This window comes from Rattus rattus, chromosome 5 (genome assembly GCF_011064425.1).
Source record: "Rattus rattus isolate New Zealand chromosome 5, Rrattus_CSIRO_v1, whole genome shotgun sequence".
NCBI lineage: Eukaryota > Metazoa > Chordata > Mammalia > Rodentia > Muridae > Rattus > Rattus rattus.
In genome coordinates, this window is record NC_046158.1 from 88,743,636 (window position 1) to 88,815,724 (window position 72,089).

Sequence of the window (72,089 nt, forward strand, 5' to 3'; positions counted from 1 at the left end):
AGATACATGTAATCATTGTACAGTTCACAAGGCTATCATATTAAATGTTTCTTAGTGTCAGCTTTTCTTGTGTGTTGACTGCAACTAAGTAGTAGTTTTTTTTTTAAAGTGCCTTCTTGTATGCCAAATGTCTCAGATAATTTTCCTCTACTACACTGTGTTTTAGCATACCATGAAACTAGCTGCTGTGAGCATCCAGGATAAGGTCCCTGTACCTTGGCTCCAACTTGTCCCAATCCAGCTTCTTCCAAAACAACACTAGACCAAATTGTAGAGGGTCCACAATCAGCAGAGGATTTTTGTGGCTTGAAAATATACCCCAAATTGCCAATAATGAATATTCCATAAGCAAGAAAGCTTTTTTAGTGCCAAATGCTATTAGGGAAGCACAGACGTTGTCAAAAAAAATACTTATTTTGCTAAATACTTTTGAGCTGAGCAAATGACTTTGAGATTCTTCAGGGAGAATCCAAGTTTAAGTTCCCTTTACATCCAAAGTGGGACTTTGCTGTGAGATCCCACTTCAGGTGAAAAGGTCTCTACGAGCAACCTCGTCTTCCAGAGGACATGAGAGATTTGTTCATATTTTCCAAGAGCTCATTCTCTAGGTTCAATCAATTTTCCTTGTATTACTGGAATAATTCTATTTATAAAAAAATTGGAAGTATTCCTGCCAATGATTAGGGAATAACTTGGTCAGTGTTTGGAAGACAATTGACTTTCTCATGTAGCCAAGGAACACTGCATGTTTTGGGTCTTGCTTAAACTGCAGAACTACATTAATATAACTTGATTCCATACAGATATTTTTGGAGTCTCCCTAAAGGCATTTGAGAGAATCTAGTTAAGATACGTGGTTTTAAAACACAGGCTGGAGAACCTAAGACGCATCTCCAAATGTCTGCAGTATGGTCAGACTCTTCTGTGTCCATTGCTCTGGGCATTCTGTCACATCAATATGTAGTTGTTTTCCATTCCTCAGAAGTTCATTATTTAGAGCACACTGTGTGCCAATCACTGTGATCAATTCTACAAACACACAACTATATGAGTTTCTATATCAAGGGTCTAAACAGTGCAAAGGAAGAGAACATGAAGAGCAGTATCAGACGCACATTTTAAACATTGTGATATTTTAGGGTTGGAGAGAAGGTCTGAACAGTTTAAAGCTTTTTATTGATCTTGCAGAGGACTTGACTCAGTTCCCAGAATGCACAGGGATCAGCTCACCACCACCTGTAACTATGAAGATCCAAATCCCTCTTCTGAACTTTCAGGAAGTCTTGTGCACACACACTACTCTTCCACACACGTAATTAAAACAAAAAACAAATCTCTAAACAGTTGCTATATTTAGATCAATGTTTTCCAAATATTCCCTGTGCAACAAGTGAAACAAAAGCTCAAATGTGACCTACAAAATGAGGTAGAATGTTTATAAGCTGGATAAGGTTTGGCATTGGGAGTAATTTTGGAACACTGAAAACTGAATGGGAATGAGCAGCTAATCTGTAATGCAGGCCGTAGACCTGGTGCACATTTTTCATAAGAAGACACACAAACAGTAAACAAATACATTTAAAACAGTGTTCACTATCACTAATTGACAGGAAAATTAAAATATTCCCACAATTAGCTGTCACATCTAACTAATGAGAGTGGATTGTGTAAAAAGAAAGAAAAATAAAAAGAAAGAGAAAACAAGAAAGAAAGAAAGAAAGAAAGAGGGAGAGAGAAAGAAAGAAAGAAAGAAAGAAAGAAAGAAAGAAAGAAAGAAAACAAAAGGGAAAATGTTTTGCTAACAAGTGTTGTGAGACTCTGGAGAAAAAGGAGCACACTTGTGTCATAATTACAAATTAGAACATTAATTGTGGAAAATAACACACAGACGCTGGACCATGTGAACATACATTTACATTTACACTAAAATTCAGCTACTGGGTATAGATAAAACGAAATAAAATCAATATGTTGAAGATAACAGCTGCAATTTCTATGCTTGTTAAAGAAGTATCCACAATAATGGCCAAGAAATGGAAACAACCTAATTGTCCATCAACGGTGAGTTTTATAAAAGTATGCACATTCGTGACAGAGTATAAATCAGCCATGCCGAATTAATGCAATTCTGTCATTTGTGGAAGTATGGATGAAGCTAAGATGATATATAAATGAAATAAGCCACTATATCTCTGTGTTTTCATGTGGGTTTTAAGATTTCTTTTTCTATTTCTTTGAAAAGTGATGCTGGTAATTTTTTCCAGGATTGTGTTGAATCTTTAGGATGCTTTTGGTACAATAACCATTTTTACAATATTGATTCTTTTGATGAATGACTTGGGAGACCCCTTTATCTTGTAATATCTACTTCAATATCCCTCTTTACTGCTATATAGTTTCTATTCTAAAAGTCTTTTACTTTGATTAAATTAATTCTGACCTGGGTTTTCTGTTTGTTTCTATGTTATTTGTTGTTTTGCTAATGCACATGGGATTATTTTCCTAATTTATATTTTGTGTTGGTCATTGATGTATAAGAATGGTACTGACTTTTGCATGTGAAATTGTGTCCTTTCGCTCTTTTGAAACAGGGTTTCTTCTTGTATCTCTAGCTCTCTGTAAACTCACTCTGTAGACCAGACTGACATGAACTCAGAGATCCATCTGCCTCAGCTTTCCTGGGATAAAAAGTGTGTGCTAACACCTTTGGGCAATGAGACCTCTATCCTTCCACTCTAAGTGTTTATTCACGCTGAGATTTATTTCTGGTGGCGTCTTTAGCGTATTTTATAGCGTATAGAATAATGCTATTTGCAAATTACTGTTGAGTTCTCAGCTCTAAATGACACAGCCATGCCATCCTCTTTAAACCCAAGGGAATATCACCAAAAAAAGGCGATAACAAGACGTCCCACAGAAGGCAAGAAGTCCCACACAACACTGTCTTCTGATTATTTCATTGCCAATGTAATCTAGAACACACTGTATCTATGGCTTCCCATAAAAAATTATGAGTCAGTCATGAATGTTAGAAGGAGACTAGTTACAAAGAAGGTGGTCTGTGGGAGTGGGAGAAGGGTTAGAGAGGGGAGTAGGACAATTGTGTTTAGAATACATTGCACACATATGAGAGATTTTAAAAGATTAAGAAGAAACAATAATTGCTAAGTTCAGTGTACTGTGAAAGCACAAAATGTACACTCAATACTTTGGAGGGGAGATAAGAGAGATGAAAAAATAGAACATGAAGAATTTGGGAATATGATTCTTAAAGCTTGAGGAGAAAGACATGCATTTTTAGCAGAAAGATGAGCATATATCCAGAATATAATGCATTTAATGACAGAAAGACACATATGGTTTGGAACAGGGTTGACAGGAGAGGAAGCAAATGTGATCAGAGTAGTCAGATAACGAGAGTTTATCCTCATTGATCACATATCTGACTTGAATTCGAGTCATAGATTATAGCCAAGTTCTAAAATGTTTAATAAGTCTGTGGGAGATATGATACTATGGTGATGTAGTATTACTGAGGTAAGTGCAGAGATCACATTAGGATCAAAATGATGAGAGGTAGGGGAACATATTGCATGTCACTGGAGTAACAGAAAAACAAAGAGAGCGTGAACGAAGAGTAGCAGTGTGTATGAACAGGAGAGAAACAAAGGGAGGCGGGATATTTGACAGGGTTCATAGTTTGATATGAAGAATGAAGGAGAAAGAGCTTGCATATTCACAACATTTATTTCACAGACTCTTGATAGATTAGAATCTTTTATCAAAATATGAAACAAATTTGTAGTAGAAGTTCTGACGAGTTAAGTTTGAGATGTAATGTGTATCCTGAGTCCAGTAGATCTATGATTTCCAAAGCCAAGAACAGTCCTTAGGACAGGGACAACTTCATCTACAACTTAGATATTAACTGGTGCTGCAAAGTGTACTCTAGTCACTACAGAGGAGTTTGACCTAGTTCCTAGAGTAGAGTTTGACCTAGTTGGCAAATATGATTCCAGCCTCTGGTTATTGTGAAATTTTCTTGAGGCTTCTCCTTCGTCATCATACTTCCCTTATTTCCTTTCTGTCCCTTTAACAATTAGGTCATAACTAGAGCTTTAAACTTCAGTTTGAGCAGCATCTCTTTGATATATATTTCACTTTCATAATTTTGGTCAAATTTGAAAAGTCATATTTCCTATCTGTAAAACATCAATGATTTCTTACAATGCAGATATTCTAAAAGGCACTAATGAATATGAACAAGTTTTGATACAAAATATAAATATAAAACGTACTGTATTTTGATAATATCGATAAAAAAACAACTGTTGCTACTTTAATACACAGAAAATTGCTAAAGAAAAAATATGATGGGGATGGAACAAACAAAATTGTTTATATCTTCCTTGGTGAGGAGTCAACTGTCCTTTCAGTAAGCAGTTACCTTAAGAACAAGTCCCTCAATAATGGAGAAAAAAACTGAAGGAAAGGTGATACAGTGACCAACCCAACCTGGGACCCATCTCATTCATGACAGGGCACCAAGGCATGACACTATTACTATTACTGATGCCTATGATGTGCTTACACATAGGAGCCTAGCATGCCTGTCCTCTGAGAGGCCCAAAAAGCAGCTGACTGAGACAAATGCAGATACATATACACAGCCGTTGGACTGAAGTCTGGGAGCCCTGTGGAGGAAGTAGGGGAAGGATTGAAGGAGCTGAAGGAGTTGCCGACCCCATAGGAAGACCAGTAGTCTCAACTAACATGGACCTCTGGGAGCTCCCAGAGACTGAGTCACTATCCAGGGGGCATACACAGGCTGGTCTGGAGGACCTTGGAATATATATAGCAGAGGACTGCCTGGTCTGGCCTTGTGGGAAAGGTTTCACCTAATCCTAAAAAGACTTCAGGCCTCAGGGAAGGGGCATGGCCTTCTTAGAGGCAAAGAGGAAGGGAATGGCATGAGGAACTGTGAGAAGGTGGACTAGGAGAAAGGGTAATGTCTGGAATATAAATAAATAAAATAATTAATAAAATAAAAAAGAAACAAGTCCCTGAAAACATACATACATACAATTTTATAAGACTGACCATGTTATATTTAGGAATATATTTGCGTGTATATATCATTCATATATATATGCCTGCAAAAATTAGTGAAATATAGGTAATCAATTTGACAGAGAGTGAGGAGAGATATAAGGAAGTATTTAGTGGGAGGAAAGGAAAAGGAGAAATGTAATTATATAAGCTCATAAAAAGATAAAAGGAAAAACTCTCAAAGCATGAAGAAATAAAACAGAAGGCAGTTAACACCTCTGCTTAAGTCTAGTTAGTCATGATCTTCAATATGAAACATCAAATCCTTACTGTGGTTTGCAGTGCTTGGTCTGCTCTGTCTTGTGACTTGAACACTAGTCATTCTCCATTTTTCATTGTCACGGATTCTTCTGCATTCATCCTCACCCTCCTTAATTTCCTTAGAATACCATGCCTCCATATCTTTGATGTTTCTTGTGTTTAGAATTCACATTCTTTGGCTTCATTTTCTACACGATCTTCTAAGATTTGACCTTTAAATTTGCAGCAGAATCCTTTACTGTATTACCTGTGTCATCACCTCCTCAGGATGACACCCTCTGAAAGTTTCAGATGCTCATACCATCTGCTGTTACCACATAGTGTACATGTCTCATAAATTGTAACTGCACATTATTTGTGATCTATGTAATTTCCCAGAGGGAAACGGCTATATATTTCCGGAGCCATGTATCTTGTGTGCATAATAAACAGGCTCAAGAATGCATTCACATAGTGGATTCTCAATACACATATCTTCAATTAATTGTGTATTCAGCTAGAGTGCAGGTGAATATTGTGAATGTTATTTATTGCAACCAATACTTTTACATATGCTATGCAGCTGTATAATTACTAAGCCATAACCCGAGTTTTTTTCTGACAGTTTGAAATAAAAATATGAAAGAATAAATACTGGTTTATTTCACTTTTGACATCTAATTCTATCTATCAGTATCCACATGTTAATTTTTTTACTCTCTATATACAGAAGGAAATAAATTTACAAATTAAAATTGAATGTTTGGCAAAATATGTAACAGAGATGATCTACTGTGACTATAAAAATAAATACTTGCAGTCTGAGTTTGAATGACTCCAGATGTTTCATTGAGGCATGTTTCTGTGAAAGTTTCTTCGGCATTACCACTGTCACAAGTAATTTGCTGTATGTACAACTTTAGGCTGCATTATACCTGAAACATACAAAAGAAAATGGCATGGGTTTGCAATGGCAAGGATGTAAGTCAAATAAAACATGGTTTGAGGAAACACATGAGTTTTGATCCAAATCTGAACATAGTGGTAAAAGCCACGACATCTTCTCTTTGAGCATGCAAAAAAAAATGCCACGGTTTTGTGATCATTTTTATTATTTTATGGAATTTAAATATATGAATGTTTCTGTTCCATAACCATTTTACTTCAAATAACCTAACATCTGTTTGTAGTCTCTTCTCTGACTCGTTAAGGGCTCATAAATTGAAATGGAATAAACCGAGGCAGTCTGCTGCTATGCTGTACAATTATTCAGGTCTTTTGTGTGGTGAGCAGAGACGATTCCTTTAATCAGAGCACCGTCTAAGAGTAAACCCTAGGGATTTGGTTGTCTTATTGATTGTCATTGCCTCTTCCAGATCCCCTCTCCTCACTGCTGGCGGATGGAAAGCTGCTAGAAAGTTATTTGTCTCATTAGTTGCCTTGGGATTTTATTGAAATGTTGATTATGATTCAGTAGGCTTTTGGTGGGGGGGAGCTAGGCATCATATCCTACATTTCTTTTTTCTTTTCTTTTTAAATATTTTATTGGTTATTTTGCATATTTACATTTCAAATGTTATCCTCAATTCCAGTTTCCCCTCTAAAAACACCCCATTCCACCCCCTCTCCCTCTGCCTCTATGAGGGTGTTCCCCCACCTAGCCACCCACTCCTGCCCCACTGCCCTATCATTCCCCTACGCTGGGGCATCAAGTTTTCATAGGACCAAGGGCTTCTCCTCCTATTGATGACAAACAATGCCATCCTCTGCTACATATGCAGCTGGAACCATGGTCCCTTCATGTGTACTCTGGTTGGTGGTTTTGTCCCTGGGAGCTCTGGGGGTCTGGTTGGTTGATATTTTTGTTCTTCTTATGTGGTTGCAAACCCCTTCAGCTCCTTCATTCCTTCCCCTTACTTGTCCATTGGGATCCTAGTGCTCAGTCCGATGGTTGGCTGCAAGCATCCACATCTGTATCAGTAAGGCTCTGGCAGAGCCTCTCAGGAGCCTCCATATCAGGCTCCTGTCCGCAAACACTTCTTGGCATCAGCAAGCCTATGGGTTTGGTGGCTGCATATGGGATGGATCCCCAGGTGGGGCAGTCTCTGGGTGGCCTTTCCTTAGTCTCTGCTCCACTTTTTGTCCCTGTATTCCCTTTAGACGGAAGCAATTCTGAGTTAAAAATTTGTGAAGGGTGGGTGACACCATCACTGAACAGGGGCCCATGCCTCTGGATATTGTCTGTACAGGTCCTCTGTCCCTTTTGTTGGGTCGGGGAGCATCTTGTTTTTATGGCATCTGGGACTTTGTGGTGGCTACCCCCAGTTCCCCATCCCCTATTGCTAACACCTCTGATCAATTTCCTGACCCTCTATACATCTTGACCATCTTCCTCCACATCTAATCCTGCCCCCTTTTCCTTTCTGCCTCATCTCTTTCCAAGTCCCTCCCCTTCTCAACCTGCCAAGATGATTTTGTTCCTCTTTCTAAGTAGGACTGAAGCACCCACAATTTGGTCTTCCTTTTTCTCGACCTTCATATAGTCTGAAGTTGTATCATGGGTATTCCGAGCTTTTTTCCCTAATATCCACTTATCAGTGAGTACATATGATGTGTGTTCTTTTGTGACTGTATTATCTCACTCAGGATATTTTCTAGTTTTGTCCATTTGCATGCAAATTTCATAAAGTGATTGTTTTTAATGACTGAGTAGTACTCCAATGTGTGAATGTACATTTTCTGTATCCACTCTTCTGTTGAGGAACATCTGTGTTGTTTTCAGCTTCTGGCTATTATAAATAAAGCTGCTATGAACATAGTGGAGCATGTGTCCTTCATATATGTTAGAGCGTCTTTTGGGTATATACCCAGGAGTGTTATAGCTGGGTCCTAAGGTAGTACTATAACCATTTTTCTGAGCAACTGTCAGACTAATTTCCAGAGTGGTTGTATGAACTTACAATCCCATCAGCAATGGAGGGGTGTTCCTCTTTCTTCACATCCTTGCCAGCATCTGCTGTCACCCGAGATTTTTATCTTAGCCATTCTGATAGGTGTGAAGTCATTTTGATTTGAATTTCCCTGATGACTAAGGATATTGAACATTTCCTTAAGTGCTTCTCAGCCACGAAAGATTCCTCAATTGAGAATTCTCTATTTCACTCTACCCCATTTTTTTAATAGGGTTGTTTGGTTCTCTGGAGTCTACTTTCTTGAGTTCTTTGTATATTTTGGATGTTAGACTTCTATTGGATGAACGGTTAGTAAAGATCTTTTCCCAATCTGTGGATTACTGTTTTGTCCTATTGACAGTGTACTTTGCCTTATAGAAGTGTTTCAATATTATGAGGTCCCAATATTTGATTGTTGATCTTAAAACATAAGCCATTGGTGTTCTGTTCAAGAAGTTTTCCCTTGTGCCCAAGTATTCAAGGCTTTTCCTCACTTTCTCTTCTATTAGATTCATCGTATCTGGTTTTATGTGAAGGTCCTTAATCCACTTGGACTTGAGCTTTGCACAAAGGGATAAGAATGGATCAATTTGCATTCTTCTATATGCAGACTGCCAGTTGAACCAGCATCATTTGTTGAAAGTACTGTTTTTTTCCCACTGTATTGTTTTAGCTCCTTGGTCAAAGATCAAGTGAGCATAGGTGTGTGAGTTCATTTCTAGGTCTTCAATTCTGTACCATTGATCTACTTGTCTGTCTCTGTACCAATACCATGCAGTTTTTATCGCCACTGCTCTATAGTATAGCTTAAGATCAGAGATAGTGAGTCCTCCAGAAGTTCTTTTATTGTTGAGAATATTTTTTGCTACCCTGGGTTTCTTGTTATTGCAAATGAAGAATTGCTTTTATTAACTCTATGAAGAATTGTGTTGGAAGTCTTTTATTTCTTTCTTTATTTCTTCCCTAATCAAATTATCATTGAGTAGATAGTTGTTCAGCGTTCACATGTCTGTGGGCTTTCTGGTTTTTTTTTTTTCTATTCAAAAAATCAGCCTTAATCCATGGTGGTCTGATAGAATACATGGGATTAATTCAATGTTCTTTTATCTGTTGAGGTTTGTTCTGAATACATGGGATTAATTCAATGTTCTTTTATCTGTTGAGGTTTGTTCTGAATACATGGGATTAATTCAATGTTCTTTTATCTATTGAGGTTTGTTTTGTGATTGAGTATGTAGTTTATTTTTGAGAAGGTACCATGGGGTGCTGAGAAGAAGGTATTTTATTTTGCTTTTGGGTGAAATATTCTGTAGATATTCGTTAAATCTATTTGTTTCATACCTTCTTTTTGTTTCACTGTGTCTCTGTTTAGTTTCTGTTACCATGATCTGTCCATTGATGAGAGTGGGGTGTTGAAATCTCCTACTATTATTGTGTAATGTGTTCTTTGAACTTTAGTAAGGTTTCTTTTACAAATGTGGGTACCCTTGCATTTGGGGCATAGATTTTCAGAAATGAGAGTTTATCTTGGTGGATTTTTCCTTTGATGAGTATGTAATGTCCTGCCCCATATTTTTGACAACTTTTTGGTTGAAAGTCTATTGTTTTGGATATTAGAATGACTGACTAGTCCAGCTTTTTCTTGGGGTCTTTTGCTTGGAAAAAAATTCCCAGCCTTTTACTTTGAGGTAATGCCTGTCTTTGTCACTAAGGTGAGTTTCCTGTATGCAGCAAAATGCTGGATTCTGGTCACATATCCACTCTATTGGTCTATGTCTTTTTATTGGGTAATTGAGTCCATTGATGTTGAGAGATAATAAGGACCAATAATTGTTTGTTCCTGTTATTTTTGTTGTTAGAGGTGGAATTATGTTTGCATGTTTCTCTTCTTTTGGGTTTGTTGTGAAAAGATTAATTTCTTGTTTTTTCTCGGGTGGAGTTTCCCTCCTTGAGTTGGAATTTTCCTTCTATTATTATCTGTGGGGTTAGGTTTGTGGAAAAATATTGTTCAAACTTGGTTTTGTCTTGGAATACCTTGGTTTCTCCATCTATGGTAATCATGTGTTTGCTGGGTACAGTAGCCTACCAAGGCTGTCATTTTTGTTCTCTTAAGGTCTGTATAACATCTGCCCAGGATCTTCTGGGTTTCAGAGTTTGTTGAGAAGTCTGGTGTAATTCTGATAGGTCTCCCTTCATATGTTACTTGATCTTTTTCACTTACTACTTTCAATATTCTTTCTATGTTCTGTGCATTTGGTGTTTTAATTATTATGTGACAAGAGGAATTTCTTTTCTGGTTCCATCCGTTTGGTGTTCTGTAGGCTTCTTGTATGTTTATGGGCATTTTTTGGTGGCTATTGGTTTGCTGTATATTGCTTTGGCATTTCTTTCTTTAGGTTAGGGAAGTTTACTTCTTTAATTTTGTTCAAGTTGTTTGCTGGCCTTTTGAGTTGGGAATCTTCACTCTCTTCTATACATATTATTCCCAGGTTCTGTCTTTTCATTGTGTCCTGGTTTCTTGAATATTTTGAGACAGGAGTTTTTTTTTATTGATCAGATTTTTTATTTCTTTACATATCACACATTATACCCTTTCCTGGTTTCCCCTCTGGAAAGCTCTATTCCATCCTCCTCCCTCTGCTTCTATGTGTATGCTCCCCCACCCACCTACCCATGCATGCCTCCCCACCCTGACATATACTGGGGCATCGATTCTTTATTGGACCAAGGCCCTCTCCTCCTATTGATAGGAGTTTTTGCTTTTTGTATTTCCCTTGACTGTTGTGATGATGTCTTCTACAGTATAGCTACTGCTAAGATTCTCTCTTCTATTTCTTGTATTCTGTATCTTTGACTCCTGTTCTTTTCCCTAGGTGTTCTATCTCTAGGGCTGTCACCTTTTGTGTTTTCTTTAATGTTTCTATTTCCATTTTTAGATCCAGGCCAGTTTTGTTAAATTCCTCCACCTGTTTGATTATGTTCTTATGTATTTCTTTAAGGGATTTATGTGTTTCCTTTTTAAGGGTTTCTGCTTGCTGTGTTCTCCTGTATTTCTTTAAGGGAGTTATTTATTTCCTTCTTAAAGTCCTCTGTCATCTTCATAAAATGAGAATTTAGATTTGAATCTTATTTTATAGGTGTGTTGGGATATCCAGGATTTGCTGTGGTGAGAGAACTGGGTTCTGTTGTTGCCAAGTCAAATTGGTTTTTGTTGCTTATTTTCTCACACTTGCCTCTTACCATCTGGTTATCTCTGGTGTTATCTGACCTCCCTGTTTCTGACTGGAGCCTGTTCTTCCTGTGATCCTGTGAGCCTGTGATCCTGTGATCATAGATGTGTCAGAATACCTGGGGAGTCAAGCTGCAACTAGGGTATGGGGCGTGTGGGTTTCAGATACAAAACTGAGGCTCTGTTCTTAGCACAGGTGGAAACTGGAAGGCTCATGGATCTCTGGTTGTGCAGGGAATCTGCATCAGGTGGTCGCAGGGATCCCAGTACACCAATACCTTACATTTCTAATGAACTCCAGAGAATTCTTGAGGGCTTCTAGTCTGGGGATGTCATTTTGAGGCATAATGATGAAAAGAGCATTAAGAACTTAGGGCTACAGAATATGGGGATAGTGTGTTTTCACTAGAGTATTAGCTGTTGAATAGACTAATCATCCTAATGTTTTGCATCGGAGAGGTGAGGTCATGCTCTCTCGCATCTCTGAAGGTGTTTTCTTTTCCCTTTCAAATCTGAATGTACTTATTGCTATCTCTGATTCTATAAATATTTGAAAGCTTTAGGTTATCTTTTCTACTTATTCTGCTATTTCTAATGTTTAATCATTAAATAACATTTCAAACCTATTCCTTTGCCTACCACATTTGTCTTTGTATCTTTCTAATCATTATTGAACATCATTAACATTTATTAATAATTTATAGTATGTTTGGATTTAAAGTCATTATCTAATTTAAACATTTAACTACACCAGACTGGAGACCTGAATTTTTATCATTAGAACCCATTGAAAGCTGGACATAGTCATACATCCAGCTGCAATTTCTGTACTATGGGAAGCAGAAGATCCATGGGACTTGCTGGTTGCTAGGCAGCTCCAAGTTTAGTGAGAGACTGAATCTAGGAGACTGAGTTGATATACTCGAATTTTTTTTTGAAAATGTATGTTAAAGAACATATATTTTACATAATAAGTCATTTGTTGTTCTTTATGATTATGAAACAAGTCACAAAGTTATAGAAAGAGGACTTCTTTAAATCAAGGAGACTTCTAATGTAGTGTCAATTACTAACATTGGATTTTTTCAACTTGATCTAATGCTATCACTATGGTTATGAATTCATTGAAAGTGTAAGGAAAAATATGAACTCTGATAAGTTCCATAGCTCTTTCTAGTTCCAATATTTTTGGAAAATATAAGCAATAGTTTCATCTTGTATAACAGACTCTTGAATCAGGGACACATATCCCGATCATGGTGTCAGGAATTGAAGGAGAGGCAGAGAGTTGTAGGTTATGGAATGACTGGCTTTTCTTGGAACACGTTTCTGTATGATGGCAGAGCAAGAGATTTTGTGACTAGTGAGGGTGAATCATCATGGTCTTCATGCTTTTTTGTTATCTCTCCTCATTAACCTATTCATGTTATGCCATCTATCAATGAGTGATTATAAGCAACCAGAGAACCACGGACCAATATTTGATGTGAAGCTAGAGATACAAGGAAGGCTCTGTGATGTTCTGGTTTTTAAGTTCAAATGTGTCAAGGTGGAGTTGTAGCTCAGATGAACAACAATAAAAACAAGAACAACAACAATAACTCATGTTTTTTGTCTGACAGAGCATAATAATATATTGTCCAATCTCATAATATCATAGAATGGACAAAGAAGACAGGATAGTTATACCACCAACTCCATGAGAGATAACAAAGAAAGCAGTTTCAGTATGAAGTAATTTTTGGAAGATTTTAGTTACTACTGAATGATAACTTGTACAATAGTTTGTACTTTTGAGCTCTGTACTCACCTTGACAATCACAATTACATGACAAATATCTATGGCATAAGCAAAAGTTGTGAATAAGGGAAAAGAAGAAGGAGGGTGAGGATGATGATGATGAAGAGGATGAGGGAAGAAGGAGAAGAAGAAGAAAAGAAAGAAGAAGGAAGGAAGAGGAGGAGAAGGAGGAGGAGGAGGAGGAGGAGGAGGAGGAGGAGGAGGAGGAGGGAGGAGGAGGAGGAGGAGAATAATGACGGCCTGTTTGTTTGTTTTAATACTTGCCATTGGGTGGCACACCTTTCTCATGAATACAAATAACTCCAGGTCAGGTTCTTTTTTTCCTTTTCATTTTTTAAAAAAAGTTTTTATTAGATATATTTCTTTACATACATTTCAAAAAACCTTCCCGGTGGTTTGCTGTCCATAAGCCCCCCATTCCTCCCCCCCTCCCCCAACACGGGTATTTCCCCCCATACATTCCCCTTTACTGAACTCCCCCTGTATTCTCCTGCACTGGGGGTCCAACCTTGGCAGGACCAAGGGCTTCCCCTTCCATTGGTGCCCCAACAATACCATCCTCTGCTACATATGCAGTTGGAGCCATGGGTCAGTCCATGTATAGTCTTTGGGTAATGGTTTAGTCCCTGGGAGCTATGGTTGGTTTACATTACTGTTCTTACGGGGTTGCAAGCCTCTTTAGCTCTTTCAATCCTTTCTCTAATTCCTCCAATGGGGATCCTGTTCTCAGTTCAGTGGTTTGCTGCTAGCATTTGCCTCTGTATTTGACATGCTGTGTCTTTCAGGAGACATTTATATCTGGTTTCTGTCAGTATGCACTTAGCTTCATCAATCTTATCTAGTTTTGGTGGCTATATATATATGGGCCACATGTGGGGCAGGCTCTCAATGGTGGTTCCTTCAGTCCCTGCTCCAAACTTTGCTTCCATATCCCCTCCTATGAATATTTTTGTTCCCCCTTTTAAGAAGGAGTAAAGCATCATCATTTTGGTTGTCCTCCTTTTTGAGCTTCATTTGGTCTGTGGATTGTATCTTGGTCTAATTCAAGTTTTTGGGTTAATATCCATTTATCAGTGAGTGCATACCATGTGTGTTTTTCTGTGATTGGTTATCTAACTCAGGATGATATTTTCTAGTTCAATCCATTTGCCTATGAATTCCATGAAGTCATTGTTTTTGATAGCTGAGTAGTACTCCATTGTGTAAATGTACCTAATTTTCTGCATCCATTCCTCTGTTGAAGGGCATCTGGGTTCTTTCCAGCTTCTGACTATTATAAATGAGGCTCTTATGGTGACTTTTCTGTTTGTGGGGCACAAGTTCTCATTGAATAGATCTGATTAACCTTGAATTCTTTTATTTAGCCTATGCCTGCCTTGAACTTGCTATTATCTTTCTACCTCTGCTTTCTGAGTACTGGGATTACGGATTTATTTCATGCTTGGGTTACTTCATTTTCTGACACTGAATTTTACTTTTTCTGGAATTTACCTTGGCGTGAGCCATGAGGTAAAAATAAATTTATTAGTTTGTCTCCAAACATACAAAAACATTCACCACTGCCATGTGTTGAAAGCTCTGTCCTATAAAAATGTTTAACTGCTTTTCTGACTAATTTCTACCATTCTTGCATACCTTTTGATAAATATTCTTGGAAATGTCCAGAAGTCTAGAGATAATTGAATAAGCACAGTGATTTCCAAGACTGGACCACTTATTTTTTCAAAGAATGAACCAAAGGAACCTCTCACAAAAAATTCATTTTAAAAGAATTTTAATCTTCTTCAGTCGTCTGAACCATTACACAACTCCTTAGTTAATTCTGAATTTTCCACTGTTCCCTTGGAGGGAGGAAAGCACAAGTTGTTTTATAGTCAAATCCAAATTCAAAATTTAAAATATTTTGAATTAATCAATTCTAAAATAATACAAAATGGCATTATTTTCAAAAGAATAATTAAATTTTAACATCAAACTTTATTTTTTTATTTTTTTATTTTATTAACTTGATATTTCTTATTTACATTTCGAGTGTTATTCCCTTTTTCCCCGGTTTCGGGCCAACATCCCCTAACCCCTTCCCTCCCCTTCTTTATGGTTGTTCCCTCCCATCCTCCCACCATTGCTGCCCTCCCCCAACAATCACGTTCACTGGGGTTCAGTCTTAGCATGACCCAGGGCTTCCCCTTACACTGGTGATCTTACTAGGATATTCATTGCTACCTATGAGGTTGGAGCCCAGGGTCAGTCCATGTATAGTCTTTAGGTAGTGGCTTAGTCCCTGGAAGCTCTGGTTGCTTGGCATTGTTGTTCATAAGAGGTCCTCGAGCCCCTTCAAGCTCTTTCCAGTTTTTTTCTCTGATTCCTTCAACGGGGTCCCATTCTCAGTTCAGTGGTTTGCTGGCTGGCATTCGCCTTGTATTTGCTGTATTCTGGCTGTGTCTCCTCAGGAGCATCTACACTTGCACTGTTCTTGCTTCATCCATCTTGTCTAATTGGGTGGCTGTATATGTATGGGTTACATGTGGGGCAGACCTGAACGGGTGTTCCTTCCTGTGTCTGTTTTAATTTGCCTCTATTCCCTGCAAATAAGGGTATTCTTGTCTCTTTTAAAGAAGGAGTGAAGTATTCACATTTTGATCATCCGTCTTGAGTTTCATGTGTTCTGTGCATCTAGGGTAATTCGAGCATTTGGGCTAATATCCACTTATCAATGAGTGCATACCATGTGTGTTTTTCTGTGATTGGGTTAGCTCACTCAGGATGATATTTTCCAGTTCCAACCATTTGCCTATGAATTTCATAAAGGCATTGTTTTTGATAGCTGAGTAATATTCCATTGTGTAGAACATCAAACTTTATAACTGAGAATATCGACTGAGAAAAATGTGAGCACAATACACATACATTCACATACACTCACACACTAATAACTCAAATATATAAAAAAAAGTTAAGGTAAGGTTCAATGTGTGCTTTGAGCTTTAGTAACATTTCATTTAAAAATGTAAATGCCCTTGCATTTGGGGCAGAGATGTTCAGAATTGAGAGTTCATCTTGGTAGATTTTTCCTTTGAAGAGTATGAAGTGTCCTTCCTCATTGTTTTTGATCCCTTTTGGTTGAAAGTTGATTTTATTCAATATTAGAATGGCTAATCCAGTTTCTTAGGTCCATTGGAAATTTTTTCCCAGCCTTTTACTTTGTGGTAATGTCTGTCTTTACCCCTGATATATGTTTCCTGTATGCAGCAAAATTCTGTATCCTGAAGTGGATGTACATATCCACTGTTAGTCTATGTCTTTTTATTGGAGAAATGAGCCCATTGATGTTAAGAGATATTCAGGAATAGTGATTGTGCTTCCTGTAATTTTTGTTGTTAGAGGTAGAATTATGTTTGTATGGCTCTCTTCTTTTGGGGTTTGTTGTAAGAAGATTACTTTCTGGCTTTTTAGTTTCCCTCCTTGTGTTGGAGTTTTCCATTTGTTATATTTTGTAGGACTGGATTTGTAGAAAGATATTGTGTAAATTTTGTTTTGTCATGGAAAATCTTGGTTTCTTCATCTATGTTAATTGAGAGTTTGGTTGGATATAGTAGCCTGGCCTGGCATTTGTGTTCTCTTAGGATCTATATGACATCTTCCCAGGATCTTCTGGCTTTCCTAGTCTCTGGCGAGAAGTCTGGTGTGATTCTGATAGATCTGCCTTTACATGTTACTTGACCTTTTTCCCTTACTGCTTTTAATATTCTTTCTTTGATTTGTGCATTCGGTGTTTTGACTATTATGTGACGGGAGGAATTTCTTTTCTGGTCCAATCTATTCGGAGTTCTGTAGGCTTCTTGTATGTTTATGGGCATCTCTTTCTTTAGGTTAGGGACGTTTTCTTCTTTAATTTTGTTGACGGTGTTTACTGGCCCTTTGGGTTGGGAATCTTTGCTGTCTTCCATACCTATCATTCTTAGGTTTAGTCTTTTCATTGTGTCCTGGATTTCCTGGATGTTTTGGGTTAGGAGCTTTTTCTATTTCACATTTTGTTTGACTGTTGTATCAGCACCAAACCTAGACACTACTGCTGGTACCATGAAGCTTGCTGACAGGAGCCTGGTATAGCTGTCCCCTGAGAGGATCTGCAAGAACCTGACCAGTACAGATCCAGGTGCTCTCAGCCACTCATCAGACTAAGCATGGATACCCAACCAGAGGAGTTAGGTGAAGGACTGAAGGAGCTGAAGGGATTTGCAACCCCATAGGAGGAATAACAATATCAACCCATCAGCCCCTCCTAGAACTCCTAGGGTCTTAACCACCAACCAAACACATGGAACAACATCACATGGCTCAAATTGCACATGTAGCAGAGTATTACCTTATCTGACATCAGTGAAAGGGGAGGCCCTTGGTCCTGTAAAGACTTGATGCCCCAGCATAGGGTAATGAGGTAGGAGTGGGTGGGTGGGGAGCACCCACATAGAAGCAGGTGGGAGAAGGGGAAGGATACATGGTTTGTGGAGGGGAAACTAGGAAGTGGGATAACATTTGAAATGTTAATAAATAAAATAACCAATAAAAAAGTTAAAGTAAAGCAGAATGCAATAGTGTGGAAATCAAGATTAAAGTAAATACACCAGTCTTAAGGGAATTAGTTACAAACTAATTGAGATTGTGAGTGGCCAGAAGTTTAAAAAAAAAAAAAAAAAGAAGTAAGTTCGGCATGGTCTCCATGTTGTTAGGGTTTTAAGTTTTCTTCATAAACTTTATCATATTAAGCTCATCACAGAGACTTCAGGATATAACCATTCTTCTCTTTCACATAAGAAAACAGGATGGAGACTGGAAAGGGGGCTCAGATACTTCACATCCTCATTGGTTATGCAGTGAATCTGGGTCAATTGTATCTACATCAGGTAGCTCACAATCACCTGTAACTTTAGATCTAGCTATATTTTATTTTATATTTTAGCTTCTATGGGCACCGTCATGGATATGATTCATTTACATACAAGTAAGCAAACATAGGCATGCGTGCGCCCGTGTGTGTGCACACACACACATAAAATAGATTTAAAACAACAAGATGAATGACTGTACTTAGCTTATTTTTAAAGTTTATAGCTGGTGATTTCAGGGACTGGAAAACAGAAATTTAGAACTCCATGCTGCTTTTATTACATTAAATCTTCTTCATTAAAATGAAAGTTAAAATAGCTGTACTGATGCCAGGAATACTCTTTACTTTCAGATAAATTATGTGAACTACAGGAACCCATGAGAAGTGCATATTTGATAACAATTATAAAAGCAAAAATATTTGGTTTTCTATTGTTTTCAGTAAAACAATTCTAAGTTCTAATTATGAGTCCCTGCAAGCTCTCCAGTAATCAAAAAAACAAAAAATGACTAACCAAAGCCTTAGTTGAAAACTAGGTAGTACTATGGAATACTGAAATATTGCTTGTACAGTTACTGCCTTTGAATTAGACAATGTAATTCAAATGTCTTGACTTTAGATACCCAGCATCCATGTAAATGCTGGGAATGGTGGCATGTGTCTGTTAGAAAAATACTGGGTATGTAAAGGGAGATCCCTGGAAACTTGTGCTACTGAGAATGCCTATAACATCAAGTTACTGATTTACTGAGAGATTCTGTTTCAAAAAATATAGTAAAAAGCAATAGAAGAAGCTACCCAATATTCATGACTGATCTTCACAGTGATTCACATATGCATGCACCTGTGCACACAAACAAACGTACAAACATGTGCACAACATACAGACACACACATATAATTAGTTGGGGAGATGAAAAATCTTAAAATTATTATTAAACTACTTCTTTGAGTTTTGTTAAATAAGAACATGAGGTTATGGGATTTTTAAGATCACTGAGAATAGGCAATAGTTAAAAGGCAGGGTAGGAGAAATGTGATTACAAGTGTGGACAATTTAAATGCTCAAATGTTTTGGCAGAAGCAATTGATAGTAATGGTGCTCTTTCAAGACAGACCCAGACTGCTTACTTAGATTCTGATAATCGTGAATGATATGATGTACCAGTAAGTGACATGGATTGGAAAGAAGGCCAGTTCTTCCTTCTGAATCTATGAAATGGACACATGCCTGGTGAAGGGTGATGATGACAAGCCTGCATGGGATGAATAATGAACTGGATTTGGTTAAACACTGAGCTAGAAAGAGGTAAATTTACATTTAGCGTAAAAAAGACTGTTCTCTCCAGTTCTAAAGAATGAGGGTAGAGCGTCTTCTAGGGTATGCTTCTCATATCCAAATTATATGACATGTTCCTGGACATCATGTTAAAGATTCCAAATCAGTGAACTCAGTGTGGGAACTCTTGAACATTCTAACTCTTTTGTCTCCTTCTTGTTACAGGTTGAGTAGCCAAATTCTAAGACCCAGTATCCACAAAAGAGTCTGTCAACAGAACAGGTTCAAGAAATTCAAGGGAGGGAACAGGAGTGGGTTGGATTAGAAATTGGATTGGAAAGGAGCTAAGGCATGAGTGTTCTGTACACTTGATAAGGCTGACATAGTAAAATGTCTTAGAGTTTCTTAAGGCTTTCTCCTTTTATTCTTATTTCTGCTCTTTTAATCACTTCCTTGCTGCAATGTCATATTTGGTAAGAAGAGTGTAGACTATAATTATAATGTTTTTAGTGAAAATGTATTGTGTGTTCATTTACATTACTGACACATGTAGATAGCTTGGACTAGATTTAAGATAGTGGACTAGATTTAAGATAGTGATTTAATCTGCTACCATGTAGGACTGAATTGGATTGGGGTGCATCCCATATGTTACCCATGAGCTTAATGTTATACCACAAACACTAGTGAAATGTTTGCTTCTTGTGATGGCATCCCATATAATCATTTTTATACATCGTGGATCCTATTATAAGCATGATTAAATAGGTGGAACATTGAGGAAAATTTGGGGGCTTGTCAAAGTCAGAAAACAATACAAAGCAAAGGAGTTATGAATTCATCTATATAAATTGATTCCAGAACACATGTACTGTATGTGTGTCAAAGGCCAGAATAATCACTGCAGGCCAGTCTAAATGGCAGCAGGATAAAGGAGTTGAGGCATTTAAATAACCTGCTAAGACAACCATTAAACACACAGGAGGAAGAGCATTGGCCAGTGTGTTTACTCTTAGCATTTGTGAAACCAGATACCACAAATGAGAAGGAACAAGCCCTAACTTTAGCAAATAGTTTGACCTGTTAGAAAAACGCCAGTTGAAATAGATCCACGCAAGCCATTAACGTTTTCTTTTTCTGTTGTAAAATGGTCTGGTTCAAGTTATAAATCCCTCTGCCTTAGCTCTCAAGGGTGATAGTACTAGGTTATTGTGTGGGCAGCTTGAAAGGACAGACAGCCATTTTTTCTCCAATGGGAAATTATTTAAAACTTACAGTAAAGCAATAGAAGAATTTGATTCAGTTGTTTCCAAATCAAATTGTGAGGAATGTTTTAGGATCAAAATTTACCTGCATTCATTTCTGGCAGGAAGGTCAATATTAAGATTGATGAGCCTGTGTGTACCAAAAAAAGTTCTATTGGTTCTGTAGAAATTCTGACTCATGGTGATTCTATCCTCCTGAGATCTTGGCAGAAATCAAGTGTTTCTTCACAACAGCTGTGAGGTCTGAATGAGATGCCTCTGTGCACAGGCAAGGTCAAGAAGAAGGCCAATGTGAATGAGGGCTCTGATTTAATTACAGTGTAGCATATCTGTTCTGTATTTTGGGTGTCAGAGAGAATGTTTGGATCTTTCTGTCACAGAACAATAGCTGACTTTATTGGACAAGATGATCTTGAGGTCTCAAAACATTGCTGAGTTTTGCCAAATCTTTTTCTCAAATGAGCTGAATACATTTAGTCTGCATTGGCTTTTAATTTTCTTAATTCATGCTACTATTGACATCATGCTATCTTTTGAGGGATGTGTGACTTCCTTTGAATCATATAACTCACTTCCTAGACTAGAATTTCATTATCTCCAAGAGACCAACAGAAGAGAGAAAAGCGCCACAACAAAGTATCTAACTAGCTAAGGTGTTGTTTATACAGAACTTATTACCATTAAAATAAGAAAATTGATGCTCAGAGAATTCACAATATACCAATAATATAATCAGTTTTACTTAGCTGACTCACTAAGATAGAGATCTAGACAGTGAAATAGGTAATTTTGGGACAAAGTTTGCTTTTGAGACTCACCAATTTGCAAAACACGTAAGAGCCAACAAGGGTTACACTAAATTTTATTAACCACCAACATGTACCCAACTTTCAGATATCTATTAAGTGATTTGATTATTAAGGGACAACACTGTTTGTTTCATGAGGTGAGGACGGATTAAGAGAGGAAGCCTTTACAGTACCCATAAGAATAGGTGCCAGCCGAACCTTACACTAATGGATAAGTTTGAGAGTTTGGAAAAACAGTCTTCCTAGTTTACCTGTTCATATATAATAGAGGGCCTGCTGCAGACCAATAAATGATTTCCATAAATAGTGTTAAAACTATTTGCTTTAATATGAAAAATAGACTCCTGTGTCATAAAATTAGCAAATATCAGGCCCAGTTAAATTAAAGATAAATATGAAAAGCAAAAAAATTTTTTAGAAGACAATGTAGTGGATATTTAGTATTTCTAGCTAGAAAAGATACTTTCAAAACAGATATATAATATGTTCAGGTGAAAAAGAGAAATACTATACTAGAATCAATGTTTTTCTCGGACCAAAAAGCATTACAGGAGGTTTTTTATTTTTGGTTTTAAAAGGAGGGGTTGGGGATTTAGCTCAGTGGTAGAGCGCTTGCCTAGGAAGCGCAAGGCCCTGGGTTCGGTCCCCAGCTCCAAAAAAAAAAAAAAAAGGAAACAAAAGTCTAAACTGAGAAAAATTACTGTAAAACACTCATATCCAATCCGAAAAATATACATTAAATTTATGCAAATCAGAAGCAGTGAAAAATAAATAACCAGATAAAGAAATGACATTCAGCCTCCTGGAAAGTACTAGAAGTTAAAACCATTGGCAGCCATCACAACCCTGGCAGACTTACTATGCATAACATGAAAGTTTCTAAGCTTCAGGAGCAAGGAGATAGCTCATAGTCTATGGAGACTATGCATCTGTACACTTTGGATAAGCAGCTCCCCTTTGCCTGATATTAACTATGTATCTACTGTATGATTAAGTGTCCTATTCCTAAGTATGTAACTTAGAAAGAGCAAGCAGTTGGTTGTGCAGTGTGAGACATAGAAGATAACAAATGTGTCAGAGGAAACTGGAGAAGGAACTAACCACGTTAGGCAGTCTAATTTATAACTCATGGTGTATTTTCACAATGGAATAGTATAGAACAATAATATTAATAAACTATAGCTAGCAATTATCTGCCTTAAGAAGTATAAAAATGTTGAATTGAATTAAAGGAATCGAGTCACAAGCAAATACCTACAGGGTATTTTCATTTACGTAAAATTTAAAAACAATCCTAACTAAACAGTGCAATGGGTCAAGATACACACATCGGTAATAGTGTCCATGAAGAAAAGAAAGTTCATAACCAAAATTCTTGCGGAGAATGAAATCGGGGCATGCAGGGATTTGTAAGGGCCTTGTGATGTTATATTTCTCAGCCTGAGTGCTAGATCTAAGAAAATTCACTTTATTTTTCTCTTTAAACTTATAGGCATATATTTTCAACTAATTTGAATTCTGGCTATAGTTTATAACAATACAAGATTGATATGTGATTAGCATATGGTTATTAGCTCATTTAATTTATCACATCACTTCCTATTTTCTTTGTATTTTTCTGTATCTGCCATGCATTAAACATGTATTTCTCTAGATTGTTAAAATTTTAAATAAACTTTTCTCTTTGGTTTCAACAAACTGGTCTATGCTTCTAAAATCTGTTATCAATATGTTTGGTCTCAGGGCTGGAAACATGACTCATTGATCAAGAGCACTATTACTCTTGCGAAGGAACCAGATTCAATCTCCAGCATCCATACGGTGGCTCACGTGCACCTCTAGTTCCAGGTCCAGGGGATCAATGTCTTTTTATGACCTCCACAGGCACAAGACATACATGTAGTACACATGTCCTCATGCAGTCAAAACATCCCCTCTACACACACGCGCGCGCGCGTGCATACACACACACACACACACACACACACACACACACACACAACTTTTCAAAACCTGTTAAACTCTTGGTCTCTACTTCTAAATTTCTTGAATCTCATCACTCAATTGAAAAATACTTATTCATTATTCATCATTTCTAGACTATGAAGAAAATATCTGTCTCAGGCATACTTACTCTGTTTAAATAATCTTCATGCAGAGGTGAAGCAATGCTTACACGTCCTAGTGTAGTGGTTTTGAAAAATATGTACTGTATTTTTGTAGCTCATTCACAAGATGGAGGATGCTGTGCTAAACATTTTGTTTTAGTTGCCAGGTTTCAGAACCCTTTGAATTTTAACCATTGTGAACATCCAGTGACAGTGGAGTAATATGTAGTTTAGTGACCTTGGAACTCACATTTTTATCTGAATACCTGCTTATATCAGTACACTATTATTTCACCAAAATCATCTTGAAAATGGATAAAACTGTTACAAATAAAAATTTCCAGGGTAATCATCATTTCTTCGACTCCAAACAATTGTGTGATAGTAGGTCACTCATTTTGCTGAATGTCCATTTCATCAGCTGTTTAACAGAAGTTAGGTAAAAATCAGCAATCATCTGTGTCTTGCATTGAAAACAGGTAGTGAGATAAATTTGAAATTGAAATTCAAACTTATGTAGGCATCTAATTGCAACTCCTCTTTTAGGGTACTGGAAAAAATGACTGGCGGTAATTTATAGAGCTATTTTAATGAGCAATTTTGACTGAAGCATTTCTGGGATGACCGTGGAGAATCTTGAAGACATTACACTTCATAAAACATGAAACGAATGGCTGTAAGTACTCAGGCGAGAATTATAATGCTAGTAAATTTATCAATGTCTGCATAAAATGATTCTGGTTTCTCCACTGTTTTTCTGGCAGCTTGGTAGAAAAGCTTCAGGAGCAGATGGGCCATAGACGCCAGATCATTTCACATGAAATTGCAGTCATGTGATGGAAGAGGCAACATGATGTAATTCTTGGCTTGTCATCACAAAGCTGTAATGTGCTTCACTTAATTCCCAATGCATATCCAATTATAAGATACTTTCTGTATCAAAAGAGTCTGTAATTGTTTGTAATTCTTTTACAAAGCGAGATCTGAGCTTAAATTGCTCAAAATCACTGAGCAAGAATAAAAGAGCAGTCTACCATTTCTATGAAACATATATTCCGTGTCTATTAGACAAATAGTCTCTCTTTTGAGAGAGAGAAGTGGAAGACTCTGAAGCATATCACTATCGACTGAACTTGTGTTCTACATTGCTATAACTAAGAAAGAAAATTACTACAGCGGTGTAATCTTGATCCCAACAAAGGGAGAGAAGAATAAGTGGGTGAGAATGTTGATGTTAAGTCTCATGGGTATTGTTTCATATTTCTACCGCTGTGATGTAAACGCCATGGCCAAATACTATGGGAGGAAAGATTTATTGTGTCTCAGGTCACAGTCCATCACCGAGGGAAGTCAGGACAGAAACTGAAGGCAGGAAAAAACCTGAATGCAGGAACCGGAAGTCGAAGCTCTGGGAGAATGCTGCTACCAGGCTTGTTTCTCTTCTCTTGCTCTGCTTGCTCTGTTGGTTATTTGAGTTAAGTTAGTTTTGTTTTGTCTGGTTTCTAACACCCAGGATCACCTGCTTAAGGATAGCAAGATGCACAATTGGGCTGCGCCCTCCCACTTCAGTAATTAATTAAGAAAATGCCCTATAGGCTCCATTATATTGTGATCTTGTGGAAGCGTTTTTCTCATCCGATGTTCCCTTCTCTCAGATGACTGTAGCTTGTGAAAAGTTGACAGAAAAACTACCCAGCACAGATGCTCAGTTACGAGAAAGACCTTGATAGGATCAGCTAACTTTATTTTTTCCTTGTGCTCTTGAGAGGAAATCAAAATGCTTTATAATGATTTGGAGTTAGTCAGTTACCTTTAACTTACTTCCTTGATCCTTGGCCTTCCGGGCAAACCACTTCATTCTTGAATCTCATTTTCACTCTTGAAATAGGGAGAAAATACTCCAGAGGTTGAACAAGCATCACATGAGAAAATATAAAAGTGGTTGGTAAATGGTAGAGACTCAATAGATATTCACAGAAGTCTAATGAAATAAAAGAAATTGTTTTTAGCATTCAAGGTTTACAGCATTCTCGTTATTTCTGCCATCTGATACATAGTCATCAGTTAATGAGAAACCAGGCCCTTTGAAATTCTTGGAAGCAAAGAACATGAACACAGAACAGCAGTGTTTATTGCGACTCTCCAAACAATCACTTCCCTTGTACATATGGGGCCTCCAGATTGGAGGAGCTGCAGCCTTGTGTACTTCCACCTTTCGAGACCACCCACGCACGAGATCCAGCTGGAACAGTGCATTGCCTCATCTCTCTGGACAGGGCGACAAGAAAAACCTCTCCCACATTTTCTCTGTTGTTTGTCTTGAATACCTCGTGTTATTCTATAGCGTAGTTCCAAGAAATGGGTCCAAAATGTGCATCATGTGTCCTGAAGCTTGTCTTTCCTCAGGGACTCCATCCCCCTCTGACTAGGGAATCCTGAATTTTTTAAAAGTGGTATCGATTATTTTTTTTTAGAATTTTGCCTATAAACAATGACAATGTATGTTTAAATATTTTTCATTAAATTGACTACTTATAAATAATTGTATTTTTGATGCTAAAAATCCACCCTGTTTTACTATCTAACATATTAAAGAAAATATATTTTGGGGACAAGATTATATTTGGTGCAATACTGGCCCACGGCTTCATTAAATACATGTCTTCACTCAGGTAAACATTTGTAACGCAATGTCACACATTACAGCGAATAGACAGATCTGGATTTCTAGTCAGCTGAGCTCAAGTTGTGCATATGCCAAGTTGATAGTGTGACATCCAGTGTCAAGTGCCTAATTAAGAACATGTAGTAACGGTAGCTTTTATAAGGTTGTTGTGAAAAGCAAAATGCTAGTCATACAAAACAAAACCTTTAGTTGCTCTCAGGTATTGTAATAATAAAATTGCCATTACATTTTCATCAGTAAGACAAATCAAAAATTGCCATTAGACAAGATAATTTGGGGGAGTGGAAAAGATGCAAAATAAGTGAGAAATTAGAAATATACTTAGATGTGGACACACCTATAATTCCAGTACGTTGGAGGCAGAGGCAATTTAGAGGTCAGCATAGTCTACATAGTGAAGTTGAAGCCAGCATTGGCTAAGTAATCAGACTGTAGAAAAAGTAATATTAATTCCCCATATATGCCTCATTTTGTAAAGTACAAAGAGCCTAGATGAGGTAAATCACTAAGACGTGAAAAGTAATCTGATGCTTTCTCCCACATTCCTTCAGATTAATTTTTCTTTTTATTGGTTATTTTATTTATTTACATTTCAAATGTTACCCCTCTTCCCAGTTTCTCCTCCACGAGCCCCCCATCCCCTCCTGCCTCCCCCAGCCTCTTTGAAAGGGTTCTTTTATCCAGTCATTAAATATGGCCCTGCAATTGTCAAAGGATGTATCCATTTGTTGTGTACTTAGTTACGGTTAAGTTGTTCAAATGACTGTCTTAGAAATGCATCCTTATATTGGTGTATGACATTTGTTGCAAATTTCTTTGGGAAGTTTTAAGAATTTAAAAACTTAATGTACTTGAAAGGAATCTAGCTGTTTTTTCCCCCTAGATCTATTGAATTTGCTAATGATACAATGCAGCAAACATTTGACTTAACTTCTTTTTCAGCCTGGTTCTTTTAGAGTATGCTGATTCTGAAGTCAAATTTCAGGTTCATTGCTGGGTTGAATTTACATGTTGGTGTCCCTGAGATAACACTTTATGTACTTTGTTCTTCATTGCCAGTGGGAATGAGAACTTCAAAACAACTTTAAATGTGTTACTGTATAGCATATAACTACAAATATACATATGCTTCTAGATCCATAACTATTTGGCTCTTAAGGATGATATATTTCAACATACTATGTTCAAGATTTCCATGATCAAGTTACATTGTAGACACATGACCACATAAACTCTACTTTTGAGAGTAATTATATAAAGACTCTGGCTAGTGGAATGGAGGTCAACATACTTTTTTATAATGTGCTTTAGAAATATGCTGATATCATGGGTGGAGCTACAGTATTTCCTAAGGCAAAGAAAGGTATATGGCCTTCACTTTATTTTTGATTATCATTTATTTACTGATGATAAGATTGTAATAGGGTTATATAACTCCAACTAATTTCCATTGTTCCTTTACTTCTCTGGTTAGTGTATTTATAGCCATGGCCCATCTTTAGTTTTGCCAGAATTGTTTTTATTATTGAAGCATCAGATCAAACTCTTAAGCTGTGAAAATCATATGCCCTATTATTTATTCTAAATAAAGCATAATTTCTTGGAAGATAAAGACTCCATTTTCCTTTGTCTTACATCCTCATCACATTTACTGTGAAGAAAACTAAGTAACAGACTCTGACAGATATGACCTACTCTTCTATAATTTCAAGGATTTGGGAGGTAGGAACATCATCACTGTAGTCATAAATATGGCACCACCCCCACAATAAATATGGTTTTATTTATAACCTATGACATTCCGAAGGATTTAATAATGGTTCATATTATTTTCAGTTGGTATAAGAGTATTAAGGAACAATTTAATCTACATATTAGAAACCACAAAACTACTCCTGGGTAAACCAATTTTGTTGTATTATTAATTTTTTCTGCTAGGAAATTTATAAAAATATCAAATCAAATAACATCTGCTCAAATATTTTTATTATGATATTATTTACATTAGTAAAACTTGGAAAACACTAAAATTCCCAATGGTTGATAGATGGTTTTGTGTGATGCATTTTTCTTCAATTTGATGTACATTAAAAAGACTAAAAATATGGGTCAAATTATTGTAATACTTTATTTAAAGCAACATGTATAATGTATGTATAAAAGAAAAATTGCATCTTTTAATGTTTAAAAATCATGAAAGTATTCATACAGAGAAAGCATATAACAACAAATATACATTTAAACATGAAAGCAATAATAGGATGATAGATAAATGTCTTCATATATTTTTACCTTTTCCTTTCCTTCTTTTCTTGTTTGTTATTCTTTATAACATTATTAGGTACTTTTTGCAAAGTAATAGAAATTGGAATAAAAGGAAATTCATTTGAATTATATTATTAAAAATGCTGACTGCTATATAGTTGTGAAATGAAAAATTATTATTGCTATAACATGAAACAGTATCAATCTTATAGTTAATACACTAAATATTGAGATAGACTCTGAAGTATTACTTTAGTATTTTTTGTTATATTCATTTTGTGTGTCGGTATGTTCGGATTAAAACAAGAAACAATCAGGGTGCAGAGATGTTCAGAGGTTAAGAGCACCCAGTGCTCTTCCAGAGGATCTGGGTTCAATTCTCAGAACCTATATGGTAGCTCAAAACTGTCTATAACTCTAGTACCAGAATTTCCCACACCCTCACACAAAAAAGTATCTAGTCATGACACCAATGAACACAAAATAAAAATAAATTTAAAATATAAGAAACAATCAGGCAACTATTTACATGTTATGAGCTAGCACTTGATGAGACAGACTATTACTAAACAAATTATTTTAAATGACTATATAACCTTAAATTAAACTGGATAATACAATAAATCCCATTAACAGAAAGCAGCTCAGACAATAATCATGTTGCAATTGATACATATTTTCCAGGCAACTATAATGTTTTCACTTTAAAGACTATTGAGAAATATTTGAAGACTAAATTGCAAACATCTGTAACACGTTTTATGTCAAACTATCCTAATTGCCTGTGGTTATTTTGAAATCTTGTTAGACATTCTCAATTTAACAGCAGGATGGCACAAAATGTTTCCTTGGTAAAAGAGCCAACAAACTGGGTCTTAAATAACATCTGATACTGTCTCTTTCATTGACTTTGGAAAACTTAATTCCCTTCTCTATAACTTACATTTTTTCTACCACGAAATCAAAAAGAGAATATGATTTATTAGGCTTTCTTTTTTCCAAAATTATCCACTAGAACTTCAAAAATAAAGATCTTCTTTTGTTCTAAACATTGCCAGCAAGAAAGTAGATGATTGCCCACTAAGTTGTAAAAAAAGATTCTGGCTTCAAAGATGACTGATCCTAGACACAGAAAGTACCTCAAGATTGAAATGAATCAAGATATGCCAAGCCTATCAGTTCTATGGTTTCTGGTTATGCTTGGAGCTTCTGATCTTGGGGTTCACAACACAAACCCAAAGAGAGTGTTAGCAAACTAGTCAGAGTTTGTGCTGTTTGAGGTACTAGATTGGGAAGGAACACACACCACGGAAAAGCACTTGCTGTTGTTGTTGTTGTTGTTGTTGTTGTTGTTGTTGTTTTGATTTTAAGATGCTGTACTTTGCTAAGACTACTCAACCTAAAAAAAATTTTACAAAATCAATAATGATGTGATGATTTGGAGTAGCAGCTTTTGAAAAGATCATTTAAATCAGGTAGATTGGTAATTTCAAAAATGTTAAAGCTATTTTATGGATTTTTAAAGCAAGAGAATTATATACTTTAAAATTTAATCTGGTAAACTATCTCCAATACGGACCCCAAACCTCCTGAATACATCTCATATCAAGTTCCGTGGTGGGGACATTGCTATAGCTTGATTCTTTTCAAGGTTGGTTTTGTTGTAAAGCAAACAGCATGTTTAAAAAAATTTTTACTTTATATAATTGTGCCAGTAAGTGCCTGTTTAGCTATAAGGAACAATCATTTAGTATGAAGTTTGATCAATTTTTCTTAACTAAAAAGTTTAGCAAGAATTTTTCTACCTGAAATAAGTATATGAAAGTTCTGATTCAGTCGTTATTATCTACATTTCTATTTCTATATATAGCAGCTCAACTACTAAATTATGCAGCAGAAAATAAGCAGAAATGAATTGCTGCAATTAATAATGAAAGCCAGCCTAAATGATTACATTTTACTTTTGAAAAATTAGGCAAAGTTTACAGAAAAGCAAAGTCAAAAATTCCCTATAACAATGATTTCATCTTGCAAATATGTAGCCATACAAAGAAGGCAAATGAAAATATAGTCATTTTAATGTGTAATATTTTATTACATTTACTTATCTGTGTTTGGACATGTGTGCCTGCCCATTCCACTGTGTGCTTTAGGAGATCAGAGGACCACTAATGGGTCTTAGTTCTCCAGGAGGGTCATAGGGATTAAAGTTAGGATATCAGGCTTGGCAAAAAGCACCCTTCCTGGCCAGACCATCTCTGTGGCCGCCTGATATTTCATTTTATATTATAAAATCTATAAAAAATATAATATTTTAATAATAAAAAGCATCAATAAAATGATCTTTTTATTGAAACATAATCATGTTGGCTGGCTGTGAATTTCTGCAGCTATAATGTATTTTTTGTATACTAGACTTGAAGATGTATAATTCTGTTCAAACTAAGTAATTACAATAAAGACAGAAGAGCAATTTTTAATCACACTCAAAATGATGATTTTTACTTTTGTAACTTCCTGCAAAGAGTACCAGTAGCTGGTATTCAAATACATTAGCATATAGGGGATATTTCTTATTAAAACCATGGTGTTGTAAAGAAACCTAAAAATTTATCTATCTTGTTGATTTTCTCAAAGATCCATCTTTTCATTTTGTTGGTTCTTTGTATTGCTCTCTTTGTTTCTAATTGGTTGATTTCAGCCCAGAGTTTGATAACTTCCTGACATCTACTCCTCTTGTGTGTGTTTGCTTTGGTTTCTTTTTTTTTTCTTTTGCATTTTTATTGGATATTTTATGTATTTACATTTCAAATGTTATCCCCTTTCCCAGTTTCCCCTCTAGAACCCCCCTCTCTCCTTCCCCCTCCCCCTGCTTCTATGAGGGTGCTCCCCCTCCCACTCACCCATTCCTACCTAACTGCCCTGGAATTCCCTTACACTGGGGAAAGGAGCTTTCACAGGACCAAGGGCCTCTCCTATTGATGACAAACAATGCCATCCTCTGCTACATATGCAGCTAGAGCCATGGGTCCCTTCATGTGTACTCTTAGGTTGGTAGTTTAGTTCCTGGGAGCTCTGGGGGTCTGGTCTTTTGATATTGTTGTTCTTCCTATGGGGTTGCAAACCCTTTCAGCTCCTTCAGTCCTTTCTCTAACTCCTCTATTGTGGAGGGGCAGGGGGGAAACAGGGAGACAGGATCAGGTATGAGAGGAGACAGGGATTTTATACAGAAGGTCAGGCATTTGAACAGATATGTCTAGCAAGTCCAGGATGCCAGAAAAGCAAGAGGCTCCCAGGACCCAACAGGATGAGATTAGCTGAAATGCCCAACAAAGGGGAGGAAGAACCTGTAGAGACCATTTCTAGAAGTTAGGCAGGGCCCCAGTTTGGAGGATGGGACCATCCACCCTTCTTAAAATTTTATTCCGGAATTGCTCCTGTCTAAATAAAATACAGGGACATGGTGTGGAGCAGAGACTGAAAGAAAGGCCATCCAGAGACTGCCCCACCTGGGGATCCATCCCATATGCAGCCACCAAACCCAGTCACTATTGCTGATGCCAAGGAGTGTTCGCTGATAGAAGCCTGATATGGATGTCTCCTGAGAGCCTTACTAGCCTTACTGATACACATGAGGATGCTTGTAGCTTTCCTGTTTCTTAATTGACCTTACTTTCCTCTTCCAGCCTTCTCTACTGCCTGATGTCATTGTCATTCATGAACTCAGCTATCCCATGATGTCTGAAGTATTCACATGTGAACCAGGTGCAGGAAATGGAGAGAGTTCAAGCTTCCATAATTGCTGCCTCCTTTTCTAATTTGAAATTTTTTGCTTTAAGATCTTGGTGGTTATTCAATGCCAAACACTTCAGCAATCTTTTTTAAAAATCCAAATTTGTGAACTTACACTTAAAAATTAGAAATACTTTTCTTTGGCCTTATTTTTTTTAACAACTAAATTTCTCAGGGGTCAAGGCCTTGTGTGTTTGTGTATTTGTTTGTTTAAGTGAGGGGATATGATACTGACTAAAGTTATCTCCAAGAAAAGAGGCAATTTGAATAGTTTATTGATTCAACTCCTTCATGAATGGATTTGAAGATTTAGAAACATACATAACGTTGAACAATTTCACAGCAGCCTGAATTGATAAAAACAGCCTGGGATGTACTGTTATTTCTTAGATTAGGAAATTATGGTAGATGGAAGACACAGAACTGCCCCAAATTGGGAAACTTTTGGCTCTACACTATTTTTTAAATGCACACCAAACTCATAGGTTACCCACACCTCAGGTTGCTTTGTTGCATTTTTAGTTTTCTATGAAAACACCAAACCCTTTTGATCAATGTTGAACTTTTCCTTCTCTGGCACTTGCCATACTTTTGGAAACACTAAGCCTGGTTGTCCCTGTCACCTGTTACTTCTATCTTTGTAATCTTTGTAATCTCCAGACTGCTATTACCTTATTATCTTGGGCCCTAGCTGGAGTAAACATGGTCACCTTGCATGAACTTTATAATTCAATAGGAATTTGCTGGCAGAGAAATCTCTCTACTAGACATTGTAATACTCTCCCCTGCTTTATGATCTACAATGATTTTACTGTACACAAAAAGCTCAAATTCCTGGGGTTGGAGAGAAGGTTTAGAGGTTAAGAGCATTGATTACTCTTTTAGAGGTCATTTTTTCTCTTTTTTTTAATTGGATATTTTAAATTTACATTTCAAATGTTATCTCCTTTGCTGGTTTCACCACCAGAAACCTGCTATCTCCCCCCTGTTTCTGTGAGGGTGCTCCCCCACCCATCTACCTACTCCCTCCCGTCTCCCTGCCCTAACATTCCCCTACACTAGAGCATAGAGACTTCACAGGACCAATGGCGTCTCCTCCCATTGATGTCAGACAAGGCCATGCTCTGATACATATGCAACTGGAACCATAGGTCCATCCCTGTGTACTTTTGGGATGGTGGTTTAGTCCCTGGGAGCTCTGAGGGGTCTGGTTGGTTGTTGTTTTTCTTATGGGGTTGCAAACCCCTTCAGCTTCTTCAGTGTTTTCTCTAACTCCTCCATTGGAAATCCCGTCTTCAGTTCAATGTGTGAGCATCTGCCTCTATTTGTCAGGCTCTGAAAACAGCTATATCAGGCTCCTGTCAGCATGCACTTCTTGCAATATTGTCTGGGTTTGGAGGCTGTATATGGGATGGATCCTCAGGTGGGGCAGTCTCTGGATGGCCTTTCCTTCTAGAGGTCTTGAATTCAATTCTCAGCAATCACAAAATGGCACACATCCATCTGCAATGGTATGGTATCTGATGCTCTCTTCTGGGGTTCTGGGGTGTCTGAAGACAGTGACAATGCACTCACATATGTAAAATAAACAAGTTTTTAAACAAAACCCTCAAATTTCTTACGTTGTGAACATGACTTTCAATTACTGTCAGTACAACAGTATTTTTTTTACACTGCATATTTCCAGGCTATTTTTATATCACAATTACAACATTATACTTGCCATTAGAAAAGCATTATGCAGTGTGCAGCTGCTGGGTTAAGGCACTGAAGCCATTCCTAAACTCCATTCTTAAAATTTTTAGTTCAAATATGCCTTATTTTCTTCCAGTTGAGCTGGTACTCCCGTATTTTCCCGTGACTTTGGTAGGGTTTCCGTTTTGATGCTCACTGGGCTCCTTGTCTATCTTCCTTACTAGGCTCTGCAGGGTGTTTCTCGCTTGCCATTCTTTATCTACGGTTCAGTGTTCTGCAAATCACTGCTTATACAACCACTGTCAACTGAGTTTGCTTGAGGACCTCAGGATTTTGAGTTAAACTTTGTAATTGTTTCCATTTTTACTAAAATGATCAGTGTTATTTAAAAGGAACAATTTGACCATGTACATCTTCCCCTAGTGATAACCAAGTTATTTTTAAGACAGAAGTGTATAACAGTGTTCAGAGAAGCTAAGAGGGAAATAAGAGGTCCAGTGTGAATGCTGATGGCTTTTGAGGTTGTCTAAAAAGAAATAACACAGCCTAAAAAGCGACAAGTAAGCTTTCAGATTAAATGCTGTGGACATAAGAAGGATGAAGGGAACTTAAAATAGATTTTTATTTAGTTCATATCCCAGAAGTGTTTTCCCTCCCTCCTCCCTCCCTCCTCCTCCCTCCCTCCCTCCCTCTCTCCCTTCATTCCTCTCTTTCCTTCTCCACAGAGGGATTACAACTCAGAGGCATTTATTGAAGTGGAACTCAGGAACACCTTTACACTATAGGCTACTGTGTTCCCTGATATATTCACTTAATCAAACTGGACAAGATATGCATTTATGTATGTGTGCAAACATCACAGTAGAACTCACTTCTTTAATAACTTAAAACATAGCAGGAGGAGGTGGAGAATCAAGGACTGTAGAATTGACTAGAAGATATCAAGGAGAAATTTCTGTTTTACTTATAATTTTGCCCTCACTTCCTACCCCACAAGATGAGAGGCATCCTTAAATAGAAATATGGTTCAAATCAGATTTCCAGCACAGGACTCATTCAGACTCTGCCGTACAAAACCTTCCTATGTTCATAGGCACATTCTGTAGCTTGACCCAGGCAGAAGCACAAGAAGGGGGCTGGGCAAGGAGAGTTTTATACAATTACTTTATTTTACTCGCTGAATTATGATATAAAATTTAGTCTTGAATCTTTAAAACATAAATCTGAGTAGAACGCGCTGTGTTGGGAAAGAAACAGTAGCAATGTTCTAAGTGTTTATTGACAAAAGAACTTCGTGCCAGCGCTAATTACCAACAGCACTTCGATCAAGAGTGGGAGGCAGTAACCCCGGAGAAGGCACCGGGGCTGCAGATCAAACCCATTAGACACTCAGGTTCTTCCATCTGCTCTTTCTTTAAGCTCCAACTACCTTAAAAGTTCAGGGAGAAGAACCATCTAGAGAGAAGAAGCCCCTTTGGAATCATAGGATATCCAGAAGGTACTGATGATCAGGGTGAGGAAGCTCACGATCTGCTTAAAGGAGAAGCCCAAAGCATTTTTACACACGGAGCCTTGTGAAGAGTGTTGGCTTCCCAGTGCAGGTTCCTCAGGCTCCTTATTACTTAGAATTTTTCATCCAGTCACCTCTTGTGATTTCCACTGAACACATTTTATTAGGTGCAATAGCTGGATCCTGCTGTCTCTTTCTCTAGGTCTGGAGTCAGCTTATGAATGGGGGCAATTCAACTTCCACAGCATGGCTGGGAGAAAATAAATCTAATGAATTCAGGCTGTGAGGGGAAAAACTGTTCTGGGTCATTCGCATGGGGAGCAGAGAAGAAAGAAGACAGTCAGCTGCTACCTGGCAGCAGTCTGGAGCCAGGGTGTCGTCTAGGCTTGGGTTTCCTGCTGGAGTCAAGCAGGCCCTCTGTTACATAAGGTCTTGGTGGCTGCTCCAAGGCAAAGCCACTGTCTGCGGGACACACCCAGGTCTGCTCTCAGGAGTCCTACTTCATTTCAGCAAACCACTCCTGTTAACAAGCCTTCTTTCTAAAAAATCTGACATGCCCTTGCCCGGGGCACTCTTCTCCAAGAGAAAGCAAGACAGAACTGCTCTGACATTGAGCCTCAGCTGGAATTGCAGTGTTCTAGCTGGTGGACTGCCCAGACAAATCAGGAGGAACCATTAATCAACGTCAAGAGTCGTGCTCACCCAAGGTCAAGGTCCAAAATTCCAGAAAAGAATCATCTACCTTCTTCTCAAAGCAATGTGAATCCTACTCAATATTAAGTGAGGCCATGAATAAGAGATATTAATGTAACGTTGGACTGCTGCAGGGAGAAGCAAAAATATTTAGTAATGGCATGCACAACCAATCAACTCGAATGCTCGCAACGAGTCAGGCCTTGCTCTACTTAGTGAGTCCTCATGGACGATCTGTCTTGTCATTAGGGTTTAATGTACTTGGGCTTAAAAGTTTGTGCTAAGTGACATTTGCCAGATATTGCCATTGATTATAACACCTAAGTGAATCTTTATGCAACATCATGAAATACAACAGTTGTTTGTATTTTGCAGAAGAAGGCATTGCATGGCAAAACAATTCACTTTTCATAACGACACAAAGTAAATGTCAAGAGCAACAGCTGGTCACTTTTCAGCTGCCTAACATCAGCACTGACTACATTATACTATTTATATTGATGAGAATGCTAAGATTTTTAAGCTGGGAGAAGCAGGCTATGGATTAAAAAAAAAATCCCTTGTTTTAGTCTGTGTGGTAGATTTTCCTACTTAATCTACAATATATAGCTAAGGACGTGCAAGTAAGAGAAATAGAAATTTACTTGAACCACAATGGTAGACAGCAAAGGAGTCTCTTGCAGTGTTTACTCATTTCATATATATTTGCATTATACGGGCTATGTGTTATCCGTTCAGAGGCTAATCTTAAAGTCTACTTCACAGCTAACTGTGCTACCCATCACTGATCTCCTTGAATCAGTGATTGCACTGTATTTTTTATTTCCCTGCTTGACTGCGTCAAGCCCTTTCTCAGCTATGGCCAAAAGAAACATGAGGACTTTGAAGCCGGGTTTACAACCTTGTTTTTCTTTTCCTAATATAGCACACTGTTCTCATCATCAGCCCAATTTGGCTATTGACATGGTGACAAACTGGAATGTTTGCTCAGAGATCCAACAGTGAAAGAAGGCAGCAAAACAAAACAAAACAAAAAGGACAAAGTGTTCAGGACAAGTAGGTTTCTTCCAGAAACATCTACAAAATGAAATGAAATTCCTTCGGTGCTCTAAGGGAAAAGTCTTTATTGTCACAGAACGAGTGTAGGTATTTCTTTTTTTTTTGAGTTAGGAAAACATTGGAGGCATATATGGTTGTCACTGCCATTCTTCCTTTCAATGGTCCTTCCTTGCTTTCTTTCATATAGGGGAAAACAAAAAACAAAAAACAAAAACAAAAACAAAAGCAACCTCTTTTTGCAGGACACAGCCTCGTCTCAATAAAATTGACACATCTTCTTCTGTGGCCTTACTCTCGCATTCCACAGACTGACTTTCAGTACTCAGTCAGCATGAGAGAGATTGTTTGAATACCTGGGATTGGAACCTGACTTTGCAGCCACACATACATATCTGACTTTCAGCAACTTACCTATCCTCACTGATCTCCAGTGCCATTTAAAAGATAATTGGAATAATCATAACAATAACTTTTTTTGAGAAAAAGGAGAATCATTAATGAACTATAATGTATAGTAGATGTCACAGAAGGTCTCACATTGATATCAGAAATTATTTTTCTAAAGTTTCAAATATTCTTTTAATATTTTAAACTGTAGACTTAAGTGTCTTAATACATGCACAATTACCCATATTTATAGGATGATTCATGTATGTATGAAGATGGAATTAGAGTCATAGGTATTCCCCATTCCCTAACACATTTAATCTTTTCTTTATGTTCAGAAGCCTCAAATGTCTATGTCTAAGCTCTTTACACATCACAGTGAACAGTTTCTGTTCATTAGAGAATTTTCTTCTTGTGAAATATATTTCATTCTATTTTATATTATTATTTAAAAGCATTCTCTATTATAGGTAAAGCAATGAAATTTGCATGTTAGATAATGCTATAATAAAATAATGTATTCTAGTTTTAAACAGTAGGAAAAAAGAGATAATTTTTAGGTTTAGAGAAGCCCTTCCCATAGAATAAATTTGTTTTTAATTCAATTTTTTCTCAGTGAATAAAGGCTGTGAATGCATTCAGTGATGAGACATGTCCAATTCCTAGTTTGTCAATGGTCAGTATAATGAAAAAGGAAGCTCAATTTTCACAGTCATGGCCTCAAAGGAAGAACACATGTTGAACTATTTTATATGCAAAACCAACTGCTCCTACTGCAATACATCAAAAGTTGAATTTATCCAAAAGATAAATTTCATATTTATCCAAAAGAATTAAAAAATTATGATCGAATCGAAACTCAAATAAAAATAGGTTTATATTCTCTTTTGTGACTCATGTACTTTCAATTGGCAATTAATTACCTTGAAAATAAATCACTGAAAAAGACATATACAAGGAATATTATACAATTGAGCAGGTTGTATTTATGTATTTAGGAATATATATGTATGCACATATGCACTAGTATGCATGGAACTTTGATTAATGAAAGAAGGTGCATTGAACTTAAAAGAGAGCAAGGAGAGGAATGTGGGAGGATTTGGAGGAAGGATGGGGAAGGAGAAAAGGATTAATTATAATGCAAAATTATTAAAGAAAATAATATTTAAAAAACAGCACCTTTTCTCATCACACCCCCCCCACACACAGAGTCTCATGATTTAACATAAATTTATATGGAATAATTATTTATTGCTTATCTGATATTCAGGTTTAGCTAGGTATTTTATATATTATCTGGAATTTCTAATTTTAAGGGGAATTCCTTTTTGGTTGAAATTCTTTCCTCTTTAGGTACTTCTTTAATGTGATACTTTTCCCTTTTAGTTCTGCACATCTTTGAAGTTTATCCTGCGCCAATAGTCAGTCTTTCTAGGTATCTTCAGTGATAAAAGGAAAGAGGTATCAGGGACAATCTTAGACAGTTATAAGGACAATCAGTTCATCATGTAATGGGGTTATGAGTAAGGCATGCAGATTCACCAATAATCGTTTCTGTGCTTTAGACCATTTCTGGAACTAGTGGTACCTAGTTACAGTAGGTGTTTACTACCTTGCCAATATGGCCACTTTGTTCTTGACATCAAACCTAAGAAGTTTCTACTTTGTAAATAGGCTAAACTTTACTTCCAACACAAGTCAGCTGTAAGTATATAATGATAAGCATTGTTACTATGGTAAAAGTAATAGGAGCTGCTGTTGTAATAATAGCATGTTTGTCAATCATTCACTTAGAACAGCCCCTTTACAACTGTTTTGGACTAGCTGTCTCTTCCAATAAAACGAATATCAGAGCAATGAATTAAGAAACTCACCAAGTAAGAGGAAACAAATAAATGAGAAACCCAGTGCAACTGGATTAAGGGTTGGTGTCAGTCACTGTATTATTTGGCTCTATTTATGAACACTATCTTCCCACTGGGGCCGTGACTCAAAGTATCTACTTTTCCTTATTGAACCATGGTCCAGGAGTGAGTCACATAAATTCAGGTTCAAAATAGTACCTTTTACTTTTACGTAACAATGCTTTTGGTAGATTGTTATTCTTCTTTTCTGTTTCTTTGCCTCCTAAGAATAATGTCAATACTCATTTAATAAGGTTATCATGTATAATGGACTGCATTTTATGCAAAGAGATGACATATTAGAATTCGAATAAATAATAACTTATGTTATTATTCTAAATGTTTGCACCCCAGCACACTGGTTTTATGAGACATATTTATTCTTTTAGAAATAGGGTGGCTCACACCTGTTTTTTCCCTTAAGAAGCTTTGATATATAGACAAAAATGGAAAAAAATCTGTTCTCTCTTTTATGATCATCACATTACTCTGACATTGTGCATGCATTCAACACAGACTTCACTGAAAACTACAAAATTCTAGGAATAGAACGCTAAGCATTCCTCAATGCATTTTAGTTGGAAAACATTATGGTATTTTAAACTTGTTTTCCAATAAAATAGTTTTGTTTATTTTTTTTCCTTAGAGTGCTTTATGTACTTTTTTTATTAAGTAAATTAAAACAAAAATTTCATTATTTTATGACCAAGTGTGACTGTTGCTTTGAAAGATCTTTGGAAGGAGTTCTGATTTCACATGTTTTACTCTTCAAATGAAGACTCTGTAATTTTCTGTATCTTGCTCTCTTTTACCTTTTCTGTAGATCTCTCTATTCTTGCCCAAGTAGGAGGAATCTGCTTCAAGTTCTGCCCTATATACTCAGATGTTGACAAACCCTTAGTCTGTCATGACCAAGCTCGTGTCTAAAGTCACGTAGGACTTAGTACTTCACTTTAATTGTCTGTTTTGAGACAGTCCCACTTACATATCCTAGGCTCATTTCTAACTTGCTGAAGTTCTTTTGTGTCAGCTACCTTAAAGGCAAGGGCTACCATGTCCAAATAGAACTCAGAATTTAGCACCAGATTATTGTATGCAGACCCTACAACAATTGACAGAGAGAACTCCGAGCTTACAATAAATTGCCTAGCATTTCACTTCCAGGAAATAAAAAAAAGAGTCTGTATTATAAGTTGTCTTTATACTAACCCCACAGCTAATATATTTCAGGCATTTAATAAGTCCTAGCTCAATTAGTGGCATCCATAATTTAAATAACTAATATTTGGGAGTAGATTGCACAGAAGATATTCCAAATTATTACTTTCTTGTTTTAATATAACTGTGTTTCTTATTTATAAAATACCATGAGCATTGAGCCCAGAATTGTTACTAGTTAAATAGGTGTAGCAATCCTAGAACATAACGTCTAATTTATCCAGTCCTAAGTGAAAAGAATAGCCTTCATCCCTCATATTAAATATCTGTTTTTATGAATAAGGTGCTTTTTTCAGAGATGTAGATTAAGGAGGGACTGATAGGTAGTGTTTTCCAAAATGCCTATATCCTATATACTGTTCTTGTCTTTACAATGAAGTTCTTTTGAGAATTTATATATGAGTGCTGAATTTCTACTTTTACAACAGCCTCTCCTCCACCAACTCTCTATTATCCCCTTTACTTTTGTTCAAATAAATGACTTCTTCTTTAGTATTTGTACACACACACGCGCACACACACACACACACACACACATCTCTCTCTCTCTCTCTCTCTCTCTCTCTCTCTATATATATATATATATATATATATATATATATATATATATATATATATATATATATCTTCAGCGATAGAATTCTTCTTTTACATTCAGACAAGAAACCAAGGGCAATAAATGGTAATAGCTTATATTGCTTTAGGAGTCTCTTCTATCTCCCTAACAACTGAAGGTAAGTTGCTTATGAGTGGCACTTGGTTTTTTGTTAGATAATCTATGGTTCATATGGGAAGCATTATCTGCTCAAATGACACAAGTTTATTCAAATATGCACACACATACATGTGTATACACACATACATATATAGATATAAACATAAACATATGAGTGTATTTTTAAGTAAATTACAAAGTAACATTTCAAACATCCTTGATGTTAATTTATCTTTCTATGCTGCTTTTCCTCCTTGCTTCCCATTTGAATGATCTCCTTTTCATTTCTTTCTTTCTTCAGAGATCCTGTCTAGAATTTCTTTCCCTGCTCTCTGCACAGACCATTTTAACTGCTTCAATCAAATGCTCACCAGAGGTTACACTGTGTTTTACCCAGCCCATCTTACTTTGTCTTTTTGTAACACACACTCTCAAAGTATTAAGTCAGCATGAAGAACAACCCAGTTGTGCTCCTTTCAGTACTGGAGAACATATGTAGAGAGCCCCATAGAAAGAGGCTTTTTAATGGGGTAGCTGCCTTTGAATCACCAAGGCTCTTCTAAGTAACCCCAGAAAACTCAATGTTCTAACAAATTAGAATTGTTTTGGCTAGCTCTTATCTTTCTCTATAGATACAAGATATTTGTCTTCTGTTCTTATATTTCTGTTGGAGAACTGTCCTGTCTTGAAACTCAAGTGTCCTAGAAATAAAATCTCTTGTATTTTCTGTGTCTGGAAAATTTGTCTGTCTGCTTTATTTTTTTTAAGATATTCATAAGTCATAAACTTTATACTTGCTAGGCTTATTGTACTCTATAGATATTAATTTATGAAATCCTAACTAGTGATATGGCCCGAGGAAATCTTTTTTCACAATGTTATATATATTTTTCTCTGACAGAAGTCAAGATTATTTTAGTCTTTAATTTTTAGTAAAGGCATCATTATTTTCAATTTTTAAAAATTGTTTCTCCAACAATTTAATTTGGATACTCTTAAAAATAATGGTTGCATCATTCTTACACAAAATGAGGATCCTCTTTAGTAAATCTTCCTAGTTTTCTTTGTATGTACTGTAGCCAAATATTATCTCTTCTGTCTATCTGGAAGACAATATCATCTAGGCTAGCTAAAATTGTTCTTTATTTCCATAACTCGCTCTTTGAGCACTTTCAGTTAGCTTTGTGAGTTTTCAAGCTCTCCTCATAGATGAATGTAATGGTTTCCTGAACCTCCAATGTTTGTTTAAATTGGCACAAAATTAAAAAAAAACATTTAAAAATAAAAAATTAAAAAAAATCTATCAAGACTTCCTGTGACCACCATCCAGGAATAAAGTTCAGATTCTCTGCTGGTCCATTGCCTGAAGCCTTGACTGCTAAATGGAATAGCTAGGTTGACAGAAACTCAGGAACGAGTGTGTGGCTTTGTGAAGCAATTGGACTTTTCTGGTCTTTGCTTTATCACTGATAGTCCAGCTTAGCTAAAGTAGCAAGCAGTCTGAATACGATAGATAAGCTTTGAGTCAAGGCAGACTTGAGTTGGCTTTTTTTGTGCCCTCAAGTGCTGCATGACTTAATTAACTAGGACAGATTTACAAACCTTGGTGTCTTCATCAAATGTATGTTTTGTAGTTATCACGAGGATTCAGTGAGTAGCAATATAGAAATGACAGTGCAATTCTGAATATGTTGGTTTTGACCTTCTAACTGGTGCCATAGCTGTTCTCTACAGTATGTAAATAAATACTACTTCTCATCCTGAAGCGTAATTCTGCACATATGGCTAGGAGTGTATACTGAAGCATAATCATATGTTTTCCATAGCTATCATGCATTTGTCCAGTCTTTCCTTAGTCTGTTGCCCATAATAGTAAATGCTTTTTGCAAAAGGGAAATCAGACAGCACAGACTCTGATTTGTCCCAGGACATCTCATTATTTTTAGATAGGCCATATGAAAATAGAATCTTTGCATGTGTCTCAGAGCAGGCAAAAACTCCCAAGAGAGTTGTTCGTTTTGTGCTGGCCTCTATCATTTCATACACAGCATGTATTATGTTTCCCCTTGACACTATTTCAGAGAGTAGACTTTCCAGTCAGAATACCTGCATTAAAACTATGTGATCTGGAGCTTTTTGAGTTTATTTGTATTTATAATATTAAAAGTGATTTTATTATCACAATAAAGATGAAGCTATAATGGTAAGGTCATGAGCATTGTTGAATGCTTATTATGTCATGGCACACACAAATTTCTAATGCATTTCAATATTTACCTTGATAGATATCAATATTCATACACTTCATAGACAATCGGCCAAGATTAAGAAGGGTAAATGTTTTGACTGAGATTATCAAATAGTAAGCACCAGACTTTGGGTTCATAGTCTCTGTATCTATGTACTGTTCTCTCTTTTCTGTTTTATCCACAATTGAATATAACACGTTATATTTGCTTATTGAGGTTTTTATTGGGGACCTAGTATAGTGAGAACTTTCTACACTAAAAAGCTATATAAATGCTGTTTATTTTTTCTGCAACTATGGGCTCCAGCTTAGGAAGCAAAATAAAGGCTATTCTAACAATAAGGAAAAAGTAGGAAATATTTTATGAACTTAATTGTTTAGAATGTTAAATGATTGTGAATGTCTTATATGGTGATTTCCTACCTGAAGGCTATTTCCAAAACTCTTCACTATATACTCAGCCCATTTCTTCTATTGAGATCAAAATGCTAGGCACATATTTCTATTATTTGATCTATACACACCGTGTGTTTGCGTGTGTATGTATTTGCTCGCCACATGCGAGCACATGAGTAAGAGTATTGTGCTATTTTTTTCTAGGATTTCTGCAGTAAATAATAAAAAATATGGTGGCTCAAAGCCACAGAAGAGCATCGTCGTAAACTTTCTGACTCTCTGTCTCTTACAATTTTTCGCCCCTTGTTTGTCAGTGTTCCCTGAACTTTAAGTACAGGAGTGTTTTGTGAATGAATCCACTGGGACTGGGCTCTAGAACTTGGAATATTACTTGATTGTGATCAGGAAGTTTACTCTGAGATTGTGTCTCCTAGTAATATCAGAAACTATGCCCAACAACTGACCAAATGAGAGCTGAACAAGTATGACACCAATGGACATGTCAAATTGAGTAGGAAAACCTCCATGAGGTCTCAACCCTACAAAAGAAACTATAGACAACTGAAGAATGGTGGCAACAGAAGATGTTATCTTCTCCAGGGATGAGCACAACGATTAGTTGTCTAGTGCCAAACAGCCCTAAATATGTGCCTACAAGTAACATTATATAGACTGAGAAAGTTATATTTGAGAATATATATGCATATACACGCATATGTATGTATATATGTATCCAATAACAATTAGTGAAAAAAAGAAGCCATGCATTTGAAGGAGATCAGGGAGAAGAGGAAATGAGAGGGTTGAAAGAGATGAAAGGGAAGGGGAAAATGTAATTATATTATTATTTTAAAAACATACAACATCTTACAAATCCAAACATACTCTTAACATATAATGTACTAATCACATTCTTTGGTATTTAATCAACTTGATTGAAAATATTAGCATACATAAAAAATAAGAGTGGCACTATTGATGGTTTTTGCAGTTGTATTCATTATGGTCACAAGTTGGAAGCAAACATTCTCTATTCAGTAGGTGAAGGCTAAACATCATGTGTAAAAGCAACGGAATACTGTTCAGAATAAACCTGTGAAGAGACAGAGGAGACATTCAAATGAACATTTCCAAGTAAAAAAAGCAAATCCAAAAGGGCAAAATCTTGGGGCTGGTTAAAAACGCGTATATTGACAGTGCATAGATAATCGGCTTTATAATGATAAAACGTGTGCTGGAAACCTATTCACCCTCCCAATTTCCTGATTTTAAATCTTCCCATTATTCTTCTACTAGCTCTTTTTCTGTCCCTAAATAGTTCCTTTTCTACTTCCATATCATATCGTAAGTTGTGTATGTAATACATATGTATGAGGGGCATGTGTATGTATTTGTGTGTGTGTCCAGTTTCCATATATAAGAGATAAAATATTATATTATTTTATTTTGAGTAGTCATAATCACACACACACACAAATATATATATATATATATATATATATATATATATATATATATATATATTTGACTGGGATTTCAGATTCCCAGAAACTAAACTGTCATGGGTGTATTTTAGGTATGTTTTGGGTAAGAATGACATATAACTTGGTATATGAATAAAATAGCTTGCCTTTCATGATGCTGGTCTTATGCAACAAGCTGAAGTTATGAATAGGAAAAAGGAGTACTTCCTCCCAACGACAGAACTTTTTTTGAGACATGTTTATATCTTTCTATTGGCCCCGAACTGAATCTGCCTCTTCTGAGTTCTCCAACTCACTGACTTTTCTCCTCTGGGGTTGTTTAATCTCCACAAGTGTACAAGTCAATTACTTTAAATAAAACCTTTATGACTCTGTAGCTTTATGTCCTATTTGTTCAATTCTTTTTTGAGAGCCTTATTGTGTTAGCAAATATATCCAAAAATTATGACATTTTGAAAATCTCAAATTCTAAAGAGGCAGTAAAAGATTAATATATGCCTGGGGTCAAGGGGCAGATGGGATGGCAGGCAGAGTGCAGAGACTTGTGGATAGCAAAACTATTTGTCTGATACCAGACCAGCGTCTTCATACATTCCAAATCACATGATGTAAAACACCAAAAAAAAAAAAAAAAAAAAAAAAAAAAAAACCAGCCCTAAATTGAAGTGTGGACATTAAACATTAGTGTCTGAATTCAGGTTCATGGATTCTATTCTAATAAATAATGCAGAGCTGTGATGTATAACATTAATTGTTGGAAAGTTGTATGTAGAATGGGGAGGGAGGATCTTGGAACTCCATAATTACCATTCAATTTTGCTGTGAACTTAAACTGTTCTTAAAAGTCTATTAGGAGGTGGAGAAATTTCAGAAACAACAGGTAGAAGGCAAATTTTATAAAGAAAATTAAATCTAAACAAGTATCTAAATTATACTTAGGTAGAGGGACAAACAAAAATCAAGTCCAAAGCTTCAAGGTCATAAAGTTAGGAGGTGCTTTGGGTATGCTTGGGGGTAAAGGTGAAAGACTGTGACGGGGAATATGATAGTTTATCATACTTCTGTACAAGAGAACTATCTTTTCTCAAGCCCAATATTGTAGCACTGGGTGATACAAAGAAGAACAAATGTTATCACCGCCATTCCACTAGATATGTCTTGAGGAAAAATGCACAAATGAAAATATAGAAAATATGAAGATGATAATGTGACCAAAGGCAATAGATGTGCAAAGTCAGGTTTGGTAAGGAAGTGAAATCTTATGTAGACAACTTCTCAAATATTTATAGCTTCGAGTCTGTGCTTGTACACTATACTACTTATAACTAATGGACATGAACATCTACGGCTATAGTTGAAATTTGAACTGCAGTTTCACAATATCTGAGCTTCTAGTGAAAGTAAGGCATCAGCAGCATTGGGTAAGAAGGCTAATTTCTGGTTAAGGCCTGATGTTTTCAAAAATAAATCATGTTTGTGACACTTTCAGAAGTTATTTGAATAGAATGGCATGTATGCTCTAACAACAAAAGTTCAGGAAAATTTAACATGGCCAGATTCAGGGCTATGAACTCATAAATTAATCCATCAATAAATACCATTCATAAATTATACACATTAAAACACCTGTGTGACTTGTTTCTAAATCTTACAAGTAAACAGAGCATACTGGATTTTATAGTAAAGGCTTATATTCATCAAATTAAAGACTCAACTGCTTATATATAGCTGTGTGAGAAAGCTTTCAGGAAGTGGGCAGAGCCTGCAAGAGCACTATACAATGAGAGCTGTGCTTGGAACATGTCTTACCTAATAAAATGCCACTCAAACTCCTGCTTCTCCTCCAGTTGTCCATGACTATATTGGCAGCAATGAAAGGCTGATGCAGACAAGTTCTCTGACACATGGCCTAAAATACAGACACAGTAAAGCTGATAAAGATCATGAAAACACTTCCACCTTGAGTGTATGGTGACCCGCTCTGTGTCACTAAGCTTTAATTTTGTTGGCTGTCAGATTTTACAGTTTTCAACACCTGCAGCTCCCTGGTAGACCTGAGGCAGGCCTTGGAAGAATGCTTTTTCCTTTGCCTCAGTTCCTAAATAAAACTTTATTTCACTGAAGATGTGGGAAATCTGTTCTGCTCACCAGGTCCTTGACTTAAGCAGATTAATTTATTCTGTGGTCTGGCAGCTGGGTTGTTTTTCCCTGTGCCACAAACCTCCTCATTCCCTGCGTCCCAAGACTTGCCTCAATGCTGCTTACATCTCCAAAGTAAAGCAGAATTTCTTCTCCATATTTTTAAGTTTATCTTTGAACAAATTTATACACATATACATTATATTTTAATTACTCTTTCCCTGTATTTTTACTTCATAAAAAGTTTATCGACGAACCAATTTTGAGATTTTTATGCACAACTACAGCATATTTACACAGTTTCTACCTCTCCCCTCTCTTCTTTCTGTGTCTCACAAACTCCGACATCCGCTTTCATATTCATGTCTTATTACTTAATGATTATTGTTCAACACATGCAAACACACACACACACACACACACACACACACACACACACGAGTCCATTTACTGTTTTACTTATCCATATGTTTATTTCCAACCATTTAGGCTTGGGACCCATTCTTGAAGAAAACTTTCCTTACCTCAGCAGCCACAAACTGCCTATAGTTCTTCATCTAAGGCCTTGTGAAACTTTCTCCTATTTGCATTAGCATACATACTTTTGTGATCTTGGACAGTCAGACATGTTGAAAGTCAAGAGGGGATGTATAGGGGGAATACCCGTATAGGGCAGAGGAAGGGGGAGGGGAAGGATTGGGGGCTTATGGACAGGAAACTAGGAAGGGGTTAACCTTTGAAATGTAAGTAGAGAAATATATAATAAAAAATTTAAAAAAAAAGAAAGTCAAGTCCATGTCATGTCAGAAGCAATCTTCCTAGTCCTCTGGATCTTAAAATATTTCCACATTTTCCGTGGTGTTTCTTTAGTCTTGTGTGTGTGTGTGTGTGTGTGTGTGTGTTTGACATTTTTTATTTTTTAAATTTTATTTTTCTTGGGTATTTTATGTATTTACATTTCCCTCCTTTATGTATGTTATCTCCTTCCCCCCCTCCCATACCCTTTCCCCTACTTCTGTGAGGATGCTCCCATTGCCACCTACCCACTCCAACCTCAATGCCCTGGAATTCCCTCCCCTACATTGGGGAAATGAGTTTTCATAGGACCAAGGGCTTTCCTCCTATTGATGCTTGGACAACGCCATCCTCTGCTACATATGTGGCTGTAGTCATGGATTCCTTCATGTGTACTCATTGGTTGGTGGTTTAGTCTCTGGGAGCTCTGGTGTGGTCTGGTTGGTTGATATTGTTGCTCTTCTTATGGTTTTGCAAACCTCTTCAACTCCTTCAGTCTTTTCTCTGAATCTTCCTTTGGGGTCCCCTTATTCATTCCAATGGTTAGCTGCAAGCATACTCATCTGTATCAGTAGGGCTCTGTCAGAGCCTCTCAGGAGACAGCCATATCAGGCACCTGTCAGCAAGCACTTCTTGGCGTCAGCAATAGTGACTGGGTTTGGTGACTATATATAGGATGGATTCTCTGGTGGGACAATCTCTGGATGGCCTTTCCTTCAGTCTCTGCTCCACTCTTCATCCCTGTATTTCCTACTACAAATATTTTGATCTCCCTTCTAAGAAGAAATGGAGCATCCATATTTTGATCTTCCTTCTTCTTGAGCTTCATATGATCTGTGAATTTTTTCTTAGGTATCCAAGTTGTTGGGCTAATATCTACTTATCAGTGAGTGCATACCATGTGTGTTCTTTTGTGACTGGGTTACCTCACTCAGGATGATATTTTCTACTTGCATACATTTGCCAAAGAGTTTCATATAGTCATTGTTTTTAATAGCTGTAGTACTCCATTGTGTAAATGTACCACATTTTCTTTATCCATTCCCCTGTTGAAGGATATCTGGGTTCTTCCAGCTTCTTGCTATTATAAATAAGGCTGCCATGAATATAGCGGAGCATGTATTCTTGTTATATGTTGGCGTATCTTTTGGATAATATGCCTAGTGGTGGCATAGTTAGGTCCTCAGGTAGAATTATTTCTAGTTTTCTGAGGAACCACCAGACTGATTTCCAGAGTGGTTGAACCAGCTTGCAATCCCACCAACAATGGAGGAGGAGTGTTCTTTGTCCACATCCTCACCAGCAACTACTGTTGCCTGAGTTTTTGATTTTAGTCATCCTGACTAGTATGAGGTGAAATATATATATATATTATATTACATATATAAAAATCATATATTACATAAAATTGTACATATAAAATATGTATGTATATAATCTATGTATTTATGATTCATATCACATAAATATAATTATATTTTGATATATTATTATATAAAATGTATGTGTTACAATATATTAGGTATAATTACATAAAATAATATATAAATTATAAATATGGATGTATATATATTTATGTACACATATATAACATAATACTCACACAAACTACATCATTGGGAGGATGTTCCTTGTATGTTCTCAAATCCTCAGGTTACCTACAATTAAAATTTTTTTTAATCAAATACTAAGTCTTTTTCTCTGAGTCCTGGACACTGAGCTAAACTGAAACTCACATTCCCTCTGTCACTGACATTCTATTTTCTGTGATGCTAATGACTCAGTGCACACTCTGGAACTATCAGGTATTTGTTTGCTTAAATTGGATATCTACTTCTTTCATTTGGACATTCCTAGTCCCAGGTTTTAACCACTTTTATCAACTCAGGGACCTTTGCTGTTTCTCATAAGCCCCTCCTGTGGTGTTTGGAGGGGCGGGAGACAAGGGAAACACTTTTCCTGCAGTCATTATTTTCCTAGATGCCAGCATCTGGAATGAAGTCAGTGTCACTGCTGAATCACATTAAAATGTTTTCATATGTCAGATCTGGGAAAAGACATTTGAGCATGACAATTAGTACCAGTAACTGTTTTTGAAGAAACAGAACCCATTCTATTGAAATTCTTTATATGAAAACATAGTCCACAATTTTACCAATTCATTCCAGGCACTCGAGTCAGAGAGTGTTTATGGTTTGGACAGAAGTAAAATATAATCAGGAAAATGTCACTGTTTCCATTACATCCCTCCTTTTCACTCTAAAGTAGCACGAGTTTATTAGTATGTCCATAAAAATTAATATTCCACTGAAGCCAAGCTGAGAACCATAAAGTAAATGTTTACATTTCCCTCAGCTATTAATTCAGTTGTTTCTAGTAAGTGGGAGACCAGCGAGGCATGAGCATTTGCAGTGCATAGCCCTCCTGCCGCTCATTTATTTGGGTTTTCTTTCAAGGACTAAACTTAACTAAGAAATAGCACCTGAAATGGACAGGAAACCAGAAAAGTCAGAGAGAGGAGTTTATTAATTACCCAGAAACTTCCAGCATGAGGTCATCCTAAGAAGTGTAAACTGTTAAGTTAAGGGAGGCTCGCCAAGGCTCAGATGCTTGCACTGAAGTGTGCGTCCCATCCCTGGTTTATCTCAGCTTCACATCAGATGTAAATAGGCAGCCTGAGGGCAAACACACCGATGTCTGCCCCAAAGGAAGTGCTGAAGACAGAGGAACAAGTAGAGACTGGATAAAGCCAATTTATTTTGGCTAATGTAATCATGAGGAAGCCAAGTCGTCACTGGGGTTTCAGACTTTAGGTCAACGTTGGGAAAGCTACATATAGCCAGGCAAGAAAGACTTCCAGTGGAGGGAGACAAAATTCGTCCTTCCTACAAGATGCGCAGGGATAGAGGGAGCAGAGATGGAGGGACCGGCTAGCTAATGGCTGGCCCAACTTGAGACACATCCCATGTGAGAAAGCCAACCCCCAACACTATTAATGATACTCTGCTATGCTTATAAAAAGAGCCTAGCATTACTGTCCTCTGAGAGGCTTCATCCAGCAGGGGATAGAAACAGATATAGAGACCTACAGAGAAATACCAGGTGGAGTTAAGGAAGTCTTGTAGGAGGTGTGGAGATTGAGGGTCACTGACACCACAAAAAGACTACAGAGTCACCTAACCTGGGTTGGTGGGGGCTCACAGAGACTGAAACACCAACTAAAGAGCATGCAGGGGCTGAACCTAGGCCCCCGACATGTTTGTAGCAGATATTCAACTTGGCCTTCATGTGGATCCCGTAAGAATCTGTCTGTGACTCTATTGTCTGCCACCCGATCCCCTTTCCCTTACTGGATTGCCTGGTTGAGCCTCTGTGCGAGAGGAGAGGATACACTTAGTCCCACTGCGACCTGATGTCCCAGGGTGAGGTAGTACTCAAGAGGGGATTCTCCTTTTCTGAGAAGAAAGGAGGATAATGGGAGGAGGGATTTGTAAAGGTCAGCCTGGGAAGAGAGAAGAAAGGGGGGATTGTGATCAGGATGCAAATGAATAAATTAGCTGAAAAAATTGCAGTGGCGCCAATGAAGACAGATGTGAGAAAACTGGGGAATTCAGGGTTAGAAACAGGAAAGAACAAGGGGCTGGACTGTCTTCCCTTGTTCATCCCTGTGTTCGTTCTCCTTATAACGAACCCATGTCTGATGATCCGACTCCCTGATTCCTTATGGAAATTCCTCTTATAGTAGAAAGAATATTGGGATTTGCAGGCTTATTTGACTCAAGATCTGCCTCACTCCTCACTGTGATGTTGAGCAAGAGACTTCATTCTCTGAATATTTATCTGTTTATCCACAAAGTAAATGTCTAGTAAAACGTTCTAAATAAGTTTTTAATGGTTCTAAGTACCAATTCTGTTATGAAGTCAGGGTCAAGTTGACATGAGCCGGACACATGAAACTATGTGGTAACTAATAGCAATAGTAACTGGCATTTATTATGTTCAAGACATGGTAAGATTTAGTGTTAATGTCTTATATAACCTGGACAACACATGTCTTACTCATTACTGATGTTGATCTTGTAGATAATAAATAAGGAAGAAAAAATTCCAACATTGGGGCCAGAGAGATGGCTCAGTAGTAAAAAGCATTCTTTTTCAGAAGACACGCGTTCCATTTCTAACATCCACATGGCGGATTATTACCGTCATCTATAACTCCAGTCGTTCTAGGGGATCTAAAACCTGCTATTTGCCTCTGTGAGTAATTCATACACACCGTGCCCAGACAAAATGTCAACACACATAGAATCAAAAATACATTTAAGGAGTTAAAAATTATAACACTTCCCCAATTTATTAATTATTCCATAATTCCACTAGCTATGAACCAAACAATTAACATCTCAAATGCCTTAAATTTTTGTCAATATTTAATGCTGATATAAATGAATATGAAAATGTAAAGAATATCAAAAAACAAAAATAAAATTTGAAAAATAGAAATGAAAAGCGAGTAAACACTTTGAGAATGTATATACTCAATTCATTCAATACCCGTTTTATAGCTACAGTGATTGAGATAATCTGGTATTGACATTCAGAAGGATACATAGATTAATAGAACATGGGAAACAAGCAGTAGAGACATTCTTGTTTGATAACTTTCTTTTTGACAAAGACAACAGAATCTTCCTTTTTTTTTTTTTTTTTTCTTTTTTTTTCGGAGCTGGGGACTGAACCCAGGGCCTTTTGCTCGCTAGGCAAGCGCTCTACCGCTGAGCTAAATCCCCAACCCCCAGAATCTTCTTGAAGGAAGAACAAAAGAAGGAAGTGTGTATATTCTTTCAAATAGCATTAAAATTTTACTGTTATAAAAGCAAAAATATAGAATATAGACTTCATCAATACCAACATTCTAACTCTATAAAGAACAGTGTTAAAATTACAAAAGTGTTGGGTTCAGGTAAAACATATTTGAAATACAAATATTCAACAAAGGACTTGTACTAAAATTCAGATAATAATATTTGAACTAAGTAATATAATAAATGCCTTATGTAACTACATAAATAAGTGTCTAGAGTACTCCAAATTAATCTAACGCATTGAAAGTAGGTCAGTTTTGCTTCCGGTTAAAGGTGTATGTGTGTGTGGAGGGGCAACTAGATGGAAGAGAGCGCTTTTATAGAGAGAATTTATTATTCCATAAATGCACACTGGTAATGTGAATGTGTCAGCTCATTATAAATCATTCACATGTCTACTAAAATATGTAAATATATATAAATTACATCCCAATAGAGGAATGTTAAAAAGCTAATCAAAATGTTCAATTTTTAGGGATGATATATTGAAACTGTTATTCTACTTTATGTTTATCGGGGTGAGATTTACTTATGGGTAGGGGGAAAATTCTAGTTTATGCTGTAGTTCAATGTAAACATGAAAGCATTAAGACCAACTATCATATTACTCAGCATTTCCACTACCTGGTACAGCCAAAGAAAAAGAACTCGGGAACAGAGCTCACAGTATGAAGCTCATGATCTCATTGGTTTCCTTGGTCTTTCAAGTTCCATGACTGTAAAAAGGCACAGTGGACACTTTGCATTAGAGTCTTCTGCATTACAGTGGAGGGAACCTGGTGGGACTGGGGATGGAAATCTTTTCTAATTTTTATTTAAGAAACTCCCTTTCCTTAATGTTTCCTAATGGACTCCAGATAGATTTATATGACTCTTCTTTTAGAGGAGCTTTTCCTCAACTCAGAAGGGCATATAATTATACAAGCATATATTGTTATAAGAACAATCTCAAAGAAAGGTATCCACTAAAATTAATTATTGCCCAAAATAAATATACTATTCTCTTTCAAAGTTTATAGAACTGTTAATATATGAAATTCAGGGCTGTTATGGGCACTGGGTTTCTGACCATACTGTTTGCTTCAGTGGAGCATATACACTTTAATTTTTTACACTAATTTTACTCTTTCTTTAGATATTTGTAAATTTTTTATTCCTATTATTTAGGTACCTTCATAAAAAATTTCAGTCAAGATAAGGTAATTATTGACTGTGTATTTGATAACATTGTTCTTGGTTCCAGTAGAATTTCTGTTTGATTAACATTGATGTGTTTATCTGTAGATTACATTTGAAGACTAGGATATCAGTACATGTCAGATTGTGTGTGGGGGACGGAAGGAGAGGGAGAGGAAAAGGGAGAGGGAGAGAGAGAGAGAGAGAGAGAGAGAGAGAGAGAGAGAGAGAGAGAGAGAGGGAGAGGGAGAGGGAGAGGAGAGGGGAGGGAGGGAGGAGAGGGAGAGGGAGAGGAGAGGGAGGGAGAGTGTTTCCAAAGGACCTTCAACTGAACTCTATATTCTTTCCAATCTATTTTAGAAAAGGATAAATTGGCATCTTAACTTATTCAAGCCCACAGTGGAAAGAATATCAGCTAGACTGGGAACTCAAGTTCTAATACCATTTCTTCCATTAGCTTTCTTTGTAAGCTTGGCTAGGGATGTGGGACTTTAGGTAGCACAGAATAAAAATAAATTATAATGGAGTCAAGCCAAACACATGGAATAAGGTTTGCCAATTTGAAATTACATATCTGACATTGGCTTTCTGGTTGGGATCTTTCTTTAATAAGTATTCTTCCATGCAAGAAACAGACCACTTTACACATCTCTCTTTAAAAACAAAGCAAAACAAACAAACAAACAAAAACAAATTGAGAAAAATAAAGTGTCTACTCTAAAGTTTTGCAAACTTGGGAATGATTCAATTTTTCATCCAATATATAAGCCCACTGCTAAAATAGCTCCTAAAATTTCTAAATCAAAAGTTTCTCAAACTATCTTATATAAATGCATTTGAAGTTTTATCTTCTTTAATTTTGAAAATATTTATTTTATCTCAAGTTGAAGTCAAATTTTATCATTTCTTTTGTCCTCACAGTTACAATGCTAGATTGCTTAGGGGATCAAATAATTAATTATTCTTTTTATTTAGCTTCCAGAAAAAAAGAGACTAAATTCAGTATTACTTTTTTCTAAGGTTTGTGGTAGCACTTCACCATATAGGGGATCATACTAGGTTTTTCTGTCTTGTTTGTACTTTTTAAATTTTAAAATATATTATGGGTAATATATGGTAAGAATTTTAATAGATTGAATGAGAAACATTCCCCCAAAAGTCTCTGTCTTTGGAGTTTCCAAATGATAGAGCTGTTTGGGAGGTTTAGGAAGTTTGGCCTTGGATGAAGTTTATCACTGGAGGAAACATTGAGTATTTAAGGACTCACCTCACTTCAGCCTCTCTCCCTCTGCTTTCTACTTGAAGTTTAAAATAAGCTCTCAGTTTTCTGTTCCAGCAGGCACCACAGAAGTTTATCCCTATGGAACAGAAAATTCAAATAAACTCATCTATAAGTTGTCCCACTTATTGTACTTTACCAAAGCAATAGAAAAGTAACCAATACAAAATTGTTCTATAAATCTTTAAATACACATGTTGCATTCCTAATGCTCAGTGCCTCAGGACTTCTATGGAAACAGGATTACAGCTGGTCTGGTACTAGGGTGAGGTGGCATCATAACCCAATCAAGTTGGTAGTCTTATGAAAAGGGGAAATTCTGACACAGAGGTACCCATACAGAGGATGTCATGTGTGGATCAATTAGAGTTATGATATTATAAGCCAAGCAACTACCAAAGGCTGGGCAGGACCCTGAAGAGACTTGGGTACCTTGAGAAGAACTGTGGCTTTTGGATCCACTGATCTAAGACATCTAAACTCTAGACATGTGATATGATAAATTTAGGTTATTTCAGCTGCTTAATTTATGGTATCTTTCACTGTCAGTCCAACTGATAGGACACTCCAATTGGTTAGAAAAATTTACCCTGCTCTGCTTTTTCTCTACAATAATGTCAAAATTTAGGTCGGCTTACAAAATTTGATTTGGCGGCATATTCTGAGTGCCTTTCAAATGGTAAGTATTAGAGAATACTTAAGATGTTGCTAATTCACTCAAAGAACCAACTTTTAAGTTTTAATTTTACTGTATTAATGTATGTTGATACATGCAAGATATGGTACCTTACTTGTCTCAAAATAGTGTGTCTACATCTAATTTCTAATTCTACCCAATATACACTTAGTCTTCATTCATATGCTATATATATCTTGATAGACTAAATCATGAATCTCATATCAGAGTTCAATAAATCTTGCTGACTAGCATTTATACAATGGCTAGAAATTCAACTGAAATGAGTGAAATCATCAGGAAACAAAGGTAGCTGGATTCTAATCCATTCCTCACTTCTCGCTAATCACTGACTCTGTTGAGCCCATTTCACATCATGGAAGTGATTTAATATGAATCATGACTATGAATTAAAAACTAGGCCAAGAAACTAGCCACAGAGATTGCTTTTACGTCAATGACCTTAACATGGAAATTAGCAAGTACCGAGAATTCACATGAATCAACTAGGCTGCGGGAAGCATTTCACTCTTTCAATCACATTTTTCTGATTCTCATCTCTCATGGTTATAGTTGCTTTTGTTTATCTACAGACTCTTTGTTCAGAGCAGAGCTATCCCTAACATTTTAACTTATTGAGATAATTATTTTTATCATTTGATGAGTGTTCTCAATTGATTTTTGTACTTTGTATTCTAGTGTTAACACTTCTCTGTGATGCTGGCTTTTGTGGATGGCATTACCGTTTTAAACAAAATCAAGATTTTGATCAATGAGACTTATAGAATCTACCAAAATCTCTTAAAAAAAAGTTGCTTCCTAATTTTTTGCTATTACTTTTATTTCAAAACTTTTAATCTAGATTTCCTAAATTTTATTTTATGTGTTATAATTCGGTCTTTTACCTAATCATGGTTTTAAGACTAGTCATTATTTATCTTCAAGATTCCAAAAAATTCTAGTCTTTCTGTGAAAAGTAATAGAGAACAAGTGATATGGCTCGGCTTTGTTCAGGGTAATCCTCTCTGATGGACTCGAATGCTGTATATAAATTAACCATTGACTCTGGAGCTGTGCTAGCTACAATTACTATTACTGTGGTGAAATACCATGACCAAGCGCAACTTGGGAGAGAAAGGGTTTATTTGGCCCACACTTCCACATCTTTGTTTATTACTGAGGGACTTCAGGATACGACCTCAAACAGACAGGACCCTAGGAGTGCAGCCATGGTCGTGGAAGGGCACTGATTCTTCATTGTTTTCTGGGCCAATCTTTTGGAGCAATTCTCAACGGAAGTTACTCCTTTTTGATGACTCTAGTCTTTGAAGAACTGACACAAAACTAATGAGCTCAGGACCAGAGGGAGATGGATGCGTTCTGCCACTATTCTAGGCTGCAACAGGATGCCTTTTGAGCATAGACTAGAGGTGGAAGGTGGACGGATTAGGTAGATAACGCTACTGGATGGATTAGGTAGATAACTGTTTAGCATGCACTAGTCCTTAGATATTCTCCAGTTTTCCTGATATTGGAAAAGATGAATTACCTAAGCCATGAATTAAAATAAGATATAAACATGTATGATTATCTAAATATATTCATATATATATTTTAATCAGGGAATTTTTTTGGGCAAAATAACACATTGTTTTGTAGCAGCTCTTATAGAGATCAAAATGCAGAGAGCACACAGCTGGGTGACACCCAGCTCCAACAAGTCCTTCAGTGGGGGTGCTTTGAAGAAAGATTTTAAAGGGAAAATGCAAATATAAAATTATTTCACAAATTTCAAAAATAGATATATTTGGTGACACCTGAGATCACCAAGTTCAAAGAACATTGTGAACCAGGTGAAAAAAAGACAGTAAGAACTAGAGGACCGCGAAGCCTGCTAAGTGACAATGTTCTAGAGTCTGTACCCATAATATCTTAACATATGTTGATTAAACGAGATCGGCATTTTAACACCAGTTGATATATCAAATCGGAAGGGGGAAATTTCACAGGGCCCCACCCTTAGAGTGTAGTGTGTTTGGCCTAATGCTTCTTGTACTTTAATGTTAATTTGGGTCCCCAAAACTGTTTACATGAGTGTCTTCACATAGCTTTTGGAACCCTGCCTCCAGTTGGTTCTGCTAGATGAATAAAAATGCCAACAACCAATAGCTGGGAAGGACAGACAGAGGTGGGTTTTTGAAACTTTTGGCCACTTGAGACTGAGAGAGAGGAAGAAGGAGAGGGAGATTTGCCATATTGGGAGAGTGTGGAGGAGAGGAGGGATGCTACACCTGAGAAGAGTGTAGGGCAGACAGGTGCAGCCTACATGGGAAAAAGCTGGGAGAGCATGGCCCAAGAGGCTGCCCAACTGGGTCAGAGTGACCAAGATAGAAGCCACAGTTTAATAAATAATTACTCGAGGTTATTGGTGGGAGGTATGTTAGCCACATGGAGCAGTGACCCAGTTATTGTGCTGCTTTAAGACATATCAGAATATAAAGGCTGAGTGTGCGTGTGCGTGTGCGTGTGCGTGTGCGTGTGTGTGTGTGTGTGTGTGTGTGTGTGTGTGTGTGTGTATTTCTTTTGGGAATGTAGAACATTGGGGCAGGTAGCAAACCTGCTGCCGAGCTTTATTTATTAAATAGTAATTCAGCACACATCCACACAATTTATTTCATAATTGAAAAATATCTCAAATATATAGGGTCTTCTCTGAACTTTGTATATATATATAATGAAGCTAAACTGATCCTATAATTCTGTACTTAGCATAGCAACCATGTTAGTTTTTCTGCATCTTTGGCATCTCATTATTTTATCTGTGACTACTAGATGTTGTGATTTCTGCATTTAATACTTCCTTGTTTCCCCACTGTACCTCATATTCTACTTAAATGACTTCATTCACTTCCGAGGGCTTAAAGCTCAACCAAGGACTAGCAATTCACTTTGATAAAAGTCCCCTGAGTTCCAGGCGTGATGGTTGTGGTGTTCTTGTTAGGGTGGCTATGTGTATGTGCATGTGTAGGTCAGAGGTCAATGTTAGGCACCTTTCTCAGTTCTTTTCTACCTTATTCTTTGAAGCAGTCTCTAGCACTGACCCAGAAGCTCATGATTGGTCTAGATTATGTCTAACCAATGAACTCAAGTGATCTGCCTGTCTTTGTTTCCAGCACCAGGGTTATAGTCTTTTCTGTCACTCTGGACTCTTTATATGAGTGCTAGGAATCAATCTAAACTCACAGTTTCATTATTCTGTAGCAGGCATTTTACTGAGCCATCTCTGAAAGGAAAAATATTGTCTCAGGACCCTCAAGACCAAGTTCTCAAACTGAGTGCTCAGCAAAAAGATGTATTTGCCCCAGAGGGACAAACGGCAGGAATAAGGGACAAAGACAGGAGATAGAGGAACAGGAAACAATGGAGAGGGAAGAATGGGACAAGCGAGAGGGGAAAGATGTGTTTGTTCTAGAGTGAGACAAAAGATTGATACCAGATAGAGGAGACAGACATGACACATAAAAAGAAATGGTGGTTTACAAAGGTAAAACGAGAAATCCTGTGGTAAGATGAGGTGTTTAATTTTAATTGGGCATGTTAATTAGGTGATGAAAGGGAAGTTCTGATTGTTAGACTTCAACATTTTGATAGCTGGACCTCAGTGGTCAGCCTCAGGAGGAGGAGTTGGACACATAATGGAATAAACCTTTGTGCTTAGCTTTAGGAATGCAATGTAGTGGATTTTAGAAAGGCAGAGGGAGTGAGGGTGAAGGGCAAGGCCTGCTAGAGGTGTACACCACATTGAATCTAGCCTGAGTACCTTTCACTCCTTCAACCTTTGGTAATTCTCCATAGATTACAACATTTACGTTTGTTTTTGCCTTCATCTGAGCAGTATGCTGGAGCCCTAGAGTTTAATATGGCCAACACTGGAGGTTAGGGGCTTTGGTAGTTATTCCAAAGACAGCAATCAATGTGACCAAATCAGTTCTTACTATTTACAAAATGTGGTTTACTTATTACATAAGGAAGCAATAATTTTTGTTCACTTAGTTTCCTTTTATTTCCAAAAATCCAAGACCTATATGATATATGGGAGAGATTGTAAATGTAAGGAAGTCAGCTTACTTGGGTCATGGTGACACTGAGGCATTGTTTGCTTCTACTTAAAATTTTTGAAGCAAGTTTAGGACTTTGGCTTCACCTTTTGCAAAATAACTTTAATAAAACAAATTCCATACACATTAATCATAAAGCAACTGGACTTTTATTTGTGTGTCATATAAACCCTGAGTTTGAAAGAAACCTCTGTCCAATATGATAAATCTCATTCTGATAGTGACATACATCATCTCTCTTGTCTTCCATAGATAAAAACCATAAGGAATTACATTTAAACTAGAAAAATAAGCTAAAATTATTTATTGACTATCTATAGTTCCAGCAAGAAGAAACCTTTCATGATGATTTGTCGTCATTGTTGTTCATTAGAATCTACGTAGAAAACAACATGATAAAATGGATACTTTTGGCTTTTTAAGCAAATATTCAAATCAGTCAATACTTGTTTGATAAAACATTTCCTGATTACAAGTGTTTATTCTCATGACATTTCCATTACTACATACGATATTATCTGCCTTTCCCAAGTTTTACTCTCTTTCTGTTACAGATCACAAATTTTGGGCTGATAGTTTTATAAAGTGAGCCTTACTTCTTGCTTTAAAATTGGTTCCACATTTACAAGACCTTTTTAGAACCTCATCTGAACTCAAATATTTATGACTGCTGCTAACCTCAGAAATAAACAAAACCTTATCCTTAATGCACGAGAGCCGCATCCTTTTCATTAGCTTCTGGAAACTTACTGGCTCTGATGTCCAAGAAGCCTGGGATCATTTATCCTAAAATTATCTGGTAGTTGAGAAAACTAGATACTGGGAAGCTAGCCCTCCCACAGAAAGAATGGAACATTAGCAATGAATGACAGACTTCTTATTTTGTATCCAAGCCATTTAGCTCAGTTAAACAAGTTCAAGTTAAATGCATACCATTTTCCCTTTCACTTTTGTACCTAGAACAATGGCAGCATTGAAATTCCTGGAATGGTCAGCCTCTATGGGCTGTATGGAACTTCCTTCATTTTGTTGTTTAGTCTTTTCTTTTTTCTTTTTTTTCCTTTTTGGAAAAGGTTCTTAGCTAGCAAGATGTAGAATAAAGAATATTTATTTTATTTTATTTTTTTTTGGTTCATTTTTTTTTTGGAGCTGGGGACCGAACCCAGGGCCTTGCGCTTCCTAGGCAAGCGCTCTACCACTGAGCTAAATCCCCAGCCCCCAGAATATTTATTTTAAAACCAAATGGACCAGGTTCAAATTCTTGTCCTTCTACTTTCTACCCAGCATTTTGATGGTATTGTATAAATGTATATAGAGAGTCCAGTTGTTTTATATACATAAAGGTGATAGCACTAGATACCTCAGAAGTATGTTATAAGATTGAACGGAGTAATGTCTTATAAATCATAGCTTGGTATATAATAAATGTTCACTAAAGTAAGCTACCCTTATTACTATCCATAGAGTCAAGAATGAATATTTCTACATTCAAGATTTGGTTATGTGTTATAGTAGGGAAAACCTTTTTTAATTAGCTATAGAGATCATTTATTTTTGTTATTGTAAGAAACAGATGGCATAGTCTATGTGATGGTTTTAGTTCTGTTATTCACTCAAGTCAGTAATATGCCCATAATAATATAACTGGAAAGTAACAAGGACAGGAATAAGTTATAGTTCTATGAACTTCTGACTCTAGCTAAAATTTCTTAATTTTCTTAACTTTGGAATATAATTATACCACTCTACAGATTATATCACAAATTAAATATTTGTTATATAAATCCATTGTATATGTATTAAAGCCTGGAACATTACTGAAGTATGAAACAGTGTCCTTCTCAACTCTGTCTGGCAAAAAGACCATAGGGAAAAAATATATCATGGAACAATTCCCAAAGATGGAGGGCCACAGGACTTCATCCGCATCCATAGTTTTTATCCACATACCCAGCTAACCCTATGAACTTCTTATCTGGTATGCTGAGGATCGCATGTTAGCCTACTAAGTGTGAAATATAAGGACTAGAGCTGACTATAAGACTCTATAGTTGATAATAAACTTGGTGTAGGAAGTCAATGAGCCCCATGTCTAATGACATCTATGGTGTGTTTTTTAGTATGAAATTGGTGCTTTCTTAGAGAACAAACCGATACATCCAAAATGGAGTACCATGAGGGCAGAAACACTGGAGAGGGGCACATGCAGTTACACGTTCTGAATGATGTACATGTAGAGAAAACGGAGATTACACTAGCCAATAGAAATCAAAAAGAAACATAAACAACACAAAGGAACAGAGGATGGATGTTACATAAATTTTTCCATAGCAAATGTCTTTTATCCAAACAAATTTTATATATGCAAAGCAAAAACATATTTTAGTTCTCAGTTTGGAAACAAAGCCAAGCAGTTGGCCAAGAATTCTGACTGCTGCTCACCAGTTAGGTCAAGTGCTTCAGTGTTCTCATTCCTAATGGGCCTAATACTACCTACCTGACACATGTCAAGGAAGGTTACAGTAAGTTCCTTGTCTTTATTACTTATTTTAAAGTGCCTGGCATAAGATCTTAAAATCATATTTGTAGTCAGGATATGAGAAAAGCATTTTGTATACTCAAAAGGATTATTTCTTCTTGAGAAGATTGAGAAAGGCTTAACTTTTCTGCCCTGAACATTTTATTTGCCAGCCTTTTTATTTCTCTTTATCAAAATCCTCGCAGAGGTCATCTCTTCCTGTGAATTCCTCAGATTTTCCACCTTCCCTGCTTTAGTTGGACAGAATCAATCTCCCCTTTGCACTGCCTCTAGTTTCTGTATGATGTCACCGTCTGGTGGACTTTTTCTTGTTGCTGCATGCTGATACTCTCTACAACTGAGATGGTACTTCATGAACTCAGATCTATGTGTTTTGAACTGTGTAGTATTCACACCTAGACCAGTGCTTTGTAGAATAGCTGTTTCTTTCTACCACATCGAACTATTAACATTGCATTTAGTCTAGTCCTTAAAAGCTTAAACTCTACTGAATTTATAATCTTCAGTAATTAAAAGAATAGTGGGTAGTTATTACCTATTGTGTTCAGGCTTTGTCCTAAAGATTATACATGGAACCTTAATTCTTAGCCTTGTAAAATATCTTTCACTTCGTTCTCAAGTTTGGTAAAAGTATCACTTGCATGAAGATCAGAAAGAATGTTTTTTGAACATTAATGAAAATTATGAAGATAATAAATAAATAATAATGCCAGAGACTTTTCAAAGTCCTAAGTGTTACTCATTAAAATATTTAACTAACACATTTAGTTTTATCTATAAGGATATTAAATATATCAGGTTAATTTACATGATATCAATTTAGCTCAGATTGAGTATTTGTTTTCAAAAAGTAAAAAGAATAAAACCTATTGCCAATGTGCACAATGTGAATTGGATATTAAATACTTTGTAAATGAAGATAAAAAGTGTGCAAAACTTTCTAAAGAAGTGAATCAGGTACGCAACAAAAAGTTACAAAAATATTCATTTACCGTGCTACAAAAAAATCTTTACTCCTAGAAATAAATACTAAAGAAAATTTAAAGACTCATATAGAAACACAATTGTTAAAAAATGAGCCCACACGAGTCTCTGTGCAACAGGGCTGGAGCCAATGGGACAGTAGAGTGGGTTCTAAAGACCTAGCTGTGGCTTGGTTAATAGCGTTCACAAATGAAAGTACGAGAGAAGAGCTCAGGACTGTGTTTCCAGCCTAACTTATCTCAGTTAGCCCAGTGGTTACTAGAGGCTGTGAAGGGTAGAGAAAGGAGCACAAACAAATTAGAGGAACAGGTACCAAAATTAGTTGGACAGACTAATAGACCCTAGCGCTCTGCAGCACAACAGAGAGACTATGGCTTCTAGGAACTCACCATTAATTCTATTTATCACTACAAGGATAGTTCAAAGATGCTGAACACTAAGCCATGTGAATGGGATATTATCCTAATTTTATTAGAAAATAAGAATATATGTATTGAAGTGTCACACTATATTCCGTGATGATATAAGATTATTATACATTAATAAAAAACTAAAAAAATAAAAAGTTAACTATTTTAATATGATTATTGCATATTGTAAACATATATCTGTGTATCACACTGTGCCCCATAAATAAGCATGATTATAGTGTCAATCAGTAGAAAAAGAAAGTATATTTATTAACATAGAGATGATAATAATGTACTGTGAGTACAGGCATTATTTTTAAAATATTGTTTATTAAGATGTGCTATAGAAAAATGTGGGTAAATGTTATGAAGAAATGGCAGGTTTATATTAGTGTTTTATATATACAGTACGTATTATATATACATATATATGTTTTAAGTGTTTTTTCTTTTACTCTCTACGCATGCATTTGTATGCATGTGTCTCATGTAGAATACATTTTTTGTTCGTGTATAATTGCACATGTTAGTAAAGAAAAGGAAGAATAAAGCATCAACCTAGAGGGCACTTATAAGCAAATGCACTGCTGTCATTTCTAATGACACTGGGCACTTGGAGATGGTGACTTGAGACCTTTCTCTTTGTGATTAGAAACCCAGCTGGTGCTCCTCACACATGAACACTGCTAACCGCAGATTGTGTTTTCCTCCTTTTCCCTTCTCCTCAAAACTTTCCAGAGCCCAGGGAAAACAACGTGCTATGAATTATTAGCACATGCATGAATTACCAGGGGTAAAGGCCATTTTGAAACTCCAATTTAAAAAAAAATAAATAATTTGTTTCCTTCTCCCATCAAAATGTTCAAAATACCCATGATCTACTGAGGAAAGTTCCAGATTTATTTCCCATGGAATGACAGAAACATTTTCCAGATGTGGTGTCTGCATGGCTGGGTTATTCATCACAGGTGTCGGGCCTTTTCCTCTCTGCTTAGCCCATTATAGAAGCAGAAGTGACTCAGGAAGTTCATTCTAAATGGAATGGTGCTAGAAGCTTCCAGTGGTTGACATGTAACACTAATGTGGATCATATGGGATGTATTTTGTTAAAATAGCTTTTTAAAATTGAAGATGTCTTGTTTTCATTTTATAATTCAGGTAGAGTGTGACAAGAGTCTAAATAAACTACAATAGAAATCTGTTGATACTCAGACATTGAGTTTATATTTATTTAAAGTATTGATCAAATCTTAATAGAATTGTTATTTTCCACATGTCTCTTTCTTTTCTCTTTCTTTGTTGAAAGACAAGGTTCTGTGCTCTACTCTAAATTTCATTTTAGATGTGTTGTTTCTCTTTCTAATAAGTGTGTCAACATTAACCACAATAAAATTTTCTCTATTTATAAAATATTTACTCGATGGGGGCTATAGCAACTTGTTGGTACCATTTCCTAGTTAAGTAGTGGTCATTCCATGGTACTGGAAATCAAGCCCATGATTATTTGATTCCAACTCAATCATTATATTACACTGTTTTTAACAATACCTCCTGGGATGGAGAATACACAGTTCTAAGGAAACATACAGTGTAAGTTCAAAGCATACACTTGTTAATTCTGGTCTGTTCTTCTTGGTCCTGCCGTCTTTTATGTTCATTGTGCTCATATTAAAGATGAAAAACAGCATAAAGGTGGCTTTGCTTGAAAAAGTAAAACATAACCCTAGAAATAAGTGAAAATTAGTTCCATCCTGTAAGGCTTCTGCCTGTGGGCTTAGGCTTAATGCTTTTAAATATGTGTGTGTGTGTGTGTGTGTGTGTGTGTGTGTGTGTGTGTGTGTGTGTGTGTGTGTGTGTGTGTGTGTCAGGCAGAGAAAGAGAGAAAGGGAGAGACATACAGACAGACAGACAGACAGACAGACAGACAGAGCGACACAGATATTACATAAACAAGATACTGCTTCCAGATTTGCTTTGATTTGAGGGATCTAAACTCGGGTTCTTATGCTTGTGCAATAAATGCTTTACATAATTTACATATCGTGTAAAAGGAGAGACTTATCTACAATAAATACTTAACCCAAAGTGTAGTTTCCTCGGCCCCATAACAAGTTTGATTTTGTTGCCATTTTACTGTATATTAGAGGAAGCACAATAGAACTAAAGAAATCAATCTAAACTATTGAATTAACAAAATCTTTATTTGCCAATATTTTCAAAATATATTTAGATATATTGTAATGATAACAAAAATAACCAAAGAGAGTATACTTATAGATTTACTTAATGCTTTTAGAAAGCGTTAGATAATTCAGTGTTTCATACAACAGATTTTGTTTTATGATCTAAGTGTTCAAAACATTCAACAATTTATAGAGTAAAACAGATCATGAATTGGTTAAGTTTTACTTCACACATATATATCCCACAGATGAAAGACATCTTTATTTGTGCTTCTTGAGGGACTTCACAAACCCTGAAAATAACTAGATATCTACACTGAATTTTACAGTATAAGTTAACACATATGGTAGGATTTTTTTCCTTGTAAAAGTTACTTTAAATGCTTGCTACATTTAGACTGCTAGATTTGCTAGACAGTTAATCTTGTTTGTCCTTGAGTGTCAAAATGAAACTCATTTCCATGAGGAATGACAAAAATATGTCTATATTGTATTTTTTGTTATTGTAAAAATTGTGCTGTGTTGTCTTGTTTTCTCTTCATTTTTCTTTCTTTATTCCTTATTTTACAGGTGAGTGTAAACTTATATCTATAGAAGGTAACACTAGGAAACGAGGTCGATGTTCATGCATACATTAGAGAAGAGTGCAATTCTTGAAAGCAAGGTTTTAGACCATAAGAGATCTCTGTCATAAAATTTCTGTTCACTTTTTAAAATATTTGCATTTCATAGACTGTAAGAGAAGAACAGGGTACTCTCGTGTTTTATATCCTGCTTGGGTGGGAGTGCTTCTTCTGATGATGATAAGATACTGCAAAATGTCTCAGGTTAATAATTCTGTGGTTACTATGTATCTGTGTATATATGCACACACATACACATAAAGTATATGTCTCATTACTTGTAGGAGAGACTTTTGTTTTGCTTTTTTCCTTTACTCTTGTGAAAGTTCAGTTCCAGGTTCTGAACTGCTTGTTGAAGGAGCCAGGTGGTAAGACACAGTAAGTACTGGGCTTAAGAGATTCATCTGTAGCCATAGTCAACAACTGTGAGGGAGCCTATGTCCCACAGTTGCAAAGACACAAATTGTGCTAACCACTTGAGGAGCTTGGAAATGGTCTAACCCTGCTGGACTTCTGAATCATTGAACTACAAGATAATGAGTGCTTTAAATAATTCAGTTTGTGGTAATTTGTTACACAGCATTAGAAAATAAATTGAAGCCTTGACCACAAATTAGCTTCTACGAATTCATGTTTGTAATTGGTGGGTACAAATTCCAATGGAGACCTTGTTGATAATAGAGGGTTTCCTTAACCAGTGTAATTTTCTCAGTCATGTGAATTGAAATTACAGGGAGATTCTTGAGTCAATGCAAGCTCTATTGAGTTTTTTAAATAAGGAAAGTGATATCTTTTATTATATAATTTGATTTGTGAATACAGTGATGTGTATACATTTAAATTCACAGTACATTCAGAAAACAGTTCTTTACAAAATAATCTTCAAATTCATATTACATAGAAAACTCTGGTTTTGATTCATGAAAACATGAATACTTTCCAGTTTTGAAACACCAGTATTGTGAGGAGGGGGGTGAGATAGCTCAGCAAATATGACTGCTTGCCACCAAGCACGGAGACCCGTGTTTGATTCCTGGAACCCAAACAGTAGAAGAAAACTGTTACCTGCCCCCGTCATGTTATCCTTTTACCTCCTCACACATATCCTAGTGTGCAGCCAGGCAGGCAGAGACACATACATGCATGTGGCACACACACACACACACACACACACACACACACACACACACACACACAAAAGAGACACAAATTAAGACCGTCATTTTGATTAAGCAATTTCGATATTTAATTATAAAGTGTTTGTAACTTTTTGAACTAATTCATAGAGGTAGAGGATCCAGAACTTTTAAACTTACAATGACAAATTTTTCATTTTGAGGCCCACTGTTTGACAGTTTCACTATGTAATAATCCTAAGTTTCTCTTCTCGACTTTTCACATTGTAGATGTCACAGAGACAGTAAAATATGCTTGTAGGGGAAGAAGGGGCAAGACAGGAAAAGTCTTGAGCTAAGTCAAAGCAAAGAAATTAATTTTCAGGCATTTTAATTCAGGTTTTTTTTCTTTTCTTTTCTTTTTTTTTTTCGGAGCTGGGGACCGAACCCAGGGCCTTGCGCTTGCTAGGCAAGCGCTCTACCACTGAGCTAAATCCCCAATCCCTTTAATTCAGGTTTTTAATTGAACATTCCTACTATTATCCCATTAGTGTCAAAAGTTTTGTGCTTCCTAAAAGGGTATTCTGCTTATCTAAAATTTTTTATTGGATTGTTTTTATTTACATTTCAAATGTTATCTCTTTTCCTGGTTTCCCGTCCATAACCCTCCTATCACATTCCCCCTCCCCCTGCTTCTATGAGAGTGTTTCCCCATCCATCTGCCCACCCCTTCCCACCTCCCCGTCCCGACATTACCCTACACTCGGGCATCGAGCCTCGACAGGACCAAGGGCCTCTCCTATTGATGCCTAACAAGGCCACCCTCTGCTACATATGCTTCTGGAGCCATTGGTCTATCCATGTGTACTCTTTGGAAACTTATAAAACCCTTCTTCCAGCTTTAATCCACTATTTTACCTTCCCTCCCCCGGGATCCTCAACCTCTTTTTTCCTGTCATCTCCCATCCCTCTGATGCTCAGGTCTCTACACGATCTCTTGAAAGTGCTGTTGCAGCTCTGATCCCATTCTCCTCTCATCGGCCCCCTTCCTTTACCTTCAGCTGAATTCTCTCCTGGCCTCTCCACTCTGTAACAGTCCCTGTTACAATTGGTAAGGAAGTGGTGTCTCAGACATAAATCTAATCATATTATTTTCCTGTTTATGGTCCTCCTTTCACTTCGTGATAATACGTTCTTATGAGGGCTCTCCTCTGTGCTCCATCTGTATCTCTGCAGCCCGCTTTCTGCTATTCTGCTCACTCTGCAGTTTGTATTCTAGGCATCGCTGTGATTTCCTTGTATGAATCTCAATTTGCCTATCAAATTGTACAGTCATTGAAATTACCCAATGAGCCTTGTTGTAAGTGCCTATTAAAAAGTGGATGAGTTGCTTTGGAACCTAGCACTGACAGAACAAAACGAAACAAAATACAGAACCAAAAAACAAAATCACCACCACCACCAACAAAAACAGCTGATATAGACCAATCTAGCAAGTAAATGTGAGTGTTGACCCACAGATGCTGTGTTTATTTTTGAAGTAGTCACTCCAGGACTTTTGGGCAAACAACACACACAGGTCTGTAAAGTAGTATGATTAAATCTCTATTTTAGGGTTCTAGTTTTTTCGCTGTTCCCAAACGCCAATGTGAACAATCTATTCTTGGAGATATTTATTCTTTTCCTTGACACATACACTGACAGTGAGTCTTCTTTCTCACCGTAGATCACTGACGATATCAGCAAAGTCATTCTCTTTATTATTCAAGTGGTTTCCTTGGGGTCTTAGTGAATTATCTTTTTTTTTAGAGATGACTCGAATAAAGGATATTTGCACTGAGAGAAATTTGTCACAGAAAGCAAAAAAATAATGCCATGGGTCTAACAGGCATGCCCAAAAAGCTAAATACCCAAACCTAAGAAACCCAGTGCACATGTGGACTCCACAGTCAGTCAAAATAAATGCCCACATGGCAGCTTTTGTCCATTACGCACTGCAATCTACGAAGTATATTTCTTGACTTTACCTCTTCTGCAGGGTAAAAAACAAAACAAAACAAAACTCTGCCAGTCTTATACATACAGAATTTCATCATCTGTGAGGGTTAGATTTTGACCACAAATAATATAGCCAATTTTACAAATTCTGGAGCCAGTTGCTCTTCCAAAGTTTCTAGAATTGGGGTGCTTGATGATGGAGTGCAGTGGTTTGACCCACATCATTGAGATGTGATAAACACATTCCTTATAGCATTTGCAGTACTCTTAACAAGGTAGTTGACATGTTAATGCTCTTTGAAAAGAAGATTTCTAATCTTAGCTGCCTGCTTGTCATTATGAGAATATACAATGAGAACATAGTTTGTGTTTATGTGTGTGATGGTATGGTGTCTAAGAGCATATGTTTTGGAATAAGACAATTAAGTCAAAAGTCTAGCTTTCCTTTAGTTATGTTTAATCAAAAAGAAGGAAAATTCATTACACTTAATCTCTTTGAATTTTACTCTCTTCATTGTAAGAAAATGAGAAGTTACCTACCATGTATGTTATTCCGAGGCTTAAAATATGAACATTCATATAAACTATACTGTTCATGGCAACTGTTCAGTATAGGCTAGCTGTTTGATTACTATTAAAATCAAAAGGTTCACTTTTTGTCATTATTTGTATGTATGTGTCTTTGTGATGTATGCACATGTGAAGGCCAGATGAAGGCTTTAGATCTCCTGGAGCTGGAGTTTTAGGTTACTGTAAGACATCTGACATAGGTGCTGGAAACTAAGTCTGGTCCTTTGGAAGAACAGCAAAGCTCTCTTCTGATCTATAGCATCATCCTCCGTTACTAATATTTAAAAATAAAGAAGACAAGCATATAAGGTTTATGTAATTTGTTTGAGATGAACGGTTACTTTAGAGAACACGCTAGCAATGGAACTTGGAGCTGAACTTTGTTACCCTTTTGACTTTTATTTGTTAAAATGCTGTCTTAATAGAAACTTCATAACTTCCTATGGCCTGTTCAAACCACACAACTTCAAAAAAGTTTACTAGAAGAAAATCAGTTTCGGCTTCACTGTACTTTGTTTTTGTCCCTTGAGAAGATGAGGGGCAAGAGTTACATGGAGGTGACAGAAAGAAATATCATTATTTCCTTGGGCTTTCATGAAGACAGAGCCAGGACTGGTTAGAGAAAGAGCCAGAGAGGACTGCGGCATTCCCTTTATGGATCCAGAGGCTATAATGTTTAGTGATTAGTTTTCCAAAGACACCAAATAATCAGAATGAATGCATTGTCCATCCTCAGATTGAAGCTGACAGGCAAACTTGTGTCTTCAGTTAGATTGTGGGACCATCTGTTGGTTGGCCTGGGACAGACACAATTACACACTGTACTATCAGCCCTGGATGGATATGATCTATTCTTGTTAATCAGTTTGGTTCCTGGTTCTTGCG